At 45.4% G+C, this 72,089-nt stretch overlaps 2 protein-coding genes across 3 annotated transcripts; both read right to left on the bottom strand.

The window, feature by feature from the left end:
* Positions 1-21,641: 21,641 nt before the first annotated feature.
* Positions 21,642-27,564, bottom strand: LOC123448740 (protein FAR1-RELATED SEQUENCE 4-like). Of its 2 annotated transcripts, none has more exons than XM_045125731.1 (2): positions 27,170-27,564; positions 21,642-23,132 (listed from the first exon to the last, which is right to left on the bottom strand). In XM_045125731.1, the coding sequence occupies exons 1-2, from the start codon at positions 27,255-27,257 to the stop codon at positions 21,703-21,705; spliced, it is 1,518 nt and encodes a 505-aa protein (XP_044981666.1). In that variant the 5' UTR covers positions 27,258-27,564; the 3' UTR covers positions 21,642-21,702. The 2 variants fall into 2 exon arrangements, with proteins under 2 accessions (XP_044981666.1, XP_044981667.1); XM_045125732.1 differs by lacking the exon at positions 27,170-27,564 and adding an exon at positions 23,214-24,692.
* A 4,918-nt stretch (positions 27,565-32,482) lies between these two features.
* LOC123448741 (probable apyrase 1) lies at positions 32,483-39,252 on the bottom strand. Its single transcript, XM_045125733.1, has 9 exons — positions 38,545-39,252; positions 36,891-37,019; positions 36,752-36,808; positions 36,515-36,607; positions 36,141-36,346; positions 35,321-35,415; positions 34,603-34,820; positions 33,013-33,202; positions 32,483-32,929 (listed from the first exon to the last, which is right to left on the bottom strand). The coding sequence occupies exons 1-9, from the start codon at positions 38,899-38,901 to the stop codon at positions 32,817-32,819; spliced, it is 1,458 nt and encodes a 485-aa protein (XP_044981668.1). The 5' UTR covers positions 38,902-39,252; the 3' UTR covers positions 32,483-32,816.
* Between the last annotated feature and the right edge of the window lie 32,837 nt (positions 39,253-72,089).

The raw sequence follows: 72,089 nt of genomic DNA on the forward strand, positions 1-72,089 counted from the left end.
ACACTCTAGCGCCTCTACCTAATTTGCATGCAGTGTCTCTAACAAAAAATTTCGTGCTTGTTAGAGAACTCTAATATATGCATCGTATCGACCTTATCACCATAATAACCGCCCATATGGCGAACACGTCGAATACGACGGCCTATTAGTCACCATGCGCCCCTTGAGCCACGTAGTATTTGAAGGCCACTCCAAATCGATCATGTGAGGCCAAGGGACGCTAATATGGAGGGACCTTCAAATGCTAGTGCTCGTGGAGGAGGGAAGTTTCATCCTGGTATATACCTCTTGCGCCCAACCCAGTCAATGGCACACCCTTCTGTACATGTGCCGCTTTTAACTCATGTCAACGACTCATACGCTTGTCCACCATGAGTGTGCCCATTCACGGGTGTATAAATCGCGCCACCCCGCTCGGCAACGCCACTTCTCACCCATCTCCCCCTTCGTGGGTGCCACTCCTTACGTGTCTACTCCCTTCACCGGCACCACACCTTACCTATATCCCCCTTTCCTGTTGCCACCACATTCACCCCTCATAAGTGATGTCTCGACGGCTGAGCCATACTCATGGTCCTTTCCCCGGTGTGATCAAAGAGAAATGCGCCGAGAGAGACTTCTCGAAGAGGGTGTGGCACTACTGCGAGTGGGTTGAGGAGGATGTGCTATGTAAAGCTGAACGAGTCAACGGCTTGGAGTGTCTACCGGTTGTTGATACATCTCCAACGTATCTATAATTTATGAAGTATTCATGCCATGTTTGCAATAATTTTATATGGTTTTGATGCATTTTATATGGTTTTCATGGACTAACATATTAATGCAGTGCCCAGTACCAGTTGATGTTTTCTGCATATTTTTTGCATTTCCAAGAAAATCCATACCAAACAAAGTCCAAACATAATGAAACTTTTTGATGATTTTTTCCTAGAAAATAAGAGACACACGAAGCTTAATAGGAGTACTAGACGACCCACATGGGATCCACAAGGGCAGGGGCATGCCCTCCCCCCTTGTTGGTCTCCTCTGGCACTTCCTGGCGTGGTTCCGACGATGAAAATTCCTGAAGGCCCAACAGAGTCTACAAGAATAAACTTGCATAGTAGACATCAGTCGCCCACCAATACCTTGCCCGCATGACGACACACGCCTTAGCAAAAAGATACACCATGCTCAAGGAGGGCTACAAAGCTGTGGCCTTTTTCCGCATCAAGGGTGCACATGTGTTTGTCAACCATGTGACCGCGGAAGTGGAAGTAGCCAAAGCATCCCCACCTGCGAGGTCACTTCCAAATAATTAGTTGTAGTCCGCTCGTAGAAAAAATCCAAGATTAAATTGTAGTAGAAATTCTAGACAAAATCCTTGTTGAAATCAAGTTAAAAAAAACTAATATTGTTAATTCATGTAAGATAGGGAAACAAAAGGTCTTGTTAGCCAATCACGAATGGGTATTGCATGGAGAAAATTGTTGGGCTGTGATGATGATTTTATGTTTGCACATCACCTTGGTAACCTCCATAATACTCCCTCCGTTCTCAAATATAAGTCTTTCTAAGATTCTACTAGAGGACTACATACGAATGTATATAGACATACTTTAGAGTGTATATTCACTCATTTTATTTTGAATGTAGTCACCTAGTGAAATATCTTAAAAGACTTATATTTAGGAACGGAGGGAGTACTATCAAGGACGCTTCATACACGTTGTAAAGACTGACAATATGGCGACTGTGCTAGAGTTTCTCTTGGTCACTGGCATTCATTCTGATCTCCAAGAGGTCATCGAGGATGTAGTTCCTCGCGTTCATGCGCATTCTTTTGGTTGTGGGCACCAAAACGGACACAAATATGACATACATAGAAAAGTCAAACCTGTGCAAAATTTCTTTAGTTTGATGCAAACATGCAAAGCATCAAACAATGTGAGTAAGCAGTGCCACATTATTGCAATCGAGCATATGTTTTACACAAGATACACATCAAATTCGACGATACCACATGAACTAGTAAACTGTTTTCGCATACAAGCATACACTAGGAAAATAAAACTAGCATCCTTCTTTGTTGTACTCTATCAAATCTTCACTACCTGTATGAATCATCCCTCCACCCCCACTCCCTCCCTCCCCCCTCTCCCTCTCTCCCCGCTCTCCCTCCCTCCCCCTCTCCCTCTCTCCCCTCCCTCTCTCTCTCCTTCTCTCTCTCTCTTGACCCTGATAGTACACAATCTTGATGTACCATGAGCTTTGTTAATATAATTGAATCATATGGTGATCTCCCCTCTCTATCTTTGTTGTGATGAATTAAGTTCTACTCTTTGAAGATCATTGTGCTAGATTGAATATTAGGAATCTAAAATTGTTTGATGCATATCGAATAATTAACTTGCGGATACTCGTCGTGACATTGGAGTATCTAGGTGACATTAGAGTTGATTGATGTGTTGGAAATATGCCCTAGAGGCAATAATAAATTAGTTATTATTATATTTCCTTGTTTGCAATAATCGTTTATTATCCATGCTAGAATTGTATTGATTGGAAACTCAAATACATGTGTGGATACATAGACAACACACTGTCCCTAGTGAGCCTCTAGTTGACTAGTTCGTTGATCAAACATGGTCAAGGTTTTCTGGCCATAGGAAAGTGTTGTCACTTGATAACGGGATCACATCATTAGGAGAATCATGTGATGGACAAGACCCAAATTATAAACGTAGCATGTGATCGTGTTATTTTGTTGCTATTGTTTTCTGCGTGTCAAGTATTTATTCCTATGACCATGAGATCATATAACTCACTGTCACCGGAGGAATACCTTGTGTGTATCAAACGTCGCAACGTAACTGGGTGACTATAAAGGTGCTCCACAGGTATCTCCGAAGGTGTCCGTTGAGTTAGTATGGATCAAGACTAGGATTTGTCACTCCGTGTGACGGAGAGGTATCTCGGGGCCCACTCGGTAATACAACATCACAAACAAGCCTTGCAAGCAATGTGACTAAGTGTAAGTCACATGATCTTGTATTATGGAACAAGTAAAGAGACTTGTCGGTAACGAGATTGAGATAGGTATGCGGATACCGACGATCGAATCTCGGGCAAGTAACATACCGAAGGACAAAGGGAATGACATACGGGATTATATGAATCATTGGCACAGAGTTTCAACCGATAAGATCTTCGTAGAATATGTAGGATCCAATATGGGCATCCAGGTCCCTCTATTGGATATTGACCGAGAAGTGTCTCGGGTCATGTCTACATAGTTCTCGAACCCGCAGGGTGTGCACACTTAAGGTTCGATGATGTTTTAGTATAGTTGAGTTATATGTGTTGGTGACCAAAGGTAGTTCGAAGTCCCTGATGAGATCATGGACGTCACGAGGGTTTCCAGAATGGTCCGGAAACAAAGATTGATATATATGAAGTTGGTGTTTGGATTCCGGAAAGTTTTCGGGCATTGCCGTTAGTGTACCGGGAGTGACGAATGGGTTCCGGGGGGGCCACTGGGTGGGCCCACCACGCCCCAAGGGGTCCACATGGGTTTATTGGATGCACAATAAGGTATAATGGGCTGACAAAGTCATCAAAGGAAAGCCCATGAGGAAAAAGTGGAAAAATCAAAAGAGGTGGGAAAATAAGGAAGGAGTCCTAATCCAAGTGGGATTGGAGTAGGACTCCTCCCTCCCACTTCGGCCGACCCAAGGAAGGCCTCCTTTGGCTGGCGCCCTAGGGCTTTGCCCCACCCCTTGGCTCCTCCTATATATACTACAGGTTTAGGGCTGTTTGAGACACAACTTTGCCACGTGCAACTCAAACCTACACCTCGTAGTTCTTCCTCTAGATTAGATTTCTACGGAGCTCGGGCGGAGCCTTGCAGGAATAGATCATCACCAACACCGGCGCGCCGTCCAGCTGCCGGAGAACTCATTTACCTCTCCGTCTCTCTTGCTGGATCAAGAAGGTCGAGATCGTCATCGAGCTGTACGTGTGCTGAACGCGGAGGTGCCGTCGGTTCAGCGCTAGATCGGAATGGATCGTGGGACGGATCGCGAGACGGTTCGTGGGACGGATCGTGGGACTGTTCAAGGGACGAATCTGAAGACGTACCACTACATCAACCGCGTTTCTTAACGCTTCCTACTGAGCGATCTAAAAGGGTATGTAGATCTAATCTCCTCTCGTAGATGAACATCACCATGATAGGTTTTTGTGTGCGTAGGAATTTTTTTGTTTCCCATGCAACGTTCCCCAACAGTGGAATCATGAGCTAGGTTCATGCATAGATGTTATCTCGAGTAGAACACAAAAGGTTTTGTGGACGGTGATTTTCGATTTGCTGCCCTCCTTAGTCTTTTCTCGATTCGGCGGTATTGTTGGATTGAAGCGGCCTGGACCGACATAACTCGTACGTTTACGAGAGACTGGTTTCATCGATTGACATGCAACCTCGTTGCATAAAGATGACTGGCGGGTGTCGGTTTCTTCAACTTTAATTGAATTGGTTTTGACCGAGGCGGTCCTTGGAGAGAGGTTAAATAGCGATTTGCACATCTCCGTTGTGGTTTTTGCGTAAGTAAGATGCGATCATACTAGATACCCATAGCAACCACGTAAAACATGCAACAACAAATTAGAGGACGTCTAACTTGTTTTTGTAGGGTATGCTTGTGATATGATATGGCCAATAACGTGATGTGATATATTGGATGTATGAGATGATCATGTTGTAATATTTAATATCGACTTGCACGTCGATGCTACGACAACCGGCAGGAGCCATAGGGTTGTCTTTAAACTAACATTTGTGTTTGGAGATGCGTTTACTATATTGCTAGGTCGTAGCTTTAGTAGTAATAGCATAGATAGCACAACAACCTTGATGGCGACACGTTTATGGAGATCATGATGATGGAGATCATGGTGTGGCGCCGGTGACAAGAAGATCATGTCGGTGCTTAAGTGATGGAGATCAAGAAGCACAAGATGATGGCCATATCATGTCACTTATGAATTGCATGTGATGTTAATCCTTTTATGCACCTTATTTTGCTTAGAACGACGGTAGCATTATACAGTGATCTCTCACTAAAATTTCAAGATGAAATTGTGTTCTCCCCGACTGTGCACCGTTGCGACAGTTCGTCGTTTCGAGACACCACGTGATGATCGGGTGTGATAGACTCAACGTTCACATAAACAGGTGCAAAACAGTTGCACACGCAGAACACTCGGGTTAAACTTGACGAGCCTAGCATGTGCAGAGATGGCCTCGGAACACATGAGACCGAAAGGTCGAGCATGAATCGTATAGTTGATATGATTAGCATAGGGATGCTTACCACTGAAACTATTCTCAACTCACGTGATGATCGGACTTGAGTTAGTGAAGTTGGATCATGTACCACTCAAATGACTAGAGAGATGTACTTTTTGAGTGGGAGTTCTGAAGTAATATGATTAATTGAACTAATTATCATGAACATAGTCAAAACGTCTTTGCGAATTACGATATAGCTTGCTCTACAGCTCTATTGTTTTCATATGTTCCTAGAGAAAGTTTAGTTGAAAGATGATAGTAGCAACTGTTGGAAATATGTCCTAGAGGCAATAATAAATTAGTTATTATTATATTTCTTTGTTCATGATAATCGTTTATTATCCATGCTATAATTGTATTGATTGGAAACACAGTGCATGTGTGGATATGACTTGCCGGTGAACGAGTAAAAAGACTTGCCGGTGAACGAGATTGAAATAGGTATGCGGATACTGACGATCGAATCTCGGGCAAGTAACATACCGAAGGACAAAGGGAATGACATACGAGATTATATGAATCCTTGGCACTGAGGTTCAAACGATAAGATCTTCGTAGAATATGTGGGATCCAATATGGGCATCCAGGTCCCGCTATTGGATATTGACCGAGGAGTCACTCGGGTCATGTCTACATAGTTCTCAAACCCGCAGGGTCTGCACACTTAAGGTTCGACGTTGTTTTATGCGTATTTGAGTTATATGGTTGGTTAACGAATGTTGTTCGGAGTCTCGTATGAGATCCAGGCCGTCACGAGGAGCTCCGGAATGGTCCGGAGGTAAAGATTGATATATAGGAAGTCCTGTTTTGGTCACCGGAAAAGTTTCGGGCTCATCGGTAGTGTACCGGGAGTGCCGGGAGGGGTGCCGGGGACCATCGGGAGGGGTGTCACGCCCCAAGGGGTCTCATGGGCAATGGGAAGAGATAAACCAGCCCCTAGTGGGCTGGAATAAGTTCCCACTAAGGCCCATAAGGTTTGAGAAGGAAAAAACACAAGGTGGAAAGAGTTTCCAAGTGGGAAGGTGGAATCCTACTCCAAGTAGGATTGGAGTAGGACTCCTCCACCTCCAATTTCGGCCAAACCTTGATGGTTTGAGGCTGCCTCTTCCCTCCCCCTCCCTCCTATATATACTGAGGTATTAGGGCTGATTTGAGACAACTATTGCCACGGCAGCCCGACCACATACCTCCACGGTATTTCCTCTAGATCGCGTTTCTACGGAGCTCGGGCGGAGCCCTGCTGAGATTAGATCACCACCAACCTCCGGAGCGCCGTCACGCTGTCGGAGAACTCATCTACCTCTTCGTCTCTCTTGCTGGATCAAGAAGGCCAAGATCATCGTCGAGTTGTACGTGTGCTGAACGCGGAGGTGCCGTCCGTTCGGCACTAGATCGGAGCGGATCGTGGGACGGATCGCGGGACGGTTCGTGGGACGGTTCGCGGGGCGGATCGAGGGACGTGAGGACGTTCCACTACATCAACCGCGTTTCTTAACGCTTCTGCTATGCGATCTACAAGGGTACGTAGATCAGAAATCCCCTCTCGTAGATGGACATCACCATGATAGGTCTTCGTGCGCGTAGGAATTTTTTTGTTTCCCATGCGACGTTCCCCAACAACAACTTTGCGATCTGGGTCCGTAAAACTGAGGATTGTCCTCATTGCTGCGCAGAAGGCTTATGTCCTTAATGCACCACTCGGTGTGCTGCACCTCGAGCGTCGTCTATGGGTGTTGCGAACATCTGACATACACGTTTTTGATGACTACGTGATAGTTCAGTGCGTAATACTTAATGGCTTAGAAGCAAGGCGCCGAAGACGTTTTGAAACATCACAGAACATAAGAGATGTTCTAAGAGATGAAATTGAGATTTCATGCTCGTGCCCTTGTTGAGAGGTAAGAGACCTCCGACAATATTCTTTGTCTACAAAGTAAAGGAGAAAAGCTCAATCGTTGAGCGTGTGCTCAGTTTGTCTGAGTGCAACAATCGCTTGAATCAAGTGGGAGTTAATCTTCCAGATGAGATAGTGATAGTTCTCCAAAGTCACTACCACCAATCTGCTAGAGCTTCGTGATCAACTATAACATATCAAGGATAGATATGATGATCGTTGAGCGATTCGCAATGTTTGACACCGCGGAAGTAGAAATCAAGAAGGAGCATCAATTGTTGATGGTTAGTAAAACCACTAGTTTCAAGAAGGGCAAGGCCTAGAAGGGATATTTCATGGAACGACAAACCAGTTGCTGCTCTAATGAAGAAACCCAAGATTGAACCCAAACCCGAGACTAAGTGCTTCTGTTATGAGGGGAACGGTCACTGAGGCGGAGCTACCCTAGATACCTGGTAGATAAGAAGGCTGGCAAAGTCGACAGAAGTATATTTGATATACATGATATTGATGTGTACTTTACTAGTACTCCTAGTAGCACGAGGGTATTGGATATCCGGTTGCTAAGTGATTAGTAACTCGAAATGAAAGCTACGGAATAAATGGAGACTAGCTAAAGGCGAGGTGATGATAAGTGTTGGAAGTGTTTCCAAGGTTGATGTTATCAAAACATCGCACGCTCCCTCTACCATCGAGATTGGTGTTAAACCTAAATAATTGTTATTTGGTGTTTGCGTTGAGCATGAACATGACTAGATCGTGTTTATTGCAATACGATTATTCATTTAAAAGGAATGATAGTTATTCTATTTGCTTGAATAATTACCCTCAATGGTTTATTGAATCTCGATCGTAGTGTTACACATGTTCATAATAGTGGTACCAAAAGATACAAAGTAGTAATGATAGTACCACTTACTTGTGGCACTGCCGCTTGAGTCATGTCGGTATAAAGTGCATGAAGAAGCTCCATAGTGATGGATCTTTGTACTCACTCATTTTTGAAACGTTTGAGACATGCAAACCATACCTATTGGTATAAACGCATGAAGAAACTCCATGCAGATGGATCATTTGGACTCACTTGATTTTGAATCACTTGAGACATGCAAATCATACCACATGAAACAAGAAAGTAACTTATTGGAAGTAATACATTTTTTATGTGTGCAGTCCAATGAGTGTTCAGGCACGCAGTGGATATCGTTATGTTCTTACTTCACTGACGATTTAAGTAGATACATGAGTATTTACTTGATCAATCACAAGTCTAAAATGTTGAAAAGTTCAAAGCTATTTCAGAGTGAAGATCATTGTGGCAAGAGGATAAACTGTCTACGATATGATCATAGAGATGAATATCTGAGTTGCAAGTTTTTTGGTACACAGTTAAGACAATGTGGAATTTTTTTACAATTTATGCCACCTAGAACACCATAGTGTGATGGTGTGTCTAAACGTCATAGCCACGCCCTATTTGATATGGTGCATACTATGATGTCTCTTATCGAATTACCACTATCGTTTATGGGTTATGCATTAGAGACAACCTCATTCACTTTAAATAGGGCACCGCGTATTTCCGTTGAGATAACACAGTATAGACTGTGGTTTGGAGAAACCTAAGTTGTCGTTTCTTGAAAGTTTGGGGCTGCAACGCTTATGTGAAAAAGTTTCAGTCTGATAAGATCGAACCCAAAGCGGATAAATGCATCTTCATAGGATGTCCAAAACAGTTGGATACATATCCTATCTCAGATCCGGAAGCAAAGTGTTTGTTTCTAGAAACGGGTCCATTCTCGAGGAAAGGTTTCTCTCAAAAGAATTGAGTGGGAGGGTTGTGGAACTTGATGAGGTTAGTGAACCGTCACTTCAACCAATGTGTAGCAGGGCGCAGGAAGATGTTCTTGTGGCGCCTACACCAATTGAAGTGGAAACTAATGATGGTGATCATTAAGCTTCGGATCAAGTTACTACAAACCTTGTAGGTCGACAAGGTCGCGTACTACTACAGAGTGGTACGGTAACCCTCTCTTGGAGGTCATGTTGTTGAACAACAATGAACCTACGAGCTATGGAGAAGCGATGGTGGGCCCGGATTCTGACAAATGGCTGGAGGCCATGAAATACGAGAGAGGATCCATGTATGAAGACAAAGTGTAGACTTTGGAAGAACTACTTGATGGTGGTAGGACTATTAAGTAAAGGTGGGTCTTTAAAATAAAGACAGATGATGATGGTGAAAAGTCACCATTAAGAAAAGCTCGATTTGTCGCAAAGATGTTTTCGGCAAGTTCAAAGAGTTGACTATGATGAGACTTTCTCAATCGTAGTGATGCTAAAAGTCTGTTGGAATTAGGTTAGTAGTTGCTGCATTATTTATGAAATATTGCACATAGGATGTCAAAACATTTTTTCCTCGACGGTTTCCTTGAGGAAAGGTTGTATGTGATACAACTAGAAGGTTTTTTTGATCCTAAGGATGCTAACAAGTATGCAAGCTCCAGCGATCCTTCTATGGAATGGTGCAAGCATCTCGGAGTTGGAATATACGCTTTGATGAGATGATCAAAGCTTTTGGGTTTGTACAAGGTTTATGAGAAACTTGTATTTCCAAAGAAGTGAGTGGGAGCACTATAGAATTTCTGATAAGTATATGTGGTTGACATATTGTTGATCGGAAGTAATGTATAATTTCTGTAAAGCATAAAGGTTGTTTGAAAGGGGTTTTTCAAAGGAAGACCTGGATAGAGCTACTTGAACATTGAGCATCAAGATCTATGGAGATAGATCAAAATGCTAAACAGAACTTTCAAATGAAATGCATGCCTTGACAAGTTTTTGAAGGAGTTCAAAATAGATCAGCAAAGAAAGAGTTCTTGGCTGTGTTGTAAGGTGTGAATTTGAGTAAGACTCAAAAGCCTGACCACAGGAGAATAAAGAGAAAGGATGAAGGTCGTCCCCCATGCCTTAGCCGTAGACTCTAAAGTATGCCATGCTGTGTGCCGCACCTAATGTGTGCCTTGCCATGAGTCTGTCAAGGGGTACAAGGAGTGATCGAGGATTGAATCACTAAAACAACGGTCAAAGTTGTCCTTAGTAACTAGTGGACTAAGGAATTTTTTCTTGATTATGTAGGTGATTAAAGAGTTCGTCATAAAGGGTTACGACGATGCAAGCTTTGACAGTAATCCGAATAACTCTAAGTAGTAAAACGGATTCGTGCAATAGAGTAGAGATTTGGAGTATTTCCGAATAGCACGTAGTAGCAACATCTATAAGATGACATAAAGATTTGTAAAGCACACACGGATCTGAAAGATTCAGAACCGTTGAGTAAAACCTCTCTCACGAGCAAGACGTGATCAAACCCCAGAACTGTATGGGTGTTGGATTCGTTAAAATCACATGGTGATGTGAACTAGATTATTGACTCTAGTGCAAGTGGGAGACTGTTGGAAATATGCCCTAGAGGCAATAATAAATTAGTTATTATTATATTTCCTTGTTCATAATAATCGTCTATTATCCATGCTAGAATTGTATTGATTGGAAACTCAAATACATGTGTGGATACATAGACATCACACTGTCCCTAGTGAGCCTCTAGTTGACTAGTTCGTTGATCAAAGATGGTCAAGGTTTCCTGGTCATAGGCAAGTGTTGTCACTTGATAACGGGATCACATCATTAGGAGAATCATGTGATGGACAAGACCCAAATTATAAACGTAGCATGTGATCATGTTATTTTGTTGCTATTGTTTTCTGCGTGTCAAGTATTTATTCCTATGACCATGAGATCATATATCTCACTATCACCGGAGGAATACCTTGTGTGTATCAAACATCGCAATGTAACTGGGTGACTATAAAGGTGCTCTACAGGTATCTCCGAAGGTGTCCGTTGATTTAGTATGGATCAAGACTCGGATTTGTCACTCTGTGTGACATAGAGGTATCTCGGGGCCCACTCGGTAAGACAACATCACAAACAAGCCTTGCAAGCAATGTGACTAAGTGTAAGTCACGGGATCTTGTATTATGGAATGAGTAAAGAGACTTGCCGGTAACGAGATTGAAATAGGTATGCGGATACCGACGATCGAATCTCGGGCAAGTAACATACCGAAGGACAAAGGGAATGACATACGGGATTATATGAATCATTGGCACAAAGGTTCAACCGATAAGATCTTCGTAGAATATGTAGGATCCAATATGGGCATCCAGGTCCCGCTATTGGATATTGATCGAGAAGTGTCTCGGGTCATGTCTACATAGTTCTCGAACCCGCAGGGTGTGCACACTTAAGGTTCGATGATGTTTTAGTATAGTTGAGTTGTATGTGTTGGTGACCGAAGGTAGTTCAGAGTCCTGGATGAGATCATGGACGTCACGAGGGTTTCCGAAATGGTCCAGAAACAAAGATTGATATATAGGAAGTTGGTGTTTGGATTCCGGAAAGTTTTCGGGCATTGCTAGTGGTGTACCGGGAGTGACGAATGGGTTCCGAGGGGGCCACTGGGTGGGCCGACCATGCCCCAAGGGGTCCACATGGGTTTATTGGATGCACAATAAGGTACAATGGGCTGACAAAGTCATCCAAGGAAAGCCCATGAGGAAAAAGTGGAAAATCCAAAAGAGGTGGGAAAATAAGGAAGGAGTCCTAATCCAAGTGGGATTGGAGTAGGACTCCTGCCTCCCACTTCGTCCGACCCAAGGAAGGCCTCCTTTGGCCGGAGCCGTAGGTCTTTGCCCCACCCCTTGGCTCCTCCTATATATACTAGAGGTTTAGGGCTGTTTGAGACACAACTTTGCCACGTGCAACTCAAACCTACACCTCGTAGTTCTTCCTCTAGATTAGATTTATGCGGAGCTCGGGCAGAGCCCTGCAGGAATAGATCATCACCAACACCGGCGCGCCATCACGCTGCCGGAGAACTCATTTACTTCTCCTTCTCTCTTGCTGGATCAAGAAGGCCGAGATCGTCATCGAGCTGTAGGTGTGTTGAACGTGGAGGTGTCGTTCGTTCAGAGCTAGATCGGAACGAATCATGGGACGGATTGCGAGACGGTTCGTGGGATGGATCATGGGACTGTTCGAGGGACGAATCATGAAGACGTACCACTACATCATCCGCGTTTCATAATGCTTCCCGCTTAGCGATCTACAAGGGTATGTAGATCTAATCTCCTCTCGTAGATGAACATCACCATGATAGGTTTTCGTGTGCGTAGGAAATTTGTTGTTTCCCATGCAACGTTCCCTAACATGATGCATATCATATGGTGTTATTGTAGTACGATCTCTAGGGATGTTTGTGACACTTATAGGGATGACTGATAGATTGATTGGAAATATAACTTTGAGGTGGTTTTGCTACCTACAAAAATTTAATCATATGTTCTCTGCTATTGTGAGAACTTTGGAGTGATTCTTTATTGCACGTTGAGGGATTGTTATGTGATTCGATTATGTTAGTGATGTTGAGAGATTGCATAGTGAAAGTATGAACCGTAGGTCTTGCTTACAAGATTTGTAATACCATTCGTGCTCACTTTTGTCACTTGTTACCTTCGTGTTTTTATTATTTCATATTTCAAAAACCTATATATACTATCCATACTACACTTGTATCACCATCTGTTATTCGGAGTAGTGCACCTATACATATTTCCATTGTATTGGGCGTGATGTGGACACAAGAGAATTTTTATATTTGATTGCAGGGTTGTTTGAGAGAGACCACCCCCATCCTAGACCTATTGCAGATTGCTAAACCTTAGGTCATCCACTTGAGGGAAATTTGCTAGTGTCCTACAAAACTTTGCGCTTGGAGGCCCAATAGAGTCTACAAGAATAACCTTGCATATTAGACATTAGTCACCCACCAATACCTTGCCTGCATGACGACAGACACCTTAGCAGAAAGAGGCACCATGCTCAAGGAGGGCTACAAAGCTGTGGCCATTTTCCGCATCAAGGATGCACATGCGTTCATCAACCATGTGACCACGAAAGTGGAAGTAGCCAAAGCATCCCCCACCTGCGAGGTCACTTCCAAATATAGGAAGAGGCCAAATTAGTTGTAGCCCACTAATAGAATAAATCCAAGATTAAATTGAAGTAGAAATTCTAGTCAAAATCCTTGTTGAAATCAAGTTAAAAAACTAACATTGTTAATTCACGTGAGATAGGGAAACAAAAGGTCTTGTTAGCCAATCACAAATGGGTATTGCATGGAGAAAATTGTTGGGCTCTGATGATGAGTTATGTTTGCACATCACATTGGTAACCTCCATAATACTATCAAGGACCCTTCATACACGTTGTAAAGACTGACAATATGGCGACTCTGCTAGAGTTGCTCTTGGTCATTGGCATTCATTCTGATCTCCAAGAGGTCATCGAGAATGTAGTTCGTTGTGTTCATGTGCATGCTTGTGTTTGTGGGCACCAAAACGGACACACAGATGACATACATAGAAATTATCTAACAAAGCATGAAACCTGTGCAAAATTTCTTCAGTCATGCGTACACACACATCACACACACAAAGAGATGCAAACATGCAAAACATCAAACAATGTGAGTAAGCATCTGTTTTACACAAGATACACATCAAATCCGATGATACCACATGAAGTGGCAAATTATTCTCGCATACAAGCATACGGTAGGAAAATAAAACTAGCATCCTTCTTTGTTGTACTCTATCAAATCTTCAGTACCTGTATGAATCATCCCTTCATTCCCCTCCCTACCCCTCCTTCCCCCTCTCTCTCCCTCCCTCTCTTCCTTCCCCCTCTCCCTCCCTCCCCCCTCCCTCTCTCTCTCCCTCCCTCTCCCCCTCTCTCTCCCTCTCTCTCCCTCTCTCTCTCTTGATCCTGATAGTACACCATCTTGATGTACCATGAGCTTTGTTAATATAGTTGAATCATATGGTGATCTTCCCTCTCTATCTTTGTTGTGATTAATTAAGTTCTACTCTTTGAAGATCTTTGTGCTAGATTGAATATTAGGAATCTGAAATTGTTTGATGCATATCAAATAATTAACTCACGGATATTCGTCGTGACATTGGAGTATCTAGGTGACATTAGATTTATTTATGCATATCATATGGTGTTATTGTAGTACGATCTCTAGGGCTATTTGCGACACTTATAGGGATGTCCAATAGATTGATTGGAAATATAACTTTGAGGTGGTTTTGCTATCTACAACAAATTCATCGTATGTTTTCCGCTATTGTGAGAACTTTGGAGTGAATCTTTATTGCACGTTGAGGGATTGCTATGTGATTCGATTATGTTAGTGATTTTGAGAGATTGCATAGTGAAATTATGAACCCTAGGTCTTGTTTCCAAGAATGGTAATAACATTCATGCTCACTTTTGTCACTTGTTACCTTTCTGTTTTTATTATTTCATATTAAAAAAACCTACGTATACTATCCATACTAAACTTATATCACAATCTGTTATTCAAAGTAGTGCACCTATACAATTTTCCATTGTATTGGGCGTGTTGGGGACACAAGAGAATTTTTGTATTTGATTGGAGGGTTGTTTGAGCGAGACCATCCCCATCCTAGACCTATTGCAGATTGATAAACCTTAGTTCATCCACTTGAGCGATATTTTCTAGTGTCCTACAAACCTTTGAGCTTGGAGGCCCAACAGACTCTACAAGAATAAAGTTGCATAGTAGACATGAGTCACCCACCAATACCTTGCCAACATAACGACACAGGCTGCTTCTGCTGGAGTGGAACCATCAGCCTTGTGCTTCTGCTTCCGATTGGAATTGTCGCCGGCATCGTTGTCGACTGCTTTCCATTTACCGCTGCGGATGAGGTCCTCTTCTTCGCCGTTGGCATATCGGGAAGCAATCGCCATCATCTTACTCATGGTCATGTTGCTTGTACGACCAAACTTCAAGTACAACTCTTTGTATCTGACGCCAGCTTTGAAGGCACAGACTGCCTGGTGCTCAGAAACATTCTCAACCCTGTGATGAAGGGTGGTCAATCGCTGAATGTAATCTCTCAAAGACTCATTTGACTTCTTCACACAAAGCTACAACTCGAACAGACCGGCTGGACGCTTGCATGTGCCTTCAAATGTTTTGATGAACACTCGGGCGAGATCTTCCCAAAAGTAGATGCTAGAAGGAGCCAAGTGATTCAGCCACGCCCTAGCCGAGCCATCCAACATCAGAGGCAAATGCTTCATGGCGACGCTGTCATTGCCTCCGCCAATCTGCACGGCCACTCGGTAGTCATCAAGCCATGTTTCAGGCTTGGATTCTCTTGTGAACTTGCTAATTCCAGCCGCCAACCTGAAGTTGGGGGGAATATCAGCAGAACGGATTGCTCTGCTAAAGCACTCGGGACCAGAAACTACAGTACCACTTCCACTCAGACAATCTCTGTCGAAACCATCTCTGTGAACTCTTCCCCTATCGATCCTTCTCTATGCGAGTATATTTCTCGCATCAAATCCTGGATTCCGCTCATCATCGAATGGGCGCCGGTCATCGTAGTGCCGGGACACATATGTACCGCTCCTCGGAGGAGAATGCACCCGACAGCGGTCATCATGGTGATAACGAGGAGGGAACTGGTTCCGCCCCTGGTCTCTGTGTTGATTCTCTCGGTAACCCTCGTCTCTGTGATGCTGGGATGACCCTGGACTATAAACTGAACGGATTGTATCTGCTCTGGGTGAATTGTTGTGCAACCTATTGAGCGACTGTGATACGACTGAGTTTTGCTGCTGCGCTGCTTGAAGCAAAGTGCGAATATGCTCTAAGCCTCTACTAGCCTCTAAATCTAACGGCTGAATAGAATCTGCTATCTTAGTTGCGGCTACAACGTTTAGTACCGGAGTACGATATACCTCAATGTTGTCATGTCGAACACTCGAGAAGAGTTGTCGCTGACGCCGACTGGAAGTTGGAGGACGACGACGGCCTTGTCCAGTCGACGGTTCGCCGACCTCGTGTTCGCCGCGACCGAACCCGGGTGGGCTCTCCACAGAACCGCCATGAAGACCTCCGCTGCTGGATTGCAGCTCTCGCACTCGGAAGGAACATCAGACTGATCTGATGCCGAGTGGATCGGGTTCCGAAGAGGTTCAACACGCTTGATAGCAGCAACCTGCGGAGACGACGGAGATGACACCTAGTGAGCCACTTCGTGCTTCACCCATCGCTGGAGTCGTGAGCGACCAGATTGCTTGCGACGACGAACAACGGAATGAACGGTCGACAACAGAGTCGACGGCTGCCGAAGGAGTACGCCGAAGGAGCTTGCACATAAGTGCGTTTATCCACGGATCGGGAGCGCCTCGATGTCGAGAGGCACCTCGTGAAGCCATGCCGAGTCATCGGCAATGAAGATGAGCGCGTTGAAACGAATCTCGCCGCCCATGAACGAATCGTAGTCGGAAGACATGACAGAAAGTGAAGATTGCAAACTTGCCAGAAGTCGCTTAGACGCCTGCCCCATGGTGGGCGCCAACTGTCGTGGGTATGAACCTGACAGTAGAAGTATAGGGTACGAATGGAGAGGGCAGAATACTAGCTACGACAAGCTTGTACATAAGATGTATGAGTTCAGGCCCCTCTCGTGGAGGTAAAGACCCTACGTCTTAGTGCTCGGGAGCTCTTGCGTTGTGGAGTGTGTGTTACAGGGGGTGCGAACCCTTGTGCCAGAGGGGAGGAGTGACTTATAGAGAGTGCGCTACTCCTCATCAAGGACTCAACATCTAAGGGTTCGATCAATAAGGTTTAAAGGTGTACATTACTGATAACGTATGTATGTAATTAATGCTATTCATGAACATCAGCTGAACGCTTGCCCGTTGGCCTCCCTGGAGGTGGCTTCTGGTCTTCTGTGCCGACTGATGTCTTCCGAGTGGAAGTTGGTTGTCGAGTGAAGGGGAATATCTTCTGAGTGACTTCTTACTGAGTGACTTTTAGATGCCATGGTCATCCAGTCGGAATCTTCTTTGTGACCTTTCAGCTAATAATGAGGTACCCTTAGGTAGGACACTTAGGTCAGGCCTGTGACCCTACCCTAGATACATATCCCCATCACAGCTGTCGCGTCTTTTCCATCGGATTAGGTGTTGGCGATGGCCCCTGTTCGCCATGCGGAAGGGGCGCCACCACTCGTGTACATTAAGTATTCATCTTGCGTATATCCGAGGTTTTTGCGTTTTCATGTTGAAAAACCCTCCTTTTTGGCTCACATTGTCATTATAGATGCTTTGCAGTTGGTAGTTTTGATGGATTGCACTAGGGTTTAGGGTTTATATTTGATGGTGTGAGAATTGGGGCTTAGGGGTTTTGATGCTCAAATGAGATGATGTTGCAGTCGATTCTGATGCATGATGTTTTTCTGTCGGTGTATCACGCCCTCGAAGCACCAATTTCTCTGTGGAAATCAACCATGGTGGATTTTTTGTTGGGCATGGAAGCAACCGCTCTTATGTTAATGGTCGTGCCATTTGCTATGATAATCTGGAGAAGGTCACTTGGTCACCAATTATGATTGAACACCTTGTAGAGGAGATTGGTTATGAGATGGCAGGGAGGTTGAAGGTATACTATTGTGTCCTAATCCTTACACTCAGTGATAATGGTCTCGGGGAGCTTAGTCATGATGAACAGACACATAGAATGTTGTTGTTTGTTGATATTGGGCACCACTCCTTGAGTATCTATCTGGATCATGATGAAATCTTAAAAGCAAACCTAAATGAGGATGATGTTGTCAACTATCCTAGAGCCACTTCGCCTCCAGTATCAGTCCTGCAAGGAGAGTGGCCAGCAGCAGTACTGTAGAAACAGAGCAAGCAGAGGTAGAAACACACGCACAACGAGAGGCGGAGCAAGCAGAGGTAGAACCACAGGCACCCACTCCTATCCAGGTTATATACCGCGAAGTTGATGCAGAGCAAGATGCAGAAGCGGATGGAAATGTGGATGTGCACCAATTTGAATTTGTTAGAAGGCCATCAACACAACAAGATGTAGGTAATCAGATTCAGGAAGAAGAAGAGCCAGTGGTAGTGCAACCGAGTCACATGCAAGCAGAGAATGTTGGAGGAAGCACATCAAGTAGGAGGAGTGGTAGGCAGACCAAAAACAGTTATGTTATGGAACTAGAGGCTGATGCAAGTGGTACAGATGATGAGGATTATGACCCACGTGTACTTGTGGATAGTGATAATGAGATAGGCAATGATGATGATGCCTTGTTTACAGATAATGTTGATGAGGATGAACCAGAACAGAAGCAGAACAACAATTCAAATGAGAGTGAAGACAAAGGCAAGCAGAAGTACAATTCAGATGAAGACTTGTGTTAAGGTGAAGATCTGTGTGGGCACTTGATTCTGATGATGAAGACCTGCATTTAAAGTTCAGAACTTTCAGACCACATGATCTACACAGACCAAAATTCCATGTAGGGCAGGCTTTTGAGAATGTAGAGCTACTAAGGACAGCAATTAAAGAGTACTCCTGCCAGAACAGAGTTGATATCAAGCTACCTGTGAATGATAGGAGAAGAGTGAAAGCAAAACGTGAGGAATACTGCACATGGTACTTGTGGGCATCATATGATAGCATAACTAAGGCTTTCATGGTTAAGAGATATGTGCATGAGCACACATGTAGCAAGAAGTGGAAGATTAGGGCTTTCACATCAAAATTCATAACAATGAAATACCTAGAGAGCTTTAGGGCCAATTAAGATATGAACTTGATGAATTTCTCCAGGGTTGTTCAGAAAGAATGGCACATGACACCTGGTAGGATGAAACTCCAGAGGGCTAGGAGAATGGCTGTGAAAATTATTTATGGTGATGAAGAAGGGCAATACAAGTTGGTGTGGAATTATGCTAATGACGTTAGGAGAAGCAACCCTAGCTCATCCTTCTATGTTTCACTTGATGAAAATGCAAGGTTCAACAAGTTGTACATGTGTATAGATGCTTGCAAGAGAGGATTTCTACAAGGTTGTAGACATGTCATCTTCCTGGATGGTTGCCACATTATAACTAGATTCACAGGTCAACTGCTTGCAGTTGTTGGGGTAGATCCGAATAACTGCATATTTCCAATTGCCATTGTTGTAGTTGAAGTTGAGGACACCTCTAATTGGTCATGGTTTCTTGACACACTTAAAAGGGACCTAGGCATCATAAACACTGAACCTTGGACTATCATGTCAGACAAACAAAAGGTAAGTACCAACTTTCTTTCTTCGAAGTTTCTGTTGCATTACTATGTGAATGGTTGGGAATAGCTTCTGATTGGTTATGTTCTTCTTGCATTGCAATTGTAGGGGCTCATAAATGCAGTGGAAGCACTGTTCCCTGGGTCAGAACATAGATTTTTGTGTTTGGTACATGTGGCAAAACTTTCAACAACATTTCAAAGGTGACATCTTGAAGAATCAAATATGTAAGATAGCTACGAGCAATACAGTTCAGCTATATGAACACGGCATGGAGGAGATGAAGGTTCTTAATGTTGAGGCATACAAATGGTTGCATGTGCTAGAGCCAAACACTTGGGTTAAGGCTTTTCAAAGTGACTTGCGAAAATATGATGAGAAAATGCCTTATTTGACACTATCTTAAAATTTGGTTCCTTATTTGGCCCTCGGGAACTTTTTCTTCCCTATTTGACATTTGCGCTAAATTTCTTTCCCAATATGACACTCTAGTGCATTTTGTCAACTAACAGTGTTAAAGACAGACATGAAAAGACCTTTTTACCCCTTGTGCATAAGGTGGCCACAAATCTATGCAAAATGAAAATTGGGCAGAACCTCCCCTGTAATTTGACCACATATCTCACACAGTTTATATATATATGGACAATATGCATCACAACATGTACAACTACCAGAAACATCCATGTTTTCACATACATCACATTTAGGTTCACATTCACAAGATATACAGTACTAGCATCACAAACTGTTTCACACATGAGGTCAAGTCCATAAGTACATCACATGAGCAGCACAAAAGAACCTCCAAAAGTAACCATCACATTAAAGGAAGATATACGAGAATCACAAGTTGAGCCTTCTTTTGCTTCTTGTGCTCATTGAAGGGCTTGGAGGGTTAAACTTTTTGCTTCTTGTGCACATTGCTGGGTTGTCTTGTGGCACCATAGGAATTTTTTCAGTGAACTCTTTCTTTTACTCTTGCCCCTAACCATGACAGTAGTTTTTAGCAATTGAAAACAAAAAATATTCATAACATGTGAACTAAAAAGAGAAACAATACCTCTTGGATTGAACCAATTCAGATTTGCCCCCTTTTCCCTTTTGTTTGTATTCTCCAAGCTTTTGCTATGGTGAGAAGGAAGCAATCAGAATACATAACAAGTTTTAGTTTAATCAAGTCTAAAAATTTGAACTAGTTGTAATCACCTTTTTGATGTTCCAGCAGTAGAGTTAGCATGTTTCCCCTTTTTCGTGGTTGTAGTTTCCAAGCTTTTGCTATGGTGAGCAGAAAGATACTTAGAATTCAAACCTTGTTTTCATGTATTTATGAGCATGCGTGTAGAATTATGAACCTTGGCGGAAAAAACATTCTTGTTGGTGCTCCATCCTCATAAGGTACAATGGATAACTCACCTGTTTTGGTTGTCTTTATCCTTTTCTTTGGTGGTTCTCTACACAAGCAATAGGGCAGTAGTGAACATGTATAGTTGGAAGAATAATGCAAGAATGAGTAAATCTATATTACCTCACAGCCATCATTGCAGCAATGTCCTCTGGGTTGCCTTTCTTACACTTGTGCCAATGATGTCCATATTCCTTACAAATAGGGCATAAGTGTTGGCTACTTTTCCTTTTCTTCTCACCACAACCTTTGTACCTCACTACTGGAATTCAGAATTTTGCCGTCTGCTTGGCCTTTGCCGTCTACTGACACATGGCAAAGGTACTCTTTGCCGTCAGCTGTCACAGTGCTGACGGCAAAGAGGTGGCTGATGGCAAAAGTTTATTTTGTCGTCGGCCATCTCTTTGTCGTCCGCTGGCGGACGGCAAAGGGAGGGCAGACGGCAAAGCCCCCCCCAACGGCCGAAACCCCACCCCACCCACCCCTCCCCTTTGCCGTCTGCCTGGGGGCCTTTGCCATCCGCCTGGGAGCGTGGCGGACGACAAAGGGGACGGTGGCCCACCAACCCAACCCCCACCCGATGCCTCCCCCCCGGACCTTTGTCGTCTGCCTGGGGTGTTGGTGTATGTGACGTCCCATTTAATTTGCCGTCTGCCCCCTCATGGCAAAGATTATTTGCCGTCTGCTTTAAAAAAGCAGACGGCAAAGAACCTCTTCACCGCATTTTTTTTGTCGTCTGCTGACCGACGGCAAAGCCTTTGCCGTCCGTGGTTCCCCCCTTTGCCGTCTGCCATGGCAGACGGCAAATTTCTGAATTTCAGTAGTGCCTCTCGGTTTTAGGCCTACCAGCTGTGGCTTTCAATAGTGGTGGATGCATGAAGAATCCATGGTTAAATTTAGGCCACTCGGTCTTGTCCGGCATAGCAGGGATTAGTTGGGCATAAGCTGCTCTATATTTGTAAATGGAGAAATACAAGTCCACATAGTGTCGTATATGTGCATTGCTAAGTGACGTGATGAATGCAAGAGCATGTTTGCAAGGAAGGCCGGAAACTTGCCATTGTCGACAAGAACATGTGCCCTCTTGCAAGTTGACCACAAAACTAAAGCCACTACCACCTAATGTAGTCACTTCGGCCACTTCTTTGGAGCTTTCTACCACCTCCAAGTTCAATTCCCTAGTCATTGCATTCAACTTCTTAATTATGTGGGGCAAAATCAAACCATCTAGCTCCTTTGCTACTTTTCTCCTTCGGTTCCACAATATCATAATCAAATGTCTTGTTTTATCAAAGAGGTCGTCCAAGTTCAAGGACTTGTGGTGCTTAATCCAATTGCTAAAGCACTCAACCAAGTTGTTGGTTACATAGTCCACCTTGCAAATAGTTGAGAATTGACTCCTAGACCACAACCTATTGTGCCACTTCCTTATATATGCAGTTGCAGTTGGCTTTGTTGTCTCCATAGCAACCCAATGTTTGTCAAATAAATATGGATTCCATGAGTAAGCAGCAGTCCAAAGGTGGTCATCAAACACCTTCCCATGGAACTTCTTCTTGAAGTTGGTCACCAAGTGAAACATACATTCCCTATGTTTCGCCTCCGGGAACACTTCTTCCACCCCTGTCATTACTTCCTGACCAGCATCGGTGCATATGGCTAAACCATTTGGTGATCCTATGGTCTGTCTTAGCAATTGCATGAACCAAATCCAATTCTCATTAGTTTCAGAATCAAAGACTCCAAAACTAACCAGACACGTCCAATTATGCCCATCAATAGCGGTAGCACTAGCGAGCTGCCCCTTGAACCTGCCCGTCAAGAATGTGCTCTCTATTGCCAAATACGATCTGCAACCACTAAGGAACCCATCTATACAAGGTTTTAGAGCAATAAAAATTCTTCTAAACCTGATTTTCCCATTTATTGTGTGATGATCAATATGCACTATGCTACCGGGGCAACAACTTTCAACTTGTACCTTAAACCTATACAAATTGTCAAAGCTGCTATCCCAATCACCATATAGTTTCTTCAAGGCTAGCAACTTACCCATATATACTCTCTTGTAGTTGATTTTGACCTTATGGTGTTCTTTAAGCTTCTTTTGCAATTCCTTTGCTCCTAGAGTTGCATCTTCAATGAGCCAGTCCTTCACCTTCTCACATATCCAATACTTAGTTGCATTCTTCACCTTCTTTTTCCTTCTTGCACTAGAGCAATCATGACCACAAGGTTTTTTTTCACCTACAAAAGAAGAATATAATTAGTTAACTAAAATATCTCAAACAATTATGCAAAAACTATTCACAGAAGTTAGACAATTACCACTATGGTACACAAATCATCCGTTGTAGAAGCATGTATCCTCCATGGACAATTATCTTCATCTCTTCTTTTACAATAGCTATAATACTGAGTGATAGGCTCATATGGTTCAGAAGGATTCCAATATACAATGAACATTTGTACCATCTTTGCCTTAGCTTGTTTCTCAAACACATGCATCAACTCTTGGTCTGATTTTATTTCTGGAAATGTTTTCAGAACTTCATCATAGTAGTGAACATGCACAACTTCCAAATAACATGGTTGATACTGCACTATTATTGATTCAAGCAAATCTTCATAATTTGTCAAGTCGGGATCAACAACCTTCTCAAAATAAAAACACTTGATATCTTTTCTAGCTTTTTTTGGGTTGCCAAGCAATCTAATTTTCAGCACATAACTAGAATTTGGATCCATCCTGTAAGAAAAAAGAGAAACTCATGCATGAGCATTGCTACGGGATATGAGGCAACCTGCTTCTTCTTCTAATCCTGCATTTGGAAAGCAATTTGTGGAATAAACTCACCCTTCTAAGTCTGCAGCCGCACCATGGCCCAAGCAGTGGCGTAGCTGTAGGGTGGCCAGGGTGGTCCATGGACCATCCTGGAATTTGGCCCATTAGTTTAGTACTTCTCTGGAAAAAAATAAACATATCTAGGCCCAAGTCAGGTCAGCCCATGTACATGCAAAGTCTTGCCTCGTTTCTTCCGCCTCAACGTGCGTTGATCGTTTCAGACTCCTCGTCGACTCGTTGTCTCGTCTACTCGATAGAAACCCTAGCGGCAACTATGCAAGACCGGCACTCCGACAGGGCACCCGCTGAGGCGACGACCAAGCGGCCGGCGAAGGACGCCCGTCCACTTGTCCAGGCGGCCGACGAGGCGCACGCATAGGTACAGCCGACCACGGCGACCAGTGTTTCTCTAATTCAAAGAACAACTATGTACAACCCCGTAAGATTGTGTACAACCCCGTAAGATTTTAATACAGAGAACAACTGTGTACAACTCTTCCAGTGAATCACTTGTGGGGTCGATCGAAGTCAACAAAGCCAAGAGTCGCCGACCATTCGCCGTAAGATTGTGTACAACCGACCAGTGCGTACAGCCGACTGTGTGTAGTCCCGTAAGATTTTTGTTCTTCTCTAATTCAAAGAACAACTTCCTTTTGGTATGAAGATTTGAACGATTTGTTGAGAGTTCATGCTTTAAAAAAAATTGCAATTGATAATTTGTCAATTGAACCGATTGAATCATTAGGGCGTTGTTCCAACTGAATTAATGTATTAACTTTTTTGTAGAACTGTTGCAAAAATGAAGTGGACAGGAGATATTGCATCACTTTTTTTGAGATGTGGATCCAAGAAGAAGGTGGCTGCTCCTTTTTCACCTCTTTCTCCGACACCGGTAGCGCCCGCAGAGGAACAACAAACCTTAGAGTCAGTGCAAGAGAGAGTAAATGAAGAAATTGTGGATTCATCACCACCAGCGCCATCGCCGCCACCGCCGCCACCACCACCACCACCATCTGTTTATGATATTAGTCGCCTTCCACATGATCCGGGGGATAGACTGCCCATTGCATCTTATCCTGTCAATGATCAAGATGCAGTTCGACGAGCATATATCCTCAAGCGTCCGTTCCAACCATATGCACATCAATTTGAAAGCAGAAATATTGGAGGCAGAGATCGGCAATTCAATCCTCTTTGGTTTCATAAACATCATTGGCTTGAATATAGTATTAGCAAGAAAGTTGGATTCTGCTTTGTATGCTACTTGTTCAAAGATAAAAAAACCAGAGGCAATAGAACCAATGCATTTACTGAAGATGGTTGGAGAACTTGGAATAGAGAGGATGTGCTTGTAAAGCATGAAGGTGGTGTAGCAAGTGTGCACCAGGCATCTCAAGAGAGATACAACTTATTTGTTAGCCCCCGTGCTTCTCAAATTGATAATCTTATGGTGAAGGGTAATAATGGGGATCTACGTCTTTACAAGATCCGATTGACTTATTCACTTAGATGTTTGAGGCTTATTTTGCATCAAGGATTGGCCTTCCGTGGACACAGAGAAAATGAAGAGTCTAGCAACAGGGGTAACTTCATTGAGCTTTTGAAATGGCTTGCAACAAATAGTGAAGTGGTGAATAAGTATGCTTTGAATAATGCTCCACGTAATTGCAAACTGACTTCCCCTGATATACAACAACAAATTATCCAATGTTGTGCAATAGAAACTAGAAATAAAATTATTGAAGAACTTGGCGATGATCACTATGCTATTCTAGCGGATGAATCTAGAGATGTATCACATAAAGAACAACTGGCTCTATGCTTGCGTTTTGTTCATAAACTAGGAAGGCCATGTGAGCACTTTCTTGGAGTTGTTCATGTAGGTGATACTACTTCACTGTCACTTAACGAAGCAATTGAAGATTTACTTGTGGATAACCATTTAACCATGACTCAAATTCGTGGGCAAGGTTACGACGGGGCTAGCAATATGAAAGGGGAGATTAAAGGTCTAAAAACATTGATCATGAGAGAGTCACCTTCTGCTTATTATGTCCATTGTTTTGCTCATCAACTCCAACTAGTTCTTGTTGTTGTTGCCAAGGGAAATGATGATTGTGTGTGGTTTTTCGACCGAGTGTCTTTATTGCCGAATATTGTTGGTGTTTCTTGTAAGCGTCATGACATGCTTCGAAATACTAGACTTCATAATATCATGAAAGCAATTGAATGTGGTGAATTGGAAACTCGGACTGCATTAAATCAAGAGATGGGCTTGCCTAGGCCGGGTAAAGCTCGGTGGGGCTCTCATTATAGAACTGTTTGCAACATTATTGATATGTATGCTGAAATCCGTGATGTGATCATCTCTCTTGGTAAAGATACTTCACAAAGGGCTGAATGGCCGAAAATACATAGTATTGTTGGAGTGTTTGAGTCATTTGACTTTGTTTTCAGTGCACAATTGATGTTTCTCATTGTTGGATATACAAATGACTTGTCTGAGTGTTTGCAAAGAAGAGACCAAGATATTCTTACCGCAATGTCACTTGTGAGATTGGCAAAAAGTAGGATGCAAGAACTGAGGTCTAATGGGTGGGATGCATTCCTTGAAAAGGTCACTTCTTTTTGCAACAAACATGGCATTGAAGTTCCTGTAATGGAGAATAATTATGTCCCTTATGGAAGATCAACACGGTTTGTATAACCTCAAACAAATGCAGATCACTTTAGAAGGGAAATTTATATTGGGATTATTGATAAAATCAGTCAAGAGCTCGATAATCGGTTTGATGAGGTCAATATGGAGTTGCTTTCTTGTGTGTCGGCCTTGAATCCTGCCAACTCATTTGCTGCTTTTCATGCACAAAAGGTACGTAGACTTGCTGAGTTCTACCCCAATGATTTTTCAAGCTCTGACTTGATGCACCTTGAAATGCAACTTGATAACTATATTGATGACATGAGAAAAGATGACAACTTCAAAGGCCTAGAAAATCTTGTTGATCTCTCAGTTAAGCTTGTTCAACAAGAAGGCATATAGTTCATAATTTGGTGTACTTGATTCTAAAATTGGTATTGCTTCTACCGGTGGTAACAACAAGTGTTGAAAGAGCATTTTCTGCAATGACTGTGGTCAAAAACAAGTTAAGAAACAAGATGGGTGATAGTCTTTTGGATGATTGCCTAGTCACATACATCGAACGAGATGCTTTCTCCAAAGTGATTGAAGATAATAAAATTGAGACTTTCATGGTCTTAAGAAGGCGGTATACCGACAAATAAGGTGTGTCATATTTTATGCAAATGTAAGACTTGAACATGAATTTTAATATGCTTTGCAAGAGCTTATTGATATGTGCTTTGGATATATTTTGTGTGCATATGTTGGTTTGTTAAATTTGTGGTGTAAATTTTATTTTGTGCCAATTGGACCAACCTGACATAAAATCCTGGCTACGCCACTGGGCCCAAGCACACATCCACGCCCGCAGCATCGCCATGGTCTGCACCCGCAACATCGCCATGGCTAGCGCCCGCAGCTGAGCTCATACGAGTTCTCCATAGCCGTGGCATGGCCGCCCTCCGCCGTTCCTGGGTCGTCGTCCACCGCCGTGTTTGCTCCGGCACCTGCAGTTGTGCCGGAGACGCCACCCGCAGCCACCCCTTGGGCCATGGGCCAGCAGGACGCTACCGCCGCCGCCGCTACGAGCCAGCACCACGCCGCCTCTGCCGCCAATACGAGCTAGGGTTCGGGTGGGATTGGGGATTTTCTTTTTCTCGAGACACGAGAGGGAGGAGGAGAGCTGTGGGTCGTGTTGGGTCGCGATTGCCTAACAGAGGGATATTTTGGTCCCTTTTTTTTTACTTTGACGGAAGGATCTAACGGAGAGAACGATGGTGTCACCTCGGGAAAAAATTAGCACAAATGTCAAATAGGAAAGAAAAAGTTCCCGAGGGCCAAATAAGGAACCACATTTTAAGATAGTGTCAAATAAGGAATTTTCTCAAATATGATATTTTTCTTAATAACATTTGTGAAGTGTTCAACAGGTACATTTGTGAAGTATTGTACATTTGTTTCCTACATCAACAAACATGAGCTACCAATACTTACCATGGTCTACTGTTAATTGCATGTACATCCTAGAAGCAAGGGAGATACCAATACTTAGCATGGTTGACAGGATTTATACACATCTTATGACAAGGCATTACAACAAATAGCTGGAGTGAGTTAAATGGCCAGGAGACATATGTCCGAAGATCGGGAAGAAGGTTGAGAAGGCTACAGAATTTGCAAACATATGATATGTAGGAGATGGATTATTCCTAGTAGGTGATAGAGGAGTGGATTGCATAGTAGACACACACAATAAAACCTACACCTGTAGAAGAATGCAGAAAGTAGGCATTCCATGCTCTCATGTGGTAGCGTGCTGCAAGAATGATAGAGTTGATCCTTTGAAGATGGTTGATCTCTGGTACTCAAAGCATATGTTCAAGAAAGCATATGGCAACATTATCTATCCTTGCAGAGATAGGACAGAATGGGAAGACATACATGGGCCTCCAATATTGCCACCATTGTACCAGAAGCATGTTGGAAGATCATGTACTACAAGGAGACAAGCACCTGGAGAGGTTGGTCATAGAAGAGGAGGGAAGAAAATCACAAGGCATGGTGTCATTATGCATTGTTCTTACTGTGGTGAGGCAGATCACAACAGGAAGGGGTGCAAGTACTTGAAGGTTGGACTGCCACCACCAAATGCTGGTGGTGTTGGTGGCAATGTGCCTCCTCCAAATGAAGGTGTTGCTGCTGGCAATGTGCCTCCTCCAAATGAAGGTGTTGTTGCTGGAAATGTTCCAACTCCATCAACTGAAGTTGATCCAGTTTTAACATAGGAAAGTGAAGAACCTTCAGCTACATATGGTGATCTCATGGTTGAGAACATGATTGCCCAGGTAATAAAACTACCACATCAAATGTACTTTCTTTATAAATGCATATCCTACTGATCTCATGAAATATACATTCTTTATATATGCCAACACCTAGGGTTGTGGAACAAAGGCCAATGCCTAGTTCTGCTTTCCTTACGGCTGCCCAAGTGTTGGTCAACCAGACCAATGGTAGCCAAGGAAGCCAAGCTAGTTCAAGCACCATAAAGCCAGGTGAGTTGGCACAACAATTGGAAGCTATGAAAATCAGAAAGATAGGGAAGTAGAGGAGAGGAAGAAGGCAATACTTGCATCTAGAAGAGAAGAGGAATTGAAGAGAGCTGAAGAGATAGCAAGAAGGAAACATGAGGTAGCACGACAGAAAGCTGAGCTTGCATGAGAAGAAGAGTGGCTCCATTAGAGAGAACTACCAAGAAGAAAGAAGAAGCAGAATTAAACAAGAAGGTTCAAGCTGAGACCAGAAAAATTATTGAGGACATAAAGAAAACAATAGCTGCTGAGAGGAAAGCAAAGCAAGAAGCATAGAGAAGAGCTGCTGCTGAGAAGAAGGAGGCATAAAAGAGGGCAGAGAGGGAAGCAACTGCTGCAAAAAAAAGAGCAAAAGAAACTTGTTGTTGCACAGAAGGCAGAAGAAAAAAGACTTGTTGCTGTACAAAAAGAAGAGGAGAAGAGACTTGCTACTGCACAAAAAGAAGAGGAGAAGAGACGTGTTGCTGCTAAAAGAGAAGCACATAAGAATATTGATGGTGCACAGGAGAGAATGATGGCAATTGCACACAGAGCAAAGGAGCAAAGGTTGGCTGGAAAAAGAAAATCCAGCCAAAATGAAGTTGAATGTCCAAGAAAGGCAGCTAAATCATCAATGTTTGATATCTTTAAGTAGGTTGTACGATATGAAGTGTTTGGTACCTTCCTGGTCATACTTTCTCTGTTATTGATATGATCATGCATGGTGCCAATTTTCTTGTGATTGTAAGAAAGTACTGCAAGAATCTATTTTGGTTATGTATGGATGATGGATGATGGACATTACTTATTCTCAGTTTTAAATCTCTTTTACCGAACTTATTCTTAGTACTGCAAGAATCTATTGCAGATATATTGATAACATGCATCATTGCATCTCTTTTACTGAACATATCATAGGATAGATAGATAGATTGATTGATTGATTGCTTGATTGATAGGTTCAATATAGGCATACACACCATTATATGACATATCTAGCATTACATGACATTGAACACACGTTTACCTAGCACTACTACATCATATCATCTACTAACTAACACCATTGCAACAGACCAAAAGTAGCATCTTGAACACAACATCAATGCAGCATTTCTAACATCTTGAGCATCATCCCCAAAATAAACCTCTTCACCGCTTCATTTCCTTCACTTCTTCAGCATCAACACAACAACAGCAAGACCTAGCACCACCACAGCAGCAAACGACATCTTCATGAGCTTCACTGACTCCCTCCCTGACATCAGCAGTTCAAATGCTTGTTGTCTGCTCATCCCCCAACTTGCTTCCTTCTTTGCAAACTTGTTAGACCTGCTGGTGGGTGCATTCGTCTGCATCAGTTCCTGTGCAGCAATCAGTTGCTCCCTTTGTTCCTCCGCCTCACCAATAGCATCCACAACGGCTTGCCGACGAGGTAGTGTTTGTCAACAAGGTACTTGACATACTCCAACTCCCAACGCCAGAAATCGCAAGAAACCTATCCCAAATTGGGGAAGCAGAGGTCAAAACTTGCATCTTTTCATCGAAATCGAAGACAAAGCATACAAAAACCAAAGACAAAGCATCTGTAGAAGATCCACCCATCGTGCTTCTCAGTGGTGGAGACATACATGTGCACCTTCTGCTTGCAGCTTGGGCATGAGATCAGGGGCAGCGCCATTGCCCTACGGCGAACAACGGCGGTGGAGGAGCTTGCGGCAAACATGAGCTGAGAACGACGAGAGAGAGGAGCGATGGCATGCGAGAGAGAGGAGGGGCGGCACGCGAGACAAAGGAGCGACGGGATTGAAGAAGAGCAGCGGGATTGAGGATTGGGGATTTTTGCGGTTTTACATTTGACCCCTCCATAAAAGATTGTCCTAATCAGAGTTGAGAACGTGGCGGCCAACAATTGGTCAAACAAGCCTGTATGCACCGCATACGAGCAACAGTGACAGTATTTTCACGTCACATCGTATATAGTAACCGTAACAGCCGTACTGCAAAGTTAGGTGATCGTACCGTGCTTCCGACTCAACTACAAGGACCGTGAGTTACTTATCTCCCCTTCATTTTGCAACTCATACCCATTTCAAAGCTCGAACGCTGATGAAACCAATTTCATATCTCTAAGTTCAACGATCATGTCCTTTTTTTTGCGAAACAATGAGAGTTTTATTTCATGTGTATAGGGTTACAATCCAGAGGCACCAACTCCTCAATACAAGGTGGGCTCCTCCCAAGCCATACAGCAGTAGTGAACTCTGTACGACTATACAATGCCAATTGATGTGCTACCCTATTTTGCTCACGTTTGATTTTAGAAGGAACAAACTCTCGACCCTCCATATGATGTTGAATATCCTCTACCAAATGACCATAGGCTGATCTGGACAAGCTTGCCCCGGTCATTGCTTGCAGAGCCACCGAAGAATCCGACTGAACGACGATTGGTATGGTGCAATATTGCAATGCCAAAGCCATACCCTGCATAATGGCATGCAATTCCGCTTCCAGAGCATCATTACAATTGAAGATGCACCTGTATGCCGCGAAGATCACACTTCCATCATGGCGTCGAAGTAGCATACCTACCGCCGCCGACCCATCTTCTTGCTTGAATGCACCATCCACCGACAGGGCCGCATGATCCAGCGGCGGCTGCGGCCATGGGAGAGGGTTAGAAGGGCTATGCATCATGACAGGTGCTTCCTGCAGCACCGTCATCTTCCCTTTGAGAACCTCTTCGGTGGAGTACTTCTTACACAGGTTCAAGGAGATCATGTAACTCTGAAGAAAATCGGACATAGTCGATACCGGTGGCACCTCCTTCCCGTGAACTATGTCTGTGCGCAATGACCAAATCCTCCCGTGAACTATGTCTGTGCGCAATGACCAAATCCTCCATATCAGGATGAGAGTGCACTCTCGCATATGGTCATCGCAGTTGGCAAGAACATTGAGAAGCCACTCCTTCCCTGTGTCCTGAAGAATATCCTGGCTAGGAAGCTTCCACGCCCACACCGAACCGATCTGGGTCCAAAGTCGCCGCGCATGCTCGCAGGACACGAGCGTGGAAGGTGGTCTCCTTCTCTCGGCCGCACACCTGACATCAGTCTCTAGTCAATATATGTCGATACTTCTTGCACTCATTTGTAGCAAGAGCACCCGAGACAGCTTTCCACACCATGATCTTCATTTCAAAGGAACCTGAGAGCTCCAGACTCGCTGCCTGATCGGTCTTCGGCCTGAGGGGCTGCCACTAGAGGAGCCAAGCTGCAGCGAATAGGGGACCTCAGTGGCCAGGTGATAAGCGCTCCGGACCGTAAATAGACCACTCTGCTCTAGAAACCAAGCGACGAAGTCCTGTCCATTCCTTGGAGATGTGCGAATCTTCAGAATCTCCCTCACATCCAAGTCCCAAAAATGTTCCCTTAGCCGATCAACATTCCATGTTCCATGCTCATTCAAGAAGTCAACGATCATGTTCTTACACACAAACAAACAACAGTAAGTAAACCAAGTGGTACAAAAGAGCATAAGATACTTAGTATGAAACTACTCGCTAAACAGAAACTAGATTGAATAGTGCAGATTTATGCATCTGCATCAGTCAAAAGGATTACAAAGTCTCTGATCTGGCCTTCATTAGTACAAAAAAATAGACGTTCAAATGGCCGCACCGGGCAACTCCAAGCTATATCCCTCATGTATACATCAATATATTTAAAGGCTAAATAAATAGAATGGAAGATGGGGAACAAATGGTGAATCAAAGGCAAAATCCTAACATCAAACCTAGAATCTGAACTCGCTATTCCAGATTGGTAAGCTAAGCCAAAACTATATGCTGGGTGGTTCTTTTTCATAAGTTACTTCCAAGCTGTTTCTGCCTATGATGAAGATGCAACCTCAATGGCACTACCAAGGGGCCATGCTGCTTCCACAAACGAATTGCCATAAGGCACCTTCTTTACTAACGTAATATCTTGGTAGGGATCCACACCTGAAAGAATACAGGGGGGGGAATAAGAAAGATGTCGAAAACTTCTAAGTTGATGCGAATTTTGCCCTTGCACTAAGCCATACCAAATCCATCCACAAGTAAAGTGTGCTGGTAAACAAGATCCATGCAAAGGAATGGAATGTCTTCCTCCGAAACATCAGGGTAGGTGGCATGTGCCTCCTTCACATTTAATTTACAAACACGTCGTGCAGCTTCTTCAAAGTCTGATGGTTTAACCTTAGCAACTGCTGCCTTAGGGTTTACAAAACCAGCCTGATAAAACAATGAGATACAATTAAATGTGTATCGTGACGAGAGCAAGCAAGTCAACAGAAACCAGTATCACAACAATCAGAAAAGTGTTAGCCGTCAATTTATGCCAGAGGAAAAACTGATGGTTTAGGTATTCCTGACATGCAGGATTTAGATACCTGCTTGATTGCCTGTTGGCTACCTGGGTGGTAAATATATTTTGGAGAACTGTTTGATTTCAACAAATAGGGGTTTTAGGGCTGGTTGGTAATGGTAGAAGATCATATGGCATGTCATGCAGCAACAAAGGATTTTAGATGGCAGGTTGGCAATGGTAGCAATATTCATTTTCGGATGGTAACTGGTTTGGGAACTGCAGTTTAGCAATGCTATGCTGGAATCCATTCATTATTTCTCATGAGCAGGATGGTTTTCTAGCTCATGCCTCGGGTGGATCAATTTGAAATTGGTTTTAGGAAGATGTTTTGATTATTGCTCAATGAACCTCAGGTCTGAACTGTTAAAGATTGAGTCTTTTAGTGAGGAACCTAACTGCATGTTTTGGAACTTTAATGAGAATGCTAGGGTGTAGGGTCTGAGTTCTTTGTAGGCTGCCAACTTTCAGCCATATGGTCAATATAACCCAACTTGCTGGTATTGAATACTGAACCCTGTGCTAACTCCTGTCATTTGGCTTGTGCATTCCACCATTTATTCTGATCTTCTAATGGCTGTTGGCAACAAAAGCTGCTAACCGCAGATAAACTAAGCAAGGTTACAAAATGTAAACGATAAAATATGACTTATTGCAATGAACCTGAGACGGTACACCGCTTCTTCAAATGTGTCGTGGTTCAAGACTATTGGGATTTCAACTCTCAATTTGTTGGCATCACAGTATTGGTCAAGATTTTGAATGCCTCGGTGGTGGTTAAGTGAGAATAATCAGTGTGCATATCGTTTGTGATGCAGCATAATGGTTTGTATAGAAACTAAGTACTGCAGTTCTTTTTCAGGGAACTGTCTGGTTAGACTAGACTACTAGATGGCCGAGACCTGCTCTGGTGGTGCTGAATTTGCAATGACCTGTTGTGGCTCCAGATGACCCGCTGTATTCAAAGACTGGAGAGTGAGTCGAAGGAACTACAGATGATATAGCCTGGAGCGAACTGGAACATGAAGGTTCTGATGGATGTTTAGTGTTGAAATGCTTTTATCTAAGAAGAAGAGAAACGTTTGCTGACTGTGTTGTCTACTGCTTTGATCAGTTCTACCATCTGATGACTACTTATCCACCTGTTACTTCGTCAGGAGCGGGAAGGCTGGCAGTTTTCCGGGTGGGACTGTTTGGTTTCATCAATCCAATGACAAATACCCATTTGACCGGGAAAAAAGTTCTGTCAAAACTCAAAAGGACTTACCTCGGCAGCCCTATCATAGAAAAATGATGCTACAAAAAGATTTTTCTGTCCATCTCCACCACCACCGTTCCACACGCCACCAAATGTGCATTTCATGTGAGTGCATGCCGGTTCATCAACTTTAAGAGCTCTGACTGCAACAGCCCTGCACTTGGAATAAGTAGCACCAGATGATGAACCTGACGCCTCAAATGTATCATCCCCATACTGGTATTTCCCTACAATTCAATGTAAATGCAATTAAAACCCATCACTCTCATATAGAATCATAAGGGGAAAATCCGACATGAGCAATTAGCATGTTTAATTCAAGGGTAATTTTCATTATGGGAAAATTGGAACATGCATATACACACTAAAGACTCTGCCTACTGAGCATAATATGACAGTATAGCAGTCATGCTTTTATCAATGCCTCCATTATACACCACATTGTAAATATTTATTAAAAGTTTAAAACTTGACGGCATGCAAATTTACATATGATAAAAATAAACTGTTGCTTATTTCGGAACAAGGTACAAAACCTTGCATAGGATAGAACAATGTTAATGAAAAAGAAAAACACTTTGTTTTAAAATGGGCATCCGTCATTATGATGCTGCCACAATTTCAGTATATTCACATGAAGTTCATTTTAAGTTCTAGAAAGGTATGAATCAGTTTTAAACATATAGGTGTTGGGCTCGGAAGATAAAGCAAAACCAAGCGGACATACCATGATATCCGTCCAACATGCAGTTGCTGTAATCACTTCTTTCACTAGCTTTTAAGATCTCTGCTCTAGCTGCCAGCAAACCGTAATGCAAATAACTGCGGAAAATAATGGCAGTTATGTGAATGGTACATACCAATCTTATTTAGATGGAAAAAATAGTGTGATATCTGTGCAAAAACTCAATGATCATAATGAAGTAAACGATATATTCTACATGAGACTGAGAGTGGTGACAGGCAGAATGGGTTGAAGGGCACATGGAGCGACCTCCATCACAAAATGTTGCAGGATACTAAATTTCATTGTCCTGTTCAAACTAAACAATTTAAAGTGACATTACAAGGCTTTAATGTCTTTGAGAGTGGGGCGGATGGCAGGGTTGGCCGCAACTCTTCTGCAAGACTGACTGGGACATGCAGGTGGCGAACCACGACAGATTCGGTAGTTTCCACTCAACTATAGTTCACTTCTACTGATGCAAGTGATGAAGTAAAATAATAAGATGGGCCACTGGGTCAGCCCGAACGTGCCACGTTACCTGTGAGATACATCTGCAGTCGTCAGTGTCTGGTACCAACATCCTAAAGGACAGTTATGTATGACCTAAGAGTCCAAAATCCAAATCCAAAATATTTGTAGGTCATTCCTACTGGAGGGATCATAACTACGCAGCATAAAGTTGATTCCACAAAATTTACACCACTAATAACAGGTCTAGATATAACTGGTGTAGTATCTTGGTCAGAAATAATACGACAAAAACGTTCAATGATCTTTGGACATTTGGAGTTTGGGCTACAACTACTTATTTGATGCATACCTGTGAACATAAAGATAATATGTTGTTCCCTTAAGTACCAGCTTCTTCACATACGAATCTTCGCCATCTGAAACTTGAGGAGCCTTTGCTGCATCCTTTTCTGAGATAGCATAAGCCATTTGGACAGAACCACCACCTAAGTCAACCACTCCAACAGTGTGTGAGTAAGGCTTTCCCAATTTCTCCAACAGATAGTTGATGGTAACCTATAAAAGCCAAATGAACATCCATGTTGATATTTAAGAAAACATTCATGTTGTTTCTTAATGGTAAAGGTTACAAAAGAGCAACAACTGTAAGTTTTTCTTTACTTCCATCGAGACTAAACATTTTTTTTGGAGTGCATACACAAATTGGGACTGCATCTATCGTACCCACGCGAATGCACCTTCCTGAGATCCGTCTAGAACCGAGACCCAATCTGGTTGGGATTTGAAAGAACTCTTGTCACGAAGGAGATCCCTAACCTGGTAATCAAGAATAACCCAAGTGACATATTAATTAAGAACATAAAATGATACTATGATTAAAATTTTTGGCATAATCCAAGCTTGATAGAATGACAGGTACAAGACACACTATTGCTGGATTAATACAAGGAGAATACTTACCGCTTGCAAAATTTCTTCAGACCTTTCAGCCCCTAATGCTCTGAGACCTGCGGTGGCCTGCATAAGGGTTCAACAATAAAAAAAATCACCAGAAAACCCTTTATGAAAGACTGTGGATAGAGAAATGGCCATTACTCACCCCAACTCTGACAGGTGTTTGCTCACGCAATTCTACAGGAACTACTTTTTCAGCTTCCTCAAGAAGAGAAACAAGTGACTCAGCAGCCTCCTGAGGATCCTTGGCATAAGAACTCAAGCCTGGTTTTTTCTGAAATGAAAAAGGGATGAGAAGTCAGATATTGTATTTCCTCATCCTCTTTTCCATGGAAAATTCTTCTTTTCTATTCAAGTATTACAGGGTGGCATGAGCATTCGTGGATTGTCAGATCATTTTATGTCTAGGACGAAACAAACGTCTTTCTCTCTCAATGTCCATGAAACTCCTACTGAATTTGACGCATAAACATTTTCGAGAAGTGAAGTCAAGCCGTACCAAGGTAATAAGCTAGTGCTGCATACTTGTCTTGCTAAGAGCAGGATGTATCTTGGACAATGATAATCAATTACTACATTTTATCTGAAATTTCATAGATTGTCAAATCATTTTGTGCCTAGGAGAAACAAACATCTTTCTCTGCAAGGTCCATGAAAATCCTAATGAGCTTAATGCATAAATCCTTTTGTCAAGTGCGGACAAGCCTTACCATAGTAAGCTAGCGCTGCATACTTCGCTGGCCAAGAACAGGATGTAGCTTTGACAATGATAATCAGTAAATAATGTTTTAAGTTTGAAGTAAGTTTTTCTCCAGTATACATAACCCATCGCAAATGCCTTAGATTGATTGTTAACAACCAACCTGGGTTCTATATAACTGATAAAAGGGCAAGATTGCCCGTAGTTCATAGCAGTTTTTGTCATTTTGCAACTGAATAGTTCCAAAGTTTAACAAATTAATATATATTGTTTCTAGAATATCATTCGGGCAAAAGGCAGGCACAACAGTCATTTTTCAAATATTTCAGGAAATACCAGCTAGTTCTGCTTGATATATATGCAGCATTCCATGGTTCAGGTGACTGCAGAAGAATAATAGACATGACGATCCATAAGGTTGGCATAACTAGGAAATAGTAATTGATTGCTTTAGAAAAACAAACTGGACCAGGTTATTGAGTTTATAAGGCAGATACCAAATACAGACAGACGGTATTACAGCTATGTTTCCAACAAACATGAACCAATCATAAGTCAAAGGGCTCAATTTCCTGCATAGCCGCGCACAGGAAATGCATTGGTTGTCAACTTGTCACGAACTGATGTGTGTGCCACCCTAGCATGTCAAATGCATTCATGCAACTAGCATCACTGGCGTTATTTATTCTTAGTGCCTTCACAAAAAACCACCAATGTATATATTGAATTCAATTATACAATGTTTTTTCTAGTTGTGGGGGTACAAGATAGTATGTTCATGGATCCAACGATCTACTCAGTGCGGCCATACAGCAATATCTGCATCAAGTGTCGCAATTCACCACTCAATAGTATGCACTAGTTATTCGTCCACAGTAAGTTGAGATTATGTTTCTGGGTTGATGTTTGGAATGAGATTATTCGTCCACAATGTTTTGGAGGGATGGAATAATCTCATTCCAAACATCAACCCAGAAACAACCATCCCAACGAAAGCTCTCGCATATGATCACAACAAGAGCAGATCCAAACAACAACGCCAGCACATTTCGTTATTAAAGATAACGCAGAGCACAAAAAAAAAAACACAACAAGTCACCTGCTTGAACAGCTCGATCGCATTCCCTATAGGAACAAGATCCAGGCTCTCGTCGAAGCAGTACACGTGCACGCGGCTCCCGGAGCTTCCGGCGTCAAATATGACCGCATACCTGTTCGATCCGTCACCAACTCCGCCGACGGCCTGGGGTCCCCACCTCCTGCCTCCAGTGGCGACGAGCACACCGGAGGCCCCGTCAGTGACGGAGGCCGGGGAGCGCGGCATGAGGAGGAGCACGAAGGAGACGAGGAGCACCGGCGAGAGCACCACCATCAGCACCCCGCGGTAGCGGTGCAGGCGGTCGGAGACGGCCTCCGACTGCTGCTGGCGCGCGCCGGCGGCCGAGAAGCGGCGCATCCTGGCGGCTGCCGCAGTAGCCGCAGCGGCATCGGCGGCGGAGGGGCCAACGGTGAGGTCATCGACGGGGAGCAGATCGGCCGCGGAAGGCGAGCGGTAGCGAATGCGGCCGTTGGTCGGGGAAGGCTTCAGCGCCTCCTGCTGCGACGGCTCCAGGGCGTCGGACGGGGAGGCCGCGCGCGGCCTTTCACGGGGTCTAGGTGGTGAGGTGGGGGTGGGCGACGCTAATTGGCGCGCGGGATCTCTCCGCCGCGGCTCACAGCGACCGCTGGGTTTGACCCCGGGGCGGCATTGAGATCGGAGGGGGGGGGGGGGGGGGGGGGGGGCGAACTGGTGACTTGGGTGATGAATTCGCTAGGCTCGATTGGGGGAGAGGGGAGGGGGGAAAACCGGTGTGGTTCGGGACGAGGCGGCCGTGCTGGTAAGTTTGGTTTACGGGTGAAGCCGTAGCAGGAAATACGACGAGGGCGTCCCCGGATTAAGTTCAGTTATCTGACGGCCGAGAGCACAGCATCCAACGGCTGAGATTGAACCCGTCAGGTCTGATGGCTCAGTCTCAACCACTAGATGTTGTTTCTGCACTTGGGTTCAGCCTCAGCCACTGGATGTTGTTTTTGTGCCGTAAATTCCCTCTATGCCTTCCTGATTTGTGGAAGTTGCATGGTTTCTCTGTGTTCAAGGATGAATTATTGGTGATAGAGGTCTTGCGAGTCGATTTGTGGCGAAATTTTAAGATCATCTTCGAAATGGTCTATGTAATATCCCGTAGTCAGTTTTTCGAACTCGTTTGATAGTGGGGCTTCGAATTGTCGTACGATGAATGTTGGACAAACTTTTGGATGTGGAGGAGAGGTACGCGACTTAGGGGATGAGGTGAATTTCATGTTGTTCCCTTAGATTGATCATGAACCTACTCAATAACCTTGATCTAACATGATGACGAAGATGAATCAGGCAAGGGTTGCGGCTCAGCACGTCGACTTCGACTCCAACACAGAGAACAATAGCTTGCACGAGTTGTTGGAGCCACTCCTTCTCTTATCAGATGTGGTCATCAAGCTGTAGCACACCTTAAACAATTTGGGGAGCATGGTCATGCAACTCTTGTCGCGGCAAGATCCGTCCTGTGATTGCAAGACATGCATGTTGATGTTGAGTCCGACACACCGAACATGATCACTCAAGGTCGTACATCGGTGACTATGACACCAATTGTGGGTATACAACAAAATTCATCACGCTCTATGATGTCCTATTGTTGATGGTGAAACCCTCGATGCCGGATATCAAGGAGACCTTTTTTCCTGATTCGGCCAAGGGCTAAACCAGTTCAAGAATCTACAAAGTAACTAAGCAAAAAGACACAAGCAATTGCCCAGGTTCAGGACAGTCGGAGGTGTAATGTCGTGCTTTATGTGTTCTTGATGGATGATGATATGGAATGTTACAAACTCAATAATAGCTTTGTCCGCTGATCTCGGTAGTGCTCGGGAGGGCTCTAGGGGTTAATATCTAGCTGCTTCGAGCACCACTTTTCTTCTTCCTCTATTCTATATCTATCTCTCCAGTGTGGGTGGTTTAAAGAGTGTTTGGTGCTAAAAGGATCGATACGACCGACTAGAGGAGGGTGAATAGGAGACTATAAATTTTAATCTTGTTTGTCAATTTTAGAGATATGCGGATAAATAGGGTTTACTGGATATGCATCTAGGTGAACACAACCTATATGACAAACACAAGTAGTACTAAATATGTTAGATAACAAGGTAATTAACAAGCCTACAAGCATACAAAGCAAAGTAAAGTGCAAGAAAGGATTAACCACAAGTGAGACGAGGACGTGGATTTTATCCCCAAGCTCACTCTTCCTTGGGAGAGAGCTACTCCCGGTTTAGAGCGCTGGTGGAGCTAAACCTTGCGGAACACCACTCTGACATCCCCGGATTATGCTACAATAATCTTTGTAATTAAGCTAGAGTAACATGTGAATTAAGCTAATCCATTTTGCTAATCCAAGTATGATCAGTGTTGGAGTCAAACTCCAATTCAATCTCTTGCAATTCAAATTCATTTGGAAATGGATTTAAAAGTTTTGCAAACCGGTAAATAAAAATCATGAATGGCTCCTCCCCTCCCCTTTCCCCTCGCCGCACCCCCCCCCCCCGACCGCTCGCCGCACCCCCCCCCCCCCCGACCGCTCGCCGCGCTCCCTGTTGCCGACATGCCCGCACCGCACGCTCACCACACCACCCGCCCCCGCGCGTGTGTCATGCTCACATGCCTTGTCGCGCGCCCGCGCTCGCCGCACACCCTGGCCATGGCCCCGCCACACCGCGTGCTCGCCACGGCCGGACCACGTCCCGTCCGCCCCCGCACGCTCCTGCCCACGCGGCCCGGCCTCCTCGTGCTCATGTAGGATCGATAGAAGAGGTGTCTAGAGGGAGTGAATAGACTACTTGCATAATTAAAATCCTAGCTTTTTTCCAATTTTAATGGTTGGCGGATTTTAGTGATTCTAACAAATCTGGTGCACCCTACACATGGTAGTCAACAAATATGGCAGTGGAAAGTAAAGAATTTGCATATGTAGAAAGGGTAGAGTTTAGGAAGATCAAACGCAAAGAAGTTGACACGACGATTTTTGGCATGGTTCCGATAGGTGGCGCTATCGTACGTCCATGTTAGTGGAGACTTCTACCCACAGAGGGTAACGGCTGCGAGAGTCCACGGGGGGGGGGGGGGGGGGGGGGGCTCCACCCACAGGGGGTCCACGAAGAATCGGCCTCTTCTATTCCACCATGGCTTTCGCCCACACAGGAGTAGCCTCACTCACTATAGATCTTCACGAAGTAGGCGATCTCCTTGCCCATACAAACTTCTTGATTCAACTCCACAACATGAAGTAGGAGGCTCCCAAGCGACACCTAACCAATCTAGGAGGCACCACCCTACAAAAGGTAATAGATGTGGTAGAACGATGAACTCCTTGCTCTTTTGCTTCTAAAGATATTCTCCTCAACACCCAATCACTCTCACAGATTTGGCATGAGTAGGAGAGATTGATTTTGTGGGAAGCAACTTGGGGAGGCTAGAGATCAAGTTTCAAATGGTTGGACTGGAATCTCTTGATCTCAACACATGAGTAGGTGGCTCTCTCTTAGAAAAATGGATCTGGCAAGTGTAAGTGTGTTCTGAGTGCTTCCTCTACGAATGAGAGGTAGGTGGAGGGGTATATATAGGCATCCCCCAAAATCCAACTGTTACAACATTATTGCCCAACTCGATGAGACCGAAAAAAATCTCGATGGTACCGAGTTGCACTAAATGTGACAACTTTTGAATTCTCGATGAGACTGATATAAGAATCTTGGTGGTACCGATACGATGACCTAGACCAGTTTCCAAATCTCGGTGAGACCGATTTCAAACTCAGAAATTTCGATTCTTGAAATCTTCTCAACAGAAAGTTGGTCACTGAATCTGGGTGCCACCAATGTGAAAGTTGGTGGTACCGAGATGGTAGGGTTTGTCATAGGATCTGTCAAGTGTAAAATCGGTAGGTCCGAGTGGTAATTGTTGGTGGCACCGGTTTTGCTGGTTTGGCTTTGGAGAGAGATATTTTATGGGAGAATGGCTAAGTATTTTTGGTGGCTACCTCTAGGCACTTGAGCAACCAATTCATTGTAATACGTCACCCTCTTTTAATAGTATTGGCTTTCTTGTGGACTCAAAGTGATTTTTCACAAATACAAAATGTACAGTCTCCTTGCTTGAAGCTTGAGCCAATCATATTCCTTTCTTGCATCAAGGGGCATCTCCTCACAATCCTATAGCCAAAGATCTCTTTGGACTATGCCTGAAATATACTAGGTAAAAGTGTTAGTCCAAGAGACAATGTATGTTGTCATGAATTGTGAAAACCACCAAGGGAGCATATGTGCTTTCAATCTCCCCCTTTTTTGGTAATTGATGAAAACATATAAACAAAGCTTCAAATAAAGATAGGCATTAGAATGTGGCAGCTTTGAAGGATACATGACTAGTACAAGCTCCCCCTAAATATGTGCAATCCCTTTTTAAAGGATAGTTGCTTTGGACTGGATGGGAACACACATGGTAGAAGGACAAGACAAGCCATATAAATCTTGGGTATATGCATCAAACATATGTGAATGAAGAACTTCTGTGTTCAAGACTCACCCTTGCAAACAATATATGGAAGAGACAAGAGATCATCATGAACAAGGATATGATGCATATAGAGGTTCTTGAGCGTCTTAGCAGTAGGAGTATACTTGGGAAAACAAATGTTAGATAACACAACAGTACTCTATTGTAAAGATGCAAAGAGCTTCAAAAGTACCAAGATATTGAAGACATATGAGAAATCTGATTTGATGATAGATATGTCTCCAAGAGAATTTAGAACTTTCTCCCTTAAGAACGAATAAGTAAGATTACCTCTCCCCCTGAATCATAGCATGTAGATATTGGGAGTAGGTAGGGTAAGACAAGTTCAATCCAAAGATAGCAGTAGTAAAGCAATGATATCTGAAACAATTTTATCTCTATCCCCCTGAATATGTAAGGTTTGATATGTCTCCCCTTAGATAGACCTTCCCTTAGGAACAAATATCTCCCCATTTTGATATTTCTCCCCATTTTGTGTAAGCTTATTGGAAGCTTTGATGTTTCTCCCCCATTGTCATTAATTTCCAAAAAGGTCAGAGGGTAAGGGCTCATTGAGAGAAAAAAGGGATCCTTGATTCTTCTCTCTTTGATAAGGGTTCCTCGAATTTGACTTTTCTCCCCCTTAAGAATAGATAAGAGTTCCTTGAACTATCTCCCCTTATGTTAGGGATCCTGGATATTTCTCCCTCTTATATTGTATGGGATCACTGAGATTTTCTCCCCCTAGAGAAGTTTTCTCCCCCCCCCCCAAAATAATGTTGAAACTAATATTGTTTCCCAAAATGTTCAAAAAGACCTTAGGAGGTAATGAAACTTGGGATCATTGATAATCTTTCTCCCCCTAAGGCAAAAGTCCAGAAAATATCTGAAAACGTAGGCAGTAGTAAATTTCGGAGTCACCAAGGCAATATGGTTCGGTAGAACCGAGAATGATATCAGACCTCTGGGAGAAATCGATTGGACCAAGTTTTCCAAATTGGTGAAACCGAATTGCATTGAAAATCAACTTCTTTACTCAAAATAGACACATAATTCTAAGAATTGTTACAAGATACCAATTGTAGAAAACAGAAATTAGCACTAAATATATTATTATTATTATTATTTTGAAATTTTTAGCACAAATAGGGATTCCGAGGGACGTCATTGAGCACCCCCTCATGGTGTGCCCGAACGTGCGTCCGATGAAGCAGAAGGCAAGGAGGCAAGCCCCGGAGAAGAAGGCGTTCATCGCTCAAGAGGTGCGCAAGCTTAAGGAAGCAAGGGTCATAAGGGAGGTGCGCTACCCAGAATGGGTGGCCAACTGGGTGGTTGTCCCAAAGAAGTGTGGGAAGGAGCGCATGTGCGTCGACTTGACGAACCTCAACAAGGCTTGCCCTCAGGACCCATTCCTGCCACCACGCATCAACCAGATTGTGGACTCCACCGCGGAATGCAACCTCCTGTGCTTCTTAGATGCATTCTCGGGCTACCACCAGATCAAGATGGCAGTGGAGGACGTCGAGAAGACAACCTTCCTCTCCCCGTGCGGGGTATACTTCTACGAGTGTATGCCTTTCGGGCTGCGGAACGCTGGGGCAACCTTCCAGCGGTTGATGCATATTGCCTTGGGGCCGCAGCTCGGGAGGAATGCGGAGGTCTACGTCGACGACATCGTGGTCAAGTCAAGGCAAGCAAACACCCTAGTGGAGGATCTGGAGGAGACCTTCACCAGCCCGCGGGAGGTGAACCTGAAGCTCAACCCCGAGAAGTGCGTCTTCGGAGTCCCATCAGGCAAGCTACTCGGTTTCCTGGTGTCGCACCGGGGGATCGAGGCTAACCCAGTAAAGGGAAATGCCATAAACAAGATGAGCGCGCCCACAACCCTCAGGAAAATGCAGAAGCTGGCGGGGTGTGTCACCTCCCTGGGTCGTTTCATCTCCAAGCTTGGCGAGCGGGCCCTGCCCTTCTTCAAAATCATGAAGAGAAAGGGGCCCTTCAAGTGGACCCCAGAGGCCGACGTTGCCTTCGACGAGCTCAAGCGTTACCTCACAAGCCCGTCGGTCATGGTGGCGCCTCGCCCTCGGGAGCCCCTACTACTGTACCTCGCCACCACCCCACACTCCGCCAGCGCCGCATTGGTGGATACAAGGGAGGGGCAAGTCGGCAAGGGCGCTACTTTGGGAAGCCCCGGCGGACCCTCGCCCGATGCTCCTCAGGGCTCACGCGACTCACAAGCTCCAACTCCCCCCGCGAGTGGAGGGACCTGAGGCCCAGACTGGTGAATCATGTCACGAAGAGCCTTGTCCTCCCAAGGCCCCGGCTTTTCCTCCGGACGACGAAACGCCCCGACCTCCTGAAGCCACCAAGGAGCACGATGCCCCGGGTGGACGCGTCCTCGTCGAGCACCCAGTGTACTTCGTCAGCATGGTACTGCGGGACGCGCGCTCGCGCTACCTCATGCAGCAGAAACTCCTTCTGGCGCTCCTCGTCGCCTCGCGCAAACTACGTCACTACTTATAAGGACACTCGATCAAGGTCGTCTCCGCTTACCCCTTGGAGAAGATCCTGCACAACCCAAACGCAGCAGGAAGAGTTGCTGAGTGGAACATCGAGCTTCAGACCTTCAACATCGAATTCAGCATGACCAGGGTCATCAAGGGAGCTGCCCTGGCCAACTTCGTGGCGGAATGGAAGGATGCACCGGATCGGGGGCTGGAAGGGACCCAATCCCTTTCCCCCGGAGCAGAGGCGCCCGAGGGATGGACAATGCACTTCGATAGAGCCTTCGCGCAAATGGGAGCGGGGGCTGGTGTCCTGCTCACTTCCCCGATAGGAGACAAGCTTTGCTACGCCATGCAACTCTGCTTCCAATGAGGGGGAGAAGGTCTCCAACAACATAACAGAGTACGAGGGCCTCATCGCCGGCCTCAGGGCAGCGGTGGCCTTGGGGGTCGAGCGCCTCACCATGATGGGCGACTCTCAGCTCCTCGTCAACTTCTCCAACAAGGAGTACACACCCAAGGACGAGCATGTGGAGGCGTATCTGCAGGAGGTACATAAGATCGAGAAATGTTTTCAGGGCGTGGAGCTGCAGCACGTCCCGCGAGGCAAAAACAAGGAGGCGGACGACATCGCCAAAAGCGCTTCGCGTCGCGAGGCTCGGGAGCCAGGCGTTTTTGAGGAGTGACTCTTCAAGCCTTCCGCAACGCTGACACCTGAGGACCGCACGCCGCGCCGAGAGGAGCTCCCCCGGCACCGCCCTCAGGGGCTCCGGTCTGCGGCCACGCCTCGGGGGCTCGACTGCTCCTAGCCCTGGAGGCTCAAGACGATGATTGGATGCAGGAACTCGGAGCATATCTGATCCGCGGCACATTGCCGAAGAAGGAAGAGGATGCGTAACACGTAGTAGGACAAGCCTCAACTTACTGTGTGCGAGACGGCGCCTTGTACCGCAGACGCCCGAACGACGTCACGCTGCGGTGCATTTCCAAGGAGCAGGGGCGCGAGCTACTGGCTGACATTCACGGAGGGGACTGCGGACATCACTCCTCCTCGCGCACGCTCGCAGGTAAGGCGTTCAGGTTAGGTTTTTACTAGACCACAGTTCTGGACGATGCCACCGAGCTGGTCAGGTCTTGCGAGGCCTGCCAGTTCCATGCCAAGCAGATCCACCAGCCCGTGCAGGGCCTCCAGACCATCCCGCTCACCTGGCCTTTTGCGGTCTGGGGGCTGGACATACTGGGCCCTTCCCGCAGGGCGCGGGGGGGTTTCCGCTACCTCTACGTCGCCATCGAGAAATTCACCAAGTGGGCGGAGGTGGAGCCCGTGCGCACCATCCCGGCTGGGTCTGCCGTCAAGTTCATCAAGGGCCTCGTCAGCCGCTTCAGCGTCCCCAACCGCATCATCACTGATAACGGTTCGCAGTTCACCAGTCAACTCTTCAAGATTTGTTGTGCTAACCTTGGTACACAGCTATGCTACATATGGGTGGCCCATCCACGGAGCAATGGCCAGGTGGAGCGCGCCAACGCGGAGGTCCTGCGGGGTCTCAACGTGAGAAGTTTCAAGAAGAAGCTTGAAGCTTGCGGACGAGGTTGGGTCTATGAGATCCCGTCGGTATTGTGGTCCTTCCGCACCACTATAACCAAACCCACCAACGAAACCCCGTTCTTCCTCGTCGGAGCAGAGGCGGTTCTTCCCCACGAAATCAAGCACCGCTCCCCGCGGGTCTTGGCGTTCGATGAGGAGCGTCAGGAGCCTGTGTGGGGGATGGACCTCGTACTTGGAGAGGAGGTGCGCCGGGCCTCTCTCCGAGCCACGAGGTACCAGCAGGCCTTGTGGCGCTACCACTGCTGCAACATCCGCTCCAGGACCCTCGAAGTCGGCGATCTCGTCCTGAGGCGGGTTCAATCCAGGGAAGGCTTGCATAAGCTTTCGCCCATGTAGGAAGGCCCATTCAAGGTCGTCCATGTCTCCAGGCCTGGCTCCGTGCATCTCGAGACTCAAGATGGAGTTCCCATCCAGAACGCCTGGAACATCCAGCACCTTCGCAAGTTCTACCCATGACGACTCTGCACCGCCCCTGCACTGCCTCCGCGCCGCCTCTGCATCGACCTTGCATCGTCCTTCAATTCTTCCGGAACCTACTTCATCCCGTGAGACTCTCATGTAATAACAAGCCGATGTTGTATACGCCCAGGCCCCCCGAGGAGACGGAAGGGGTCCATCCAACGCCTAGTAGGGAAGACGGAGGAAATCAACACAGTACACCAATGACTTCCGGAATGAGGCACATAATGCCTCGGGGGTAGGGACACTCGCGAGGCCAAAGCATCCTCGCGAGCTCCCAAATACACCCCCACTGTGACACTCTCACGTAATAGCGAGCCGAGGTTGTATACGCCCAGGGCCCACCGAGGACGCGGAAGGGGTCCACCCCACGCCTAGTGGAATCCCTATGCTCAGCGCTGGGGGCGATGGAGGCGGAGAATAGATTAGGTGCCAGACGCGGCTTGCATTTTCCTTTTCTGGCTTGGATTTACTGGTATTTATGAAATCACTCGGGGCCTTTCCAAATGAAGCTTACTGCAAAAATTTATTTTCCTTGCAACTCTTTGCAGCACGCTCTTTTCCTCTGAGTCAAGCATCCGTCTGCCCTCGCCTGCTCGTACCCCGCGAGTAGGGGATAGGGGCACGGTGCCGGCACCTCGCCAAGGCCTTGGCGCCCGAATCCATGTGTGGTACTCGCTGACGAGTCGGCAGACTCATGCCAACTAGTACTCGCTCAAGAGGTCTATACGCGGCTCGACGCACCGTCCTGGAGAGGGAACAACATTTGGTCTTTCCTCACAATAGTTGTTTATCTTGGGACAGTTTGAGCGCCTAAGGGGGCTCATGAGCATAACGCCTCAGGAGCCTTACCGGTCACAAAGCCACCTGGCACCCCGGTGCCGGGGCATGGGCCCGTGAGGAACCACCTTGGTAATGGGTTGCACCTCACGACTACGGGGAAATGTGCGGTACTGGGACCTGCCGACGCAGAGCTTCCTGAATGCAGGTTAGGGACCTCCAAAAAAACAGAACACACGAGGGCCTCTTGAACATCTAAGGGGGCTCCTGACCATCGCGTCTCACGAACCTTACCGGTCGCAAAGACACCTGGTACCCGGGTGCTAGGGCCTTGTTCCGTGAGGGGCGACCTTGACAAGTCGCGCCTCGCGGCAGGGAAATGTGCGGGGCTGGGACTTGTCGACGTAGAGCCGCTTGAATGTCTAAGGGGCTCTTGAGCACAGCGCCTCAGGAGCCTTACCGGTCACAAAGCCACCTGGCACCCCGGTGCCAGGGCTTTTCCCCGTGAGGAATGACCTTGGTAATGGGCCGCGCCCCACGGCGGCAGGGAAATGTGTGGGACCGGGGCCAGCACACATAGAGCATCGACCCTCTTCACCCGCAGCAAGGAAAATACCAACCGACCAATGCCCCCTGATACGTCTCAAACGTATCTATAATTTTTGATGGTTTCATGTTGTTATCTTGTCAACTATGGATGTTTTATATACCTTTTATATCTTTTTTGGGACTAACTTATTAATTCAGTGCCAAGTGTGAGTTCCTGTTTTTTCTGTGTTTTTGACTCTTTTCATATCTGATTTTGGAACAGAGTCCAAACGGAATAAAATCCCGGAAATAAATTTTTCCAGAACAGAAGAAGATCGGGGGACTTGAGGGCCAAGGCAGGGGCCCACAGGGAGCCCACAAGCCCTCTTGCCACGGCCAGGGGCCCCGCAGCAACCAGGCTTGTGGCCTCCCTGGCGCTCCCCTGCCCTAGCTCTTTGGCCTATAAATTCCCTAAAATCCCAGAAAAAATCAGGGCATCCACGAAAACACTTTTCCGCCGCCGCAAGCTTCCGTTTCCGCGAGATCTCATTTGGAGACCCTTCCCGGTGCCCTACCGGAGGGGACTTTGGAGTTGGAGGGCTTCTACATCAACATCATCGCCTCTCCAATGACTCGTGAGTAGTCCACTTCAGACCTACGGGTCCGTAGTTAGTAGCTAGATGGCTTCTTCTCTCTCTTGGATCTTCAATACAGAGTTCTCCATGATCTTCATGGAGATCTATCCGATGTAATCCTCTTTGGCAGTGTGTTTGTCGAGATCCGATGAATTGTGGATTTGTGATCAGATTATCTATGAATTATATTTGAGTCTTTGCTGATTTCTTATATGCATGATTTGATATCCTTGTAAGTTTCTCCGAGTCTTGGGTTTTGTTTGGCCAACTAGATCTATGATTCTTGCAATGGGAGAAGTGCTTGGTTTTGGGTTCATACCGTGCGGTGACCTTTCCCAGTGACAGAAGGGGCTGCAAGGCACGCATCGTGTTGTTGCCATCAAGGGTAACAAGATAGGCTTTCATCATAGATTTGAGATTGTCCATCTACATCATGTCATCTTGCTTAAGGCGTTACTCTGTTCTTTTGAACTCAATACACTAGATGCATGCTGGATAGCAGTCGACGTGTGGAGTAATAGTAGTAGATGCAGAAAGTATCGGTCTACTTGTTTTGGACGTGATGCCTATAGATATAATCATTGCCATAGATAATGTCACGACTTTGTGCGGTTCTATCAGTTGCTCGACAGTAATTCGTTCACCCACCGTCTACTTGCTTTCATGAGAGAAGCCACTAGTAAACACTACGGCCCCCGGGTCTATTCACAACTATCATCTCCACTTTCACTTTTACTTTGCTTTGTTTACTCTTTGCTTTCAGTTCTCACTTTGCAAACAATCTATAAGGGATTGACAACCCCTTCACAGCGTTGGGTGCAAGCTCTTTGTGTTGGTGCAGGTACTTGTGACTTGACGCGATCCTCCCACTGGATCGATACCTTGGTTCTCAAACTGAGGGAAATACTTACCGCCGCTGTGCTACATCACCCTTTCCTCTTCAAGGGAACACCAACGCAAGGCTCCAAGGCCGTGGGGAAATCCTTTGCATATTTGCCAAGGAAGTCCCTATAGGCGTAGCCCGTAGCAGCAGGATTCCTGGCGCCGTTGCTAGGGAAGGTTTGTTGTCGCAGTAGCAGAAGGATTTGTGGCACCGTTGCCGAGGAGGAGAGATCAAGTCAAGATCTACCCAAGTAAGTGTCACAAACTCATCTCTTGCATTTACCTTTTTTGCCAGTTGCCTCTCCTTTTCCTCTCCCCCACTTCACATTTGTTGTTTTCATTTGCCTTTTTCGTTTTCCTTTTTCGTTCGCCCTTTTCTTTCGCTTGCTTTCTGTTTGCCTGTGTGCTATGTGCCTTCAATATGCTTGCATCTTCGCTTGCTGAAAATCAAGTGATATGGATCCTCATCCACTTGCTAATCTCTTTAAGAGATCCAATTATGTTGATCCAATTGCTAGTGAGTTGAGTGCACTTGACTTTCTCTATGGAGTTTTGCTTGAGATGCGTGAATCTAAAAATCGTGATGAAGAAATTTATGAAGTGATTCACGAGGGATCCTTGGATGAAAAGCATGATTGCGATGGTTTCACTATAAATTCTATTAGTGACAATCATGCTAAAAATATGCAAAATCCTAAGCTTGGGGATGCTAGTTTTGCTATGTCCACTACTTGTTGCAATGATCATGAGTGGGGCGATGATTTTCTTATGATCTTGAAAATTTGTTTAAGCCTCATGATGAATATGATATTTGCAATTTTATTGAAAGTGGGTTTGGAGAAGTCATGACGTTAGTTGATGACAATCCCACTATTTTTGAAGAGCATCAACTTTGCATGCATGTGGATCATGAAAAGAATATCCTATGTGATAGTTACATTGTTGAATTCAAATGTGATCCCACATGTAATGAGGGAGGAAAATACTATGGTAGAAACTTTCATGTTACTAAATCACCTCTCGTGATGTTGAGATTGCTCTTGTCTCTTTCTTCTTCCTTGCATATGGCAGATATTGGTTGTCTTGACAATTTGTTTTCCTATAAAATGCCTATGCATAGGAAGTATGATAGACTTAGATGTGATTTTCACATGCTTTAGGATGCCCTCATTGTGCTTCAATTCTTGTCTTTTGTGAGAGCATCATTGAATGCCTAGCTAAGGGCGTTAAACAAAAGCGCTTGTTGGGAGGCAACCCAACGAATCTATCTTTTTTATTTCTGTTTTGTGTTTTCCACGCTTTCATAATTCTGTTATGATTGTGTTTTTTGTTTCTTTTTGCGTTTGTGCCAAGCAAAACCATTATGATTAGTCTTGAGGATGATCGTTTGGTCATGCTGGGAAAGACAGAAACTTTCTGCTCACGAAACGAATTTTCAGTTTTTTTCTGTAAGAGCTTTTGAGTTGATTCTTTTTGTTCTGATTGCTACGCAAATTCTTCAGACTCTCGTAATTTTTCAGAATTTTGGAAGTACCAGAAGTATACGAAGTATACAGATTGCTACACACTGGTCTGCTGTTAACAGATTCTGTTTTTGTTGAGTTGGTTGCTTATTTTGATGAAACTATGGATAGTATCGGGGGGTATTAGCCGTGGAAGATTGAAAATACAGTAACCCAACATCAACATAAGTAGAATTTAAGTTTGCTACAGTACCTAAGGAAGTGGTGATTTGCTTTTTTATACTAATGATATCACGAGTTTCTGTTCAAGTTTCGTGTTGTGAAGTTTTCAAGTTTTGGGTGAAGTTCTTATGGACGAAGTGATTAAGAGTGGCAAGATCTCAAGCTTGGGGATGTCCAAGGCACCCCAAGTTGATTCAAGGATGCCGTAAAATCCTAAGCTTGGGGATGCCCCGGGAAGGCATCCCCTCTTTCGACTTCAATCCATCGGTAACGTTACTTGGGGCTATATTTTTATTCACCACATGTTATGTGTTTTGCTTGGAGCGTCTTGTATCGTAGGAGTCTTTTATTTTTGTTGTGTCACAATCTTGCTTGCTGCACACCTAGAGAGAGAGACATGCACTCACCGTGATTTTTTCGAGCTTCACTTATATCTTTTGGTTAGACAATTCAGCTCACATGTGCTTCACTTATATCTTTTGAGCTAGTTGATTTTACTCTATGTGCTTCACTTATATCTTTTAGAGCACAGTGGTGCGTGGCTTGGTAGTTGATCTATGCTATGATAGTAGTCTCCAAAGGGGTAGTTATCCAAAGGGATATGAAAACTTCCACCTTCATGTGCATTGAGTAGTTGGAGAAGTTTGATTCATCTCAATTAGTTTTGAGTTGTGGTTGTGGTAATATTGAAGTTATACTAGTAAGGTGTTGTGGATCTAGAAATACTTGTGTTGAAGTTAGTGATTCCCATAGCATGCACGTATGGTGAACCGCTATGTGATGAAGTCTGAGCATGATTAGTCTATTGATTGTCATCCTTTGAGTGGCGGTCGGGATCGCGCGATGGTTTATACCTACCAACCCTTCCCCTAGGAGTATGCGTTGAATGCTTTGTTTCGATTACTACTAAAACTTTTGCAACAAGTATATGAGTTCTTCATGACTAATGTTGAGTCCATGGTTTAGATGCACTTTCACCTTCCACCATCACTATCTTCTTTAGTGTCGTGCAACTTTCGCCGGTGCACAAAACCCACCATATAGCCTCCCTCAAAACAGCCACCATACCTACCTACTATGGCTTTTTCAAAGCTATTCCGAGATATATTGCCATACAACTACCACCATGACATGTGCCACCACTTCTACATTACCATTGCATGATCATAAGATAGCTAGCATGATGTTTCCATTGATGTCTATGCCATGCTAGATCATTGTCACGGTACACTACTGAAGGCATTCCATATAGAGTCATCATTGCTCTAAGTTTTGAGTTGTAAGTGTGATGATCATCATTGATGGAGCATTGTCCCATGTGAGGAAATAAAAGAGGCCAAAGATGCCCGCCCAAAAAAAGAGAGGCCAAAGAGCCCACCAAAAAAATGAGAGAAAAAGAGAGAAGGGACAATGCTACTATCTTTCCACACTTGTGCATATTAAGCACCATGATCTTCATGATTGAGAGTCCCTCGTTTTGTCACCACCATATAGCTAGTGGGAAATTTTCATTATATAACTTGGCTTGTATATTCCAATGATAGGCTTCCTCAAAATTGCCTTAGGTCTTCGTGAGCAAGCAAGTTGGATGCACACCCACTAGTTTTCTTTAAGAGCTTTCACATACTCTTAGCTCTAGTGCATCATTTGTATGGCAATCCCTACTCACTGACGTTGATATCTATTGATGAGCATCTCCATAGCTCGTTGATATGCCTAGTCAATGTGACCATCTTCTCCTTGTTTGCCTTGCAACCTCCACCACACTCCATTCCACTTATAGTGCTAAAAACCATGGCTCACGCTCATGTATTGCGTGAGAGTTGAAAAGGTTTGAGAAAGTAAAGGTGTGAAAACAATTACTTGGCCAATACCGAGGTTGTGCATGATTTAAATTCGTTGTGCAAGGATGATAGAGCATAGCCAGACTATATGATTTTGTAGGGATAACTTTCTTTTGGCCTAGTTATTTTGAAAGTTCATGATTACCTTGCTAGTTTGCTTGAAGTATTATTGTTTCCACGTCAATAGCAAACTATTGTTTTGAATCTAATGGATCTGAACATTCACGTCACATAAGAGGAGTTACAAAGGACATCTATTCTAGGTAACATGAAAGCATCAAAAATAAATTCTTTATCACTTCCCTACTCGAGGACGAGCAGGAGTTAAGCTTGGGGATGCTTGATACGTCTCAAACGTATCTATAATTTTTGATGGTTTCATGTTGTTATCTTGTCAACTTTGGATGTTTTATATACCTTTTATATCTTTTTTGGGACTAACTTATTAATTCAGTGCCAAGTGCCAGTTCGTGTTTTTTCTGTGTTTTTGACTCTTTTCAGATCTGATTTTGGAACGGAGTCCAAACGGAATAAAATCCTCAAAATAAATTTTTCCAGAACAGAAGAAGATCGGGGGACTTGAGGGCCAAGGCAGGGGCCCCACAGGGAGCCCACAAGCCCTGTTGCCGCGGCCAGGGGGCCCCGCGGCAACCAGGCTTGTGGCCTCCGTGGCGCTCCCCTGCCCTAGCTCTTTGGCCAATAAATTCCCTAAAATCCCAGAAAAAATCAGAGCATCCACGAAAACACTTTTCCGCCGCCGCAAGCTTCCGTTTCCACGAGATCTCATCTGGAGACCCTTCCCGGTGCCCTGCCGGAGAGGACTTTCGAGTTGGAGGGCTTCTACATCAACATCATCGCCTCTCCAATGACTCATGAGCAGTCCACTTCAGACCTACGGGTCCGTAGTTAGTAGCTACATGGCTTCTTGTCTCTCTTGGATCTTCAATACAAAGTTCTCCATGATCTTCATGGAGATCTATCCGGTGTAATCCTCTTTGGCGGTGTGTTTGTCGAGATTCGATGAATTGTGGATTTTTGATCAGATTATCTATGAATTATATTTGAGTCTTTGCTGATTTCTTATATGCATGATTTGATATCCTTGTAAGTCTCTCCGAGTCTTGGGTTTTGTTTGGCCAACTTGATCTATGATTCTTGCAATGGGAGAAGTGCTTGGTTTTGGGTTCATACCGTGCGGTGACCTTTCCTAGTGACAGAAGGGGCAGCAAGGCACGCATCATGTTGTTGCCATCAAGGGTAACAAGATGGCTTTCATCATAGATTTGAGATTGTCCATCTACATCATGTCATCTTGCTTAAGGCGTTACTCTGTTCTTTTGAACTCAATACACTAGATGCATGCTAGATAGCGGTCGACGTGTGGAGTAATAGTAGTAGACGTAGAAAGTATGGGTCTACTTGTTTTGGATGTGATGCCTATAGATATAATCATTGCCATAGATAACGTCACGACTTTGCGCGGTTCTATCAATTGCTCGACAGTAATTCGTTCACCCACCGTCTACTTGCTTTCATGAGAGAAGCCACTAGTAAACACTACGGGCCCCGGGTCTATTCACAACTATCGTCTCCACTTGCACTTTTACTTTGCTTTGTTTACTCTTTGCTTTTAGTTCTCACTTTGCACACAACCTATAAGGGATTGACAACCCCTTCATAGCGTTGGGTGCAAGCTCTTTGTGTTTGTGCAGGTACTTGTGACTTGACGCGATCCTCCCACTGGATTGATACCGTGGTTCTCAAACTAAGGGAAATACTTACTGCCGCTGTGCTACATCACCCTTTCCTCTTCAAGGGAACACCAAGGCTAGGCTCCAAGGCCGCGGGGAAACCCTTTCCATATTTTCCAAGGAAGTCCCTATAGGCGTAGCCCGTAGCAGCATGATTCCTGGCGCCGTTGCCAGGGAAGGTCTGTTGTCGTAGTAGCACCCCCCCGAGCACCACAGTCATGCATCACAACAAAGGACTTCCCCACAAACGTACCAAGCTAAGTATCTAAACCAGCAGAGAAGTAGCATCACTAACAAAAGAAGGCGGCCGCCCAAATCCGTTACATGCCCGAAGGGCCTATCCCCGTTTCTATGGATGAAGGGTCAAAAGCAAGGAGGAGACATCTAGAAATGGAGATCCCGGAGGACGGTCGCCGCCGCTGACGCCCGGCACCCGCATGCCGACACTCAGTTCATGTCCTCCTCCTCCTTCGTAGGCGCCCCAGGAGCAGATGAACGGTGCAGCGCTTGGGAGCTCCTCCCCGAGGCTCGGACACGGTGGTGAGGTGGCTCGTCGTAGTTGTTCTCACTGCTGTCGCTCGGGCTCCTTCCGGAGGAGGTACTGCCAATGCTGGGGGATCGGTGCCCGCCATCGGAGACGGGCTCGTCCACCGGACTGCCACGGCCGGCGTCCTCTAGGCAGCAACCCAGGCGATCGCCCCTCAACCCCGAAGATCTTGATGAAGAGTGTTGCCTCCCCATCGTACTTGAAGAGGAGGTAGCGCTTCCCCTTCAGGCCTCGGGCGCGGGCGAAGGTCTGGCACCCACGGTTCAGATACACGTAACCGTCGGGGGTGACCTCAACCTCCACCCAGGATGCCCTGCCGCAGCAGCCGTCGGCCTGCAAGCAGAGGCCCCGAGGCCGGTAGCGCCTTCGCGATGAAGTTCGGAAGTTGGAGCTAAGCGATTTTCGACCTATCCACCCACGTCATGAACTCAATCGCCGTATCGGCCGAATGGAGCCGCGGGCGAGGTGGTCGGGTGGCCATCACCAACCTCCCACTCCGGCCGCTATGGGCACCTGCTCCAGCCGATGCCCCGCCATTGCCGCCGATGGAGATCCCCGGGCGGGCGGAACCACGACCACGCCCGCCGGAGGCCGCTGCCGGCCCAGCCGCATACTTCCGAGGGTGGCCTCGCCCTCTCTTGGTAGGTGGAGCAGCAGGAACTTCGCCAAGGCCTTCCCCTTGTCGGTAACAGAGAATCTCCTCATCGGCGCCATGTTGAGGGAGCGAAGGGCTCAAGGTGGGAGGCGAAGAAGACTCGGCGACGCAAGCCTTATCACCCTCGCCGGGTTAAATAGGCAGCCCAGGGCAGGCTGGCGTCCCTTCGTGTCCCCGGGCCCATGCAATTCACGAGGGGACGCGCCCGCGTGGCGGGCGTACATGCGTCGCCCCCAAGGAACAATGATGGCCGGTGATGCACCCAGGCGTCACATCAATTTGACCACGCGTGCCTGCAGGCCCCTCGGGAACTAGAGTGCTGCCACCAGGCTGCGTGGCGCACGTGAAGCCTGACCCGCAGACATTTAGGGCGCACGACGCTTCGGACTGCCTCCAAGACTTCGCGAGGAAGCCAGCTCGGGCGTGACTTGGGCCCCGGGGGCTACTGCCGGCGTTCTAGGAATGGGGGTACCCACACTCGCCTGACTATGGCCAGGGCTGGCCCACTCCATCGACCAAGCATCGGGAGGATCGACAAGGCCCTCGTGAGGGGCTAGGCCTCACGAGGAGGAACGACATCAAGACCCACAGGAGGCCTCCTCAGGACCCCTCCGGAGCGGCGGACATTCCGAGGCAGGCCCAGCCTCAGGAGTCAAGGGTGGTGCCAGGAAAGGACAGGCGAGCAGCACATGGGAGAATGGGGCAGTTTCCCCTTTGGTGCAAAGGAGGCACGAGTGTACATGGGTCCCAAAGGCATCTTCCAAACGTTTCCTTTCTGGTGCAACGAAGCCGCCACTGCCCGCCAGTAGGGCAAACTTCATCCTCGGGCCCGTCTCTACAACGCGGACAGTTACTTTCCAGGCGAAGACCACCTTTGGGCAGGGGAGCATGTTCCCCTCTTCCCCTTCAAAATTGGCCGATGTGGGATCCCTTCCCACCGAAGCTATGAGGGAAGAGGACCCGGGCCTCCACTATAAATAGAGAGGGTAAGATACTTGAGAGGGGGGGGGGTCATTCGAACGGTAGAACAACACACCTAGCCACTGAGCCTCAGGAGGCTCGAGAGCACTGTACTAGTTCATCCACCACACCCATGAGAGGCAATCCACCAAAAGCAGGAGTAGGGTTTTACGCTTCGCAACAGCCCGAACCTGGGTAAACAACCGTGTTTCTGGTTTCCCTCACCGTCATGTGAGTTCTTAGCCTGACCCATCGAGTGATAAGCCTGGTAAATCGAATCTATTGAGTGGCCTCCGTGCACGCCCCTGAGTTCAAATCCCTAGGGTTTTGCGGAGCCCGAAATCCGACAACATCATGGTCACAAGAATGGCAAGTATCAAGTCATCAAAAAGGGATATTTCAAATGAATCCAACGGATCATAGGAATCATCATAACATTCATCCTTCGATATGTGTGAAGGGGAATTAAACAATGTATGAGTAGAAGATTTACTCTAATTATAAGGTGGGTACAGGTAGCTAATCCGCTCGTCCTCCTTTTGTTCTTCACTCTCCTCCTCATCTTTTCATCTAATGTGCTCACAGTTTTAGCAATTTCTTCTTCCATAGATTCCTCCGAAATACCATTCTCTTCCAAGGCAGCAGTCATTATTTCAATAAATTCATTAATACCAGCATTGTATTCATAATTCTCATAGCAATATTGAAGTATGGCAAAAAATAGATTTGTAAGGAACATCATCATACTTTTCAATCAAAGAAGCAATTTCATATGCACCCTTAAAAGCAACAAATTATTCTTTTTGTTCCACGTCATAGTAATCATATATACCATTAGCATAAGAAGCCAAAGTTTATTATCATTAAATTCACGTTAAAAGGGAAGGTGTAGAGCCTCCATCTTAGAGCAACAAGTATAATCACATCTCAAGCATAAATTCCAAGCATACCAACGGAACATTTTAATTTGATCCCATAAGTGTTTCCCTTTTTGAGTCAAGCGATAATCCCTAAAATACTCATGTTCATCCAACATGTATCCCATTATCAAGTTCAGTGGGGAACTCTCAGGATTATCAAAGTAGTATTTAATGTTTTCCACATAACCATCATCGAGGGTTTTAGGAGGTTCCCCATCTCCAAGGGTAGCAAGTACAACTATTTTTTTGGTGTTTCGTGTTCCATATCCATAACTAGAGATATAAAACAACTAATAACAGAAAATATGGACATATCAAATGAATCCTTGACATAGAGGTTCCACCGATAAGATCTTCGTAGAATATGTAGGATCCAATATGGACATCCAGGTTCCGCTATTGGATATTGACCGGAGAGTGTCTCGGTCATGTCTACATAGTTCTCGAACCCGTAGGGTCTGCACACTTAAGGTTCGGTGATGTTTCGGTATAGCTGAATTATTGATGTTGGTAACCGGAGGTTGTTAGGAGTCCCGGATGAGATCCCATAAGTCACGAGGGTTTCCAGAATGGTATGGAGATGAAGATTGATATACAGGAAGTATCCATTTGGCTTCCGGAAGGTTTTCGGGCATTACCGTTAAAGTACCGGGAATGACGAATGGGTTGCGGATTTCTACTGGGACGGGTCACTCACCTAGGAGAAGACCAAAATGGGCCCAAGGGTGGCGCACCAGCCCCTAGTGGGCTGGTGGCCAGCCCAAGAAGCCCTAGGTCGGTCGAAGTGGAAGAAAAGGCAAGGAGAGGGGCCAATCCGATTTGGGGAAGGAAGGACTCCTCCTTCCAAGTGGAATTGGAGGAGGAGGACTCCCTCCTCCCTCTTACGCCGGCCGAAACCCTAGGGTTTCCCTAGGGTGCTGCCCCTCCCTCCCTCCTATATATAGTGGAGGGGAGAGAGGCTTTTGGCACTCAAGCCAAAGTGCAGCCCTCTCCCCCTCCACAACTTTGACACCCCGTAGCTAGATTAGTCCGGCACGGTGAAGCCCTACCAGAGTAAGCTCCACCACCATCACCGTCATGCCGTCAAGCTGCCAGATAATTCAGCTACCTCTTCGTCCCTCTTTCTGGATCAAGAAGGTGGAGGTCTTCACCGAGATGTACGTGTGCTGAATGCGGAGGTGTCATTTGTTCGGTACTAGATCGGGATGGAGTTCGTGGGACAGATCGTGATTGGTTTGCGAAGGCGTTCGACTACATCAATCGCGTTTCTTAACACTTCCCGCTTAGCGATCTACAAAGGTATGTGGATCCGATCTCCCCTCTCGTAGATGATCATCACCATGATAGGTCTTTCGTGTGCATAGGATTTTTTTGTTTCCCATGCAACATTCCCCGACAGTGGTATTAGAGCTAGGTTAATGCGTAGATGATATCTCGAGTACAACACAAAAGAGTTTGTGGGCGTTCATGTTCAATTTGTGCCCTCTTTAGTCTTTTCTTGGTACGCTTACGAGAGACCATTTTCATCGACTAACATGCAACTTGTAGCATAAAGATGACTGGCGGGTGTTTGTTTCTCCAACTTTAGCTGAATCGGATTTGACCGAGGTAGTCCTTGGAGAAGGTTAAATAGCAATTTTCATATCACCGTTCTGGCTTTGCGTAAGTAAGATGCGATCATACTAGATACCCATAGCAGCCACGTAAAATTTGCAACAACAAATTAGAGGACGTCTAACTTGTTTTTGAAGGGTATGCTTGTGATGTGATATGGCCAAAGACATGATATGATATATTGGATGTATGAGATGATTATGTTGTAATAGTTAAATATCGACTTGCGCACCGATGCTACGGAAACCAGGAGGAGCCATAGGGTTGGCTTTAATTATTTTTGTGTTTGATGATGCTTTGCCTTATCGCTAGTAGTAGCTTTAGTAGTAACAACATAGTTAGCGTGACAACCTCGATGGTAGCACAATGATGGAGATCATGGTTTGGCGCCGGTGATGATGGAGATCATGTCGGTGCTTTGGTGATGGAGATCAAGAAGCACAAGTTCATGGCCATATCATGTCACTTATGATTTGCATGTGATGTTAATCCTTTTATGCACCTTATTTTGCTTAGGACGACGGTAGCATTATAAGGTGACCCCTCACTAAAATTTTAATATAATATTGTGTTCTCCCCGACTGTGCACCGTTGCGATAGTTCGTCGCTTCGAGACACCACGTGATGATCGGGTGTGATAGACTCAACGTTCACATACAATGGGTGCAAAACAGTTGCAAACACGGAACACTCGGGGTTAAACTTGACGATCCTAGCATGGACAAACATGGCCTCGTAACACAAGAGACCGAAAGGTCGAGCATGAATCATATAGTTGATATGATCAACATGGAGATGTTCACCATTGAAACTATACTCAACTCACGTGATGATCAGACTTGAGATAGTGAATTTGGATCATGCTACACTCAAATGACTAGAGCGATGTCAATTTGAGGGGGATGTTATTAGTAATATGATTAGCTAAACTCAATTTTCTTGAACATAGTCTAAGTAACCTTTGCAAAAATTTATGTTGTAGATCAATGGCTCGCGCAGTAGCAACCCTAAATTTAATGCGTTCCTAAAGAAAGCTAAGGTCAAAGATGATGGAAGCAACTTTGTGGACTGGGCCCATAATCTGAGGCTTATCCTTCAGGCTGCCCAAAAGTCATATGTCCTTGATGAACCGCTAGGTGATGAACCACCCCAACCTGCTTTGCCAGAAGTTATGAACGTCTCGCAAACGCGCAAGGATGACCACTCGTTAGTTCAATGTGCAGTTTTGTATGGCTTAGAACCAGGACTTCAAAGACGTTTTGAACGTCATGGAGCATATGAGATGTTCAAAGAGTTGGAGTTTATCTTTGAGAAGACTACCCGCATCGAGAGGTATGAGACCTCCGATAAGTTCTATGCTTGCAAAATGGAGGAGAACGAGTCTGTCAGTGAACATGTGCTCAGAATGTCTGGGTACTCTAACCGTCCGGCTGAGCTCGGATTGCTCTCCAACCAAAGGCTATCACCGATAGAGTTCTTCAGTCACTGCCACCAAGCTACAAAGGCTTTGTGTTGAACTACAACATGCAAGGGATGAATAAGTCACTCGTCGAGCTGTTTGAGATGCTGAAAGTTGCAGAGTCGGAAATCCAGAAGGAGCAACAAGTGTGGATGGTCAATAAGACCACTAGTTTCAAGAAAAATAGCAAAGGGAAGAAGGGTAACTCCAAGAAGAGTGGCAAAGCTGTTGCCCCTTCGACGAGGAAACCCAAGGCTGGACCCAAGCTAGAAACTGAATGCTACCATTGCAAGGGGACTGGTCACTCGAAGCGAAACTGCCCCAAGTATTTGGCCAATAAGAAGGCGGCCAACGCCAGACAAGGTATATTTGATATACATGTTATTGATGTGTACCTGACCAGATCTCATAGTAGTGCCTGAGTATTTGATACATGTTCTGTTGCTCACATTTGCCACTCGAAACAGGAACTATGGAATAAATGAAGGTTGGCGAAGGATGAAGTGACGATGCACGTGGGAAATGGTTCCAAGGTTGATGCGATCGCTGTCGGCATGATCTCACTTCATTTACCATCGGGATTAGTGATGAACTTAAATAATTGTTATTTAGTGTCTGTGTTGAGCATGAACATTATATCTCGATCTTGTTTATTGCGAGACGGTTACTCATTTAAGTCAGAGAATAATGGTTGTTCTATTTATATGAGTAATATCTTTTATGGTCATGCACCCAATGTGAGGAGTTTGTTCATATTGAATCTCGATATTGATAACACTCATGTCCATAACATCGAGACCAAAAGATGTAGAGTTGATAATGATAGTGCCACTTTCTTGTGGAACTACCGCTTAGGTCATATTGGTGTAAAACGCATGGAGAAACTCCATGCTGATGGACTTTTGGAGTCACTCTATTTTGAATCACTTGACACATGCGAACCATGTCTTATGGGCAAAATGACTAAGACTCCTTTCTCCGGAACAATGGAGCGTGCAAATGACTTGTTGGAGATCATACATACTGATGTGTGAGGACCGATGAGCATAGAGGTGCGCGATGGATATCGTTATTTTCTCACCTTCACTTATGATTTGAGTAGGTATGGTTATATCTACTTTATGAAGCACAAGTCTGAAACGTTAGAAAAGTTGAAACAATTTCAGAGTGAAGTTGAAAATCGTCATAACAAGAAGATCAAATTCCTACAATCTGATCGAGGAGGTGAGTATCTGAGTTACGAGTTTGGTGCTCACTTAAGACAACGTGGAATTGCTTCATAGTTGACACCGCCTCAAACACCACAGCGTAATGGTGTGTCCAAACATCGTAATCGTACTTTATTAGATATGGTGCATTTTATGATGTCTCTTACCAATTTTCCATTATCATTTTGGGGTTATGCATTGGATACAACTGCATTCACTTTAAATAGGGCACCATCAAAATCCATTGAGATGACACCATATGAGCTATGGTATGGCGAGAAGCCAAAATTTTCATTTCTTTAAGTTTGGGGATGTGATGCTTATGTCAAAAGGCTTCAGCATGAAAAGATGGAACCCAAAGCGGAAAAGTACGTCTTCATAGGTTACCCAAAAGAGACGGTTGGGTATACCTTCTATCTCATATCCAAGGGCAAAGTGTTTGTCGCTAAGAATGGAGCTTTTCTTGAGAAAGAGTTTCTCTCGAAAGAATTGAGTGGGAGGAATATAGAACATGACGAGGTTGTAGAACCTCTGCTTCAACAAGATGGTGGCACAGGGCAGAAAGAAGTTTTTTTGTCGAGGCAACACCAGTTGAAGAGGAAGCTAATGATGGTGATCATGAAACTTCAGATCAAGTTGCTATCGAACCTCGCACTTCGATAAGGGCACGTACGACTCGTGAGTGGTACAGGAATCCTGTCTTGTCAATCATGTTGTTAGACAACAATGAGCCTGCGAATTATGGAGAAGCAATGGTGGGCCCAGATTCCAACAGGTGGTTAGAGGCCATGAAATCCGAGATAGGATCTATGTATGAAAACAAAGTATGGACTTTGGAAGTATTACCTGAAGGCCAAAATAATATTCAGAACAAATAGATCTTTAAGAAGACAGACGCGGACGGTAATGTAACCATTTATAAAGCTCGACTTGTGGCAAAGGGTTTTTCACAAGTTCAAGGAGTTGACTACGATGAGACATTCTTGTTGGAAATATGCCCTAGAGGCAATAATAATATGGTTATTACCATATTTCCCTGTTCATGATAATCGTCTATTGTTCATGCTATAATTGTATTGATAGGAAACATAAATACATGTGTGAATAAATATATCACAATGTGTCCCTAGCAAGCCTCTAGTTGGCTAGCTCGTTGATCAATAGATGATCATGGTTTCCTGATCATGGACATTGGATGTCATTGATAAGGGGATCACATCATTAGGAGAATGGTGTGATGGACAAGACCCAATCCTAAGCATAGCACTAGATCGTGTTGTTCGTATGCTAAAGCTTTTCTAAATGTCAAGTGTCTTTTCCTTCGACCGTGAGATTGTGCAACTCCCGGATACCGTAGAAGTTCTTTGGGTGTATCAAACGTCACAACGTAACTGGGTGACTATAAAGGTGCACTACGGGTATCTCCGAAAGTGTCTGTTGGGTTGGTACGAATCGAGATCGGTATTTGTCACTCCGTGTGACGGAGAGGTATCTCTGGGCCCACTCAGTAGAACATCATCATGAGCTCAGTGTGACTAAGAAGTTAGTCACATGATGACGTGCTACGGAACGAGTAAAGAGACTTACCGGTAACGAGATTGAACAAGGTATAAATATACCGACGATCGAATCTCGGGAAAGTTCTATACCGACAGACAAAGGGAATTGTATACGAGATTGATTGAATCCTTGACATCGTGGTTCATCCGATGAGATCATCATGGAACATGTGGGAGCCACCATGGGTATCCAGACCCCGCTGATGGTTATTGGCCGGAGAGGTGTCTCGGACATGTCTACATGCCTCCCGAACCCGTAGGGTCTACACACTTAAGGTTCGATGACGCTAGGGTTATAGGGAATTGTTATATGAGGTTACCGAAGGTTGTTCGGAGTCCTGGATGAGATCCCGGACGTCAAGAGGAGCTCCGGAATGGTCTGGAGGTAAAGATTGATATATAGGACGGATGAGTTTGGACGCCGGAAATGTTTTGGGCACCACCGGCAAAGTGCCGGGACCACCGGAAGGGTTCCGGAGGCCCACCGGGAGAGGCCACCAGCCCCAGGAGGCTACATGGGCCAAGTGTGAGAGGAAACCAGCCCCTGGGTGGGCTGGTGCGCCCTCACACCCAGCCCATAGCGCCTAAGAGGGGGAAGGGGGGGTACCCTAGCGCAGGTGGGCCTAAGGCCCACCAGGGGGTGCGCCACCCCCTCCTCCTCTCGTGGCCGCCACCCCTCCCCCATCTAGGGCCGCTGCCCCCCTCAAGGGGAAACCCTAAAGGGGGCGCCACCCTCCCTTTCCCCTATATATATCGGGGGTTTTGGCCATTGGAGACACGGTTTTCCATCTCTCTCTCGGCTCAGTCATGCTCTTCTTCTTCCTCCTCTCGCACGGTGCTTGGCGAAGCCCTGCCGGGAGACCTCGTCTCTCCATCGACACCATGCCGTCGTGCTGCCGGAGATCTTCCCCAACCTCTCCCTCCTCCTTGCTCGATCAAGGTGTGGGAGATGTCACCGGGCTGCACGTGTGTTGAACGCGGAGGTGTCGTGTTTCGGCACTAGATCAGAATCATACCGCGATCTGAATCGCCGCGAGTACGACTCCATCAACCGCGTTCTAGCAACGCTTCCGCTTACCGATCTTCAAAGGTATGAAGATGCACTCACCCCTCTCTCGTTGCTGGTCTCTCCATAGTAAGATCTGAATATGGCGTAGGAAAATTTTGAATTTATGCTACGTTACCCAACAGTGGCATTCGAGCCAGGTTTTCTATGCGTAGATTCCATGCAGGAGTAGAACACAAAAGGTTGTGGGCACTGATTTTTCAATTGCTTACCGCTACCAGTATTATTCTTTTCCGACGGTATTGTGGGATGAAGCGGCCCGGACCGACCTTACACGTACGCTTACGTGAGACAGGTTCCACCGGCCGACATGCACACAATGCATAAAGGTGGCTAGCGGGTGTTTGTCTCTCCCACTCTAGTCGGATTGGATTTGATGAAAAGGGTCCTTATGAAGGGTAAATAGCTTTGGCATATCATCGTTGTGGCTATCACGTAGGTAAGAAGGCGTTCTTGCTAGAAACCCAAGTCAGCCACGTAAAACTTGCAACAACAATTAGATGACGTCTAACTTGTTTTTGTAGGGTTTGACATGTGATGTGATATGGACAAAGTTGTGATGTTACATGTGTGATGTATGAGATGATCAAGTTATTGTAATAGGATTCACGACTTGCATGTTGTTGAGTATGACAACCGGCAGGAGCCATAGGAGTTGTCTTAATTTATTGTATGAGATGCAATGCCATGTGTTTACTACTTTTACTTCATTGCTAACGGTTAGCTATAGTAGTAGTTGTTGTTGTAGTTGGTGTGACGACTTCAGGAGACACGATGATGGAGATCATGATGATGGAGATCATGGTGTCACGCCGGTGACAATGATGATCATGTGATGCCCGAAGATGGAGATCGAAGGAGCAAATATGATAATGGCCATATCATGTCACTATATGATTGCATGTGATGTTTATCATGTTTTTCATATTATTGCTTAGAATGACGGTAGCATAATAAGATGATCCCTCATAAAAATTTCGAGAACTATTCCCCTAAGTGTGCACCATTGCGAAGGATCGTTGTCTCGAAGCACCACGTGATGATCGGGTGTGATAGATTCTAACGTTCACATACAACGGGTGTAAGCCAGATTTACACACGCGAAACACTTAGGTTGACTTGACGAGCTTGGCGTGTACAGACATGACCTCGAATACAAGAGACCGAAAGGTCGAACATGAGTCGTATAGTTGAATACGATCAGCATGAAGTTGCTCACCATGACCACTAGTCCGTCTCACGTGATGATCGGACACGGGTTAGTCAACATGGATCATGTATCACTTAGATGACTAGATGGATGTCGATTTAAGTGGGAGTTCATACTTAATTTGATTAAATGAACTTAATTGTCATGAACTTAGTCTAAAAATTGTCTTTACAAATATTGTAGATCCAGTGGCCAACGCACCTGTAAACCTCAATTTCAACGCATTCCTCGAGAAAAATAAGCTGAAAGATGATGGTAGCAACTATGCGGACTGGGTCCGCAACTTGAAGCTCATCCTCAAAGAAGCTAAAAAGGCTTATGTCCTTAATGCACCGCTAGGTGACCCTCCTGCTCCTCCAGCAGCCCAGGACATTCAGAACGTCTGGCAGACGTGGAGTGATGACTACTCTCTCGTTAGGTGTGGCATGTTATACAGTTTGGAAACGGGGCTCCAAAGGCGTTTTGAGCAACACGGAGCATATGAGATGTTCCAGGAGATGAAACTAGTTTTCAAGCTCATGCCCGTGTCGAGAGATATGAAGTCTCTGACAAGTTCTTTAGCTGTAAGATGGAGGAGAATAGTTCTGTTAGTGAGCATATACTCATAATGTTTGGGTTACACGGTCGTCTGACTTCGCTTGGAGTCGAACTTCCGGATGACGCTGTAATTGAAAGAATCCTCCAGTCTCTCCCACCAAGATACAAGGGTTTTGTGCTGAACTACAACATGCAAGGGATGGAGAAGGCCATTCCCGAGTTGTACTCGATGCTGAAATCTGCAGAAGTAGAAATCAAGAAAGAACATCAAGTGTTGATGGTCAACAAGACCACTTGTTTCAAGAAGGGCAAGAGTAAGAAGAACTTCAAGAAAGACGGAAAAGCCGTTGCCGCGCCCGGTAAGCCAGATACCGGGAAGAACAAAAAGAATGGACCCAAGCCTGAGACTGAGTGCTTCTACTGCAAGGGAAAATGTCACTGGAAGCGGAACTGCTCCAAGTACTTAGGGGACAAGAAGGCCGGCAACGTTAAAGGTATATATGATATACATGTTATTGATGTGTACCTTACCAGCGCTCGTAGTAGCTCCTGGGTATTTGATACCGGTGCTGTTTCTCACATTTACAACTCAAAGCAGGAACTGCAGAATAAGCGGAGACTGGCCAAGGACGAGGTGACGATGCGCGTCGGGAATGGCTCCAAGGTCGATGTGATCGCCGTCGGCACGCTGCCTCTACATCTACCGTTGGGATTAGTTTTAAACCTTAATAATTGTTATTTAGTACCAGCTTTGAGCATGAATATTGTATTAGGGTCTTGCTTAATGCGAGACGACTACTCATTTAAGTCAGAGAATAATGGTTGTTCTATTTATATGAGTGATATGTTTTATGGACATGTTGTGCTGGTGAATGTTTTATTCTTGATGAATCTCGATCGTGATGTTACTCATATTCATAGTGTGAGTACCAAAAGATGTAAAGTTTATAATGATAGTCCCACATACTTGTGGCACTGTCGCCTTGGTCATATCGGTGTTAAGCGCATGAAGAAGCTCGATACTAATGGACTATTAGAGTCTCTTGACTTTGAATCATTTGACACATGCGAACCGTGCCTCATGGGCAAGATGACTAAGACTCCATTCTCAGGAATAATGGAGGGAGCAACCGACTTATTGGAAATAATACATACTGATGTGTGTGGTCCAATGAATGTTGAAGCTCGCGGTGGCTATCGCTATGTTCTCACTCTCACCGATGATTTGAGTAGGTATGGGTATATCTACTTGATGAAGCACAAATCTAAGACGTTGAAAAGTTCAAGGAATTTCAGAGTGAGGTTGAGAATCAACGTGACAGAAAAATAAAGCGTCTATGATCTGATCGTGGAGGAGAATATTTGAGTCACGAGTTTGGCACACACCTAAGGAAGTGTGGAATTGTTTCACAACTGACGCCGCCTGGCACACTGCAACGTAACGGAGTGTCTGAACGTTGCAATCACACTTTATTGGATATGGTACGATCTATGATGTCTCTTACCGACTTACCACTATCATTTTGGGGATACGCATTGGAAACTGCAGCATTCACTTTAAATAGGGCACGGTCTAAATCCGTTGAGACGACACCGTATGAACTATGGTTTCGCAAGAAACCTAAGCTGTCGTTTCTAAAAGTTTGGGGCTGCGATGCTTATGTGAAGAAACTTCAACCAGAAAAGCTCAAACCCAAAGCGGAGAAATGCGTATTCATAGGCCCTAAGGAAACTATTGGGTATACCTTCTATCTTAGATCCAAAGGTAAAACCTTTGTCGCCAAGAATGGATTCTTTCTAGAGAAAGAGTTTCTCTCGAAAGAAGTAAGTGGGAGGAAAGTAGAACTTGATGAGGTAATTACACCCCCTCTCGAACCGGAGAGTAGCGCAGCGCGGGAAATTGTTCCTGTGGCACCTACGCCAACTGGAGAGGAAGTTAATGATGATGATCATGAAGCTTCAGATCAAGTTGCTACTGAACCACGAAGGTCCACAAGGGTACGATCCGCACCAGAGTGGTACGGCAACCCTGTGATGGAAATCATGTTGTTAGACAACGGTGAACCTTCGAACTATGAAGAAGCAATGGCGGGACCGTATTCCAACAAATGGCTTGCGGCTATGAAATCCGAGATAGGATCCATGTATGAGAACAAAGTATGGGCTTTGGTGGACTTGACCGATGATGGTTGAGCCATAGAAAATAAATGGATCTTCAAGAAGAAGACTGACGCAAACGGTAATGTGACCGTTTACAAAGCTCGACTTGTCGCAAAGGGTTTTCGACAAATTCAAGGAGTTGACTACGATGAGACTTTCTCTCTCGTAGTGAAGCTGAAGTCAGTCCGAATCATGTTAGCAATTGCCGCTTTTCATGATTATGAAATTTGGCAAATGGACGTCAAAACAGCGTTCCTTAACGGGTATCTTAAGGAAGAGTTGTATATGATGCAACCAAAAGGTTTTGTCCATCCTAAGAGTGCTAACAAGGTATGCAATTGTGACAGCCCGATGCCGATGTTCCAGAAGATTCCCCATTTCTTTCCGTTTTCATCGTGTGTCTATTTTCTTTTGTCGCATCATCATCGCATCATGCGCATCATCAGCATTGCATCGACATCTCCGTTGCGGCCCGTTTTCAAAACTTGTATCCGTTGTTAGTTGCTGGTTCACGTCGTTGTCCGTTCTGAGCCCGACCGCACACGCACGCGCCCGCGGCATCGTCGAAACCTTGTTTTAAAGTGTGTTTAAAACTTTCTCTGATTGGGTTGGAACTTGGCGTGCGATCATAATTAGTTATAGCTAAGCTTCCTGTCGAATTTCGTCGCGATCGGAGTTTGTTTGATACTCGAACCGTTAAACCTATAGCGGCACTATAGCCGGTCAAACGTGAGGCGTTTTCCGGTATTTTAAATCTCGTTGCCAGGCGGACGTGACCGTTGGGTCCGGATCAACCCCGTTATACCACAAATCGTCATCGGTTTGTCCATTGGATACCCTAACCTATATTTCTTGACCGTCCGATCGAACCAGAGGGTCCAGATCAGCCCTACCCAAACCCACCTACCTATTTAATCATATCAAACCCTAGGATCTGTCCCATCCTACCCTAATTCCATCCGCCGCCGCCGCCGCACCCCTCCTTTCCTCGGGATTCTCCTCAGTCAGCGCACCCTTGTCTCCTCATCGATTTCCCCTCCTCCCCAATCCCGTTGAACCTCCTCGTCGTGCGTCTCCAGCCGACGCCCTCGGCCGCGCTCGCAGGCGAGCATTAGTAGCAGCAGCTCCGCGCGAAGCCCCTGCGCCCAGGGACCTTCTCCTTGCCGTGCTGCCTCTCCCTTCTCTCCTTCCTTCTTCGTTTCCCCTCTCTCTCTCAAGTCTCTCTTTCTATCTCCAGGACCACCACGACATGGCTCGAGCTTGGTTTGGGGTTCCATCACCGTCGTCTTCTGCAGGTGGAGCAGCAGCGCCGGCTCGGCCCTGCCGTCTCATTGGAGCTCCACCATCTGCCCCGTCCCCAAGCACCCGGCGCCTGCGCACCTGCCTCTCTGACGTGCCGCTGGCCAGCGAGTCGCCGGCAAACAGCGGCCCAGGTCACCGTGCCTTGAGCCCCTTCTCCTTCCTCATCCCTCTGCTCTTCTCTCTCCCTCCTACCGCTTCCCTCTTCCTGGCTCTCTCACTCTGCCATTTTTTCTGTTTCTCTGAACAGCAGCTGCAGGAACAACCCCGTCTGAAGCCGGCCGTTGGAGCCGCCGCCGCCGCCCCGAGCTCGAGGCTGCTCGTGCCGCTGCCTTCGGAAATGGATGCCCCAGCACTGGATCAGCCCGTGCTTGCTCTCGGACTGGTTCGCCTTGCCCTAGAGACGCCATACGACGCTGTGTTCTTCGCTTCGCGCACCTGCAACTGCGTCTCCAGCGACAGCAGCTTGCAGTTTCTTCAGTCAGCGTACGGGTATGGTATTTCTAGCGCTGTTTTCGTTTGTGTAACAAAGTCGGCCGTAGCCCAGCTGATCAGCGCGCTCGGTAGCAACCGTGAGGTCCTGGGATCAATCCCTAGCGCCTCCAGATTTATTTTTTTGTGCTCTATCTATTTTAGCTCGTGAGCAACTTTGTGGGTTGGCTCAGTTTTGTTTAGATCAGCTCGAAGGGATGTGCCATAGTGCGCCAAACCCATTCAGTATCACATGTCAATTGTAGCCCAGCTGGTCGGAGTGTTAGACCACAACCATGAGGTGTAGGGTTCGATCCCCCCCACCTGCACCTTTTTCTTTTAATTTGTGTGGGTGTGTGTGTGTGTTGTGGGTTCTAGGCCCACTTGCATACACCCACTAGGGGCCCTGGTGAGTATGGCCAGTGGGACCCCTGATGATTATATGATTTATTTTTGTAGTATTTGTGATGTAATTCCAAATCTGGAATATTCCAGAGGAGGAATATGCCAAATCTGGCATATCAAGAACAACCCCCTGTTCTTGTTATTAGCGGAGTTTGATCCTGTGTAGTTTTCCCTTTGCTGTTTGTGGTGTTTTTCTTCATGCATATGGGCAGTATGATATATGGATTTGGGGTAGAAAAACCTCACGAATCCAATGGAGGCACTAGTTTCC

Source organism: Hordeum vulgare, chromosome 4H (assembly GCF_904849725.1).
Source record: "Hordeum vulgare subsp. vulgare chromosome 4H, MorexV3_pseudomolecules_assembly, whole genome shotgun sequence".
Classification (NCBI taxonomy): Eukaryota; Viridiplantae; Streptophyta; class Magnoliopsida; order Poales; family Poaceae; genus Hordeum; species Hordeum vulgare.

Excerpts from the sequence above, each read along its gene's own strand:
- LOC123448740 (XM_045125731.1), bottom strand. The coding sequence starts at position 27,257 with ATGGCGATGTTGCGGGTGCAGACCATGGCGATGCTGCGGGCGTGGATG. Across the intron at positions 23,133-27,169 it reads TAGCCAGGATTTTATGTCAG|GTGAAAAAAAACCTTGTGGT; the intron begins GTTGGTCCAATT and ends CTTCTTTTGTAG.
- LOC123448741 (XM_045125733.1), bottom strand. The coding sequence starts at position 38,901 with ATGCGCCGCTTCTCGGCCGCCGGCGCGCGCCAGCAGCAGTCGGAGGCC. Across the intron at positions 37,020-38,544 it reads CGATCGAGCTGTTCAAGCAG|AAAAAACCAGGCTTGAGTTC; the intron begins GTGACTTGTTGT and ends TTTTCATTTCAG. Across the intron at positions 34,821-35,320 it reads CATGTTGGACGGATATCATG|GGAAATACCAGTATGGGGAT; the intron begins GTATGTCCGCTT and ends ATTGAATTGTAG.